Source organism: Triturus cristatus, chromosome 3_1, assembly GCF_964204655.1.
Source record: "Triturus cristatus chromosome 3_1, aTriCri1.1, whole genome shotgun sequence".
NCBI lineage: Eukaryota > Metazoa > Chordata > Amphibia > Caudata > Salamandridae > Triturus > Triturus cristatus.
Window position 1 is genome coordinate 730,448,632 of NC_140583.1, and position 72,089 is coordinate 730,520,720.

Consider the following 72,089-nt stretch of genomic DNA (forward strand, 5'->3'; position numbering starts at 1 on the left):
GATGCCCCTGGTGCAAGCACAAAGTGAGAGGAGAGGCCCAGTGCAAGGAGAGAAATGATGGTGCGCCTGAGGATTGCATGAATTCCCCATGGGTAAACTAATGAGCTTTAATGTAAGCCCTGGATGAGGTAAGATATGAGAGGCCAAGGGGAGCGCGGTTAGCAAGTACAGGTACCGGGTGAAATAAGGTGTACAGACAAAGCAAAGTGCAAAGGAGGGTTGTGCAGGGGCTGCAAGAGAAGAGAAAGCATGGGCTTTACTGTAGGCCCCCGGAGGCGAGGAGGGAACTTGGGGCCGATTTGAGGCTTAAGGGTGAAGCACACAATAAAAGGCAGGGGGTCACAAGGTTAAAGTCTGAGCAGGAGCCAAGAGGCCCAGCCTCTTACATTCCAGTGATGTGTGTGTTCTGGGGCTGCATCTTATGCTGGAAGAAAAGGAAAGGGCCAGAAGAGGGCCTGGAAGTCTCGGGGAGAAAGCAAAATGACTCGACAGTGCTGTGGATTTTTTATATGGAGTTGCAACTTTGAGCTCAGCTCAATCATGTTGTTGTTCTGCTCTGGTGAAATTAAAGTGCAGGCCCCAGCTTTCGAATTGACCCTTTCACTGCCAATAAACTCCCCAGAGCTCCTTATTAACTGGCTGTGACCAAGAGGGTTAAACAGCTGTGTATCAGATTACCGTAAGCCTGTCAACTTGTCCTTTGGACAAGTTAGAAATTAAATCCTCTTGCCCTTGTAAGAAATCTAGATGTCTCGGGCGTCGGGAGATAGGAATTCCCCACCCCTGAACAACACTGAAGAAGGACTAGTTCCGAAACGCGTTTGTTGTTTTTTCCGTAATAAACGAAGCTGCCAAACTACTCACCCGCGAGTGCTCAAGATTCCTTTTTCCATCTGGGAGGAACCTGGGAGCGTAAACATACATATATATATATATATATATACACATACACACACCTTTTTGTACATGTTTTTCTGTTTATTTAATTTAATGTTGAATACTTTGAATTGGGGTCTGCTCAAGAGTTTGAAATTAAACCAATGTAGGTTGGTTGGGCTAATGATACCCAGTAAGAGACTAAAGTTTTCTCCATTATAAAAAGTACTTTCTGAATTAGTTCCTACACATCATTATTGCTTATACACACACACTTTATAATAGGCCAAGGCAGGAGGAAAACTAAACACTTTAGGATTTGATGCGTAAACAAAATTCAAGTAGAAAGTGAGGTTTGATCTGCATAATCCAATAATTCTAAATTATATATTTGTGCTATGAAGAATCAAATTTTTCTTTAATCGCAGATCTTTTAATTCTTCTTTAGAAGGCTAACACTTAAGACTCAAAAATTATTCAGACAAATTTCTGCAAGTACACAGCAACACATGGTTATTGATTAACCTCATGGTGTAAAAATAAAATGCTTTCAGGACGTCAGCATTTGATCCAAATACTTTCAAGTGGTTTACATCGAGTCCACGAGCGTCACCCTTAAAGGACAACAAAATAGGCACAATACAACACCTTACAACAAAACATCTTTATTAAGCAATGTACAAAAACAAACCTTGGCAGACACAGAAAAGAAAGACCAACCCGACCCCTGTTTAAAACTGTCTCTAACTGCTTGACGTGGTTGCAACTTTTTTCATCCAGTGTTTAATTACACTGCAAGCTTTGTGATGTCTGTGGGAATGGAATTCATCTTTTTTTTCTGTTTGAACTGGTGGGTGGACAGCGCAGTGAGGAGATGCATCTCAAGACAGTGTTTCGCACCCGCAGTTACAGCACACACCAGACAGTGATTTGGTCCATAGGTCGCTGGATCTTCAGAGGCTACAATCACTTCTCCAGTGGGGCGTAGTTCAACAGCTTCTCGATAAGATCCACATGAGCTAGCAGCATTCTGCGGCAGCAGTATCGCTTCAACCCCAAGGCATCGAGGGCATCACTAAGAGAGAGGAAGAAGTGTGCATTAGAGACATCATGTAATCATTACTGTACACGTGCGCCCAGATACTAGATATTGTGCTGCCATAAAGCAGAGTGGCAGACAATTCCAACACGGAAGTGCCAAAAAGCAGTGTCTTTCAAGCCCTGCACAGACCAGAGGAAGTTGAACATTTTGTATCCCAATATATTTTTATGCAGCACAAGGTACATTTAGAGGCATACTGACCACAAAGTGACAGATTGGAGATATGCAAAACTAAACCTGCACCGATCCTAACAAGGAAAAGAGGATGTTTACAAGGCATCCAGTCATTATCATTTGTCAGGATGTGTGCTGATTTTGGACTACGCCAATAACCATGCCCTACAGCCAAGCAAGCAGCTCCTGTTCTGGTATGGATCCAAAACCAAATCCTTTCAGCATGCCACCTCTTTACTATAATTTATAGGTCTACATCTCCAGAGTCCTTTTGCCATCTTGCATCTTTAAATTACTCAACACCATTCTTTTCTACTTTCCACTTTCTTTCTTACAGATGTGCTTTTGTGAAAAACCAAAAGTTGCACAACACATGGAAGAACGAGCGTTCTAGGACTGAAAACATGAGCCTTATGTAAAAAGCCAGAAATGGTATCAGTTCCTGGTCAACAAAATAGTTTGTACAGCTCTTTTTCCTCTGTAGAATACAAACAAGAGCTCAGGACATAGGCCAAGGAGGACATAAACCAAGGCCAAAACTGACAGGAAAGCCTCATCCCAGATCAAAAGCGGGATATTTCTAAACAAGAAGTGGAACAGTCAAATCACAAACAATGAAGTCTTTACAGCTGATCCTCCCCAAAACACGAACTCGATGTTTATGTAGTGGTAAGTGGTTAAACTTGTGCCTCCTGCGAAGATACACAACTTCCTTCTTGGTACCATAATTTGTATATTCTCCGATTCCTGGCCATGTCTCAGACAACAGAAATATTCAAAGCTGGTACCAAAACTGAAAATAAGAAAGCACCAATTTGGAATAAGTGTTACAAATCCTGTGCGTAAGTCCAATGTTCTGGCTTTATGACAGCGAGTTGGTTGGTGTTCCTACTGATGTTTAACTAGTTCAAATCCAAGCAGAGGCAACTCGACCTTCATACTTCGACAGTTCATAACGAAACTCTGTAGTTTAACTGCAACCGTTAATTGATTAGATGGACAGCAAGTGTGAAGTCACAATATATAATAGTTTCTAGGTATGTAGAAAAACAGTCATTTATGCAGTTCGGCACCTAAAATAGTCGAAATTATGTTGCTGCTTGACTTCTGTGCCACTGGAATAGACTGGGTTCATTAACGGAGGTGGGTAAGAACTTCAGAACAAGAATTTGTTCTTGCACGTCCAAATACCTATAGCATTTGCAGCGGCACCAAGAGACACATATGGGAAAACAAGTCAAAGATTTCGGAGTCTCACCCCTTTCATTGATTTTGTTAAAGCAGGGTTTAACCGAATAAATAAAGTGGAATTAAAAGTTCACGAACTAAACTGTTTTTGAAAATGTGCCTTTTCCTTGAAGGACAAATGTTCACCCTTCTTCTTGGGTTGAGTGCTTCCCACAGTCTGGGATTCTGAACTTTTATGTACCTGTCCCCACACCTCCCACATTTGAACAACTTCTGGCCGATGGCTTGTGTGCTGAAGGATTGGAGATTACTTGGGGGAGGGGCAAATTTAAAAGCCACCTTCTGCATCTAGTGCACACACACACACACACACACTCAAAGAAGAGGAACTGTCACATATAGGCCTGGCGAATTGCCTGGTCAATGCTGGTTTACTTGAGCGCTAAGAGGTCCCTACTGACATGAAAAACTTGTTTATAATCCCCCGAGTTAAATATAAATTGACAATATGTCAAATACAATGAACACAAAAGCAGGATGGAATTATTATAATACTGTAAACACAGGCACAATGTTTATTCACCGCTGCTTATTTCAGGCTTGCATAAAGAAGCGAAATATGGTGCTTAGCTTTTCTGTATGGTCAGTTTATACTTGGGGCGACCAGATGGCTCACCACATAGTCCTCACGTGTAATCAACTAGTGCAAATGGCCTGAAGAAGCGGATCTTGTGTTAATCAGGATTAAAAATATACTTTATCAACTGAAATGGTTGGATTATCCAAGCTGGACATCCTTAAAGGCTTGACAACAAAATACTGCAAGAATCCGCAGTAACCTTTAACCTGTAAGTGAGCCTGCACATCTGGCAGCACTCTAGAGGTTGGTACACAAGCTGTTCAGTGGACTGCGTATAAAAACAACGGGTATGTGAAATGAATAAAGACTTTAAAGGATGCTCTTATGCGAAATTTAGAGTCACGTGTAAAACCATTTCCTTTTGAGACTGTGGGGGCAATTTGGGACCCATCAGGAATGGGCAATAACGCAGGGATGGTGCCTGCTGGGGACAGCAGACCCCCATGTCTGTGTATACATTTTAAATAAAGCAACTTTTTATTTTTTAAATATCTGCCCGTTTTCCTTGAAGGAAACAAAAAATGAAACGTTTGTTTCATTTTTTAAGAGCAGGCAGTGGTCTGTTGGACCACTGCCTGCTCTTAAACGTTTTTGCTGCCAATCACAAATGGGAAGGGGTCCCCAGCCTTTTTGTTTGAGACTGGCTTACCACCTACTTGAAGTTGGCGGTAAACTGCAATTGTTTAGTGATCGCATTCCGGTCGCAAAACAATAGTACCACCCCCTGCAACTCGCTATTAGGGAGGGATGCCCTTGGCATGCCCCTTCCTAATAGAGAGTCACAAACCCTATTTTGTGAGTCGGTAACCGGTTACCGACTCGCAAAATAGGGTTGATACATGCTACAACCCCTTTTAGCAACCGCTAACAACGGTCATACATGTGGCCCTTAAAGAATCCACTTTGATAGCACATTCTAAATACTGTTCATTCTCCTTTTTAGGCCAGATTGGCTCCCGCTGACAATTTTCTGTAAGGGCAATATGAAGGGAAAATTAAGAATTACAGTCAAGTGACAGGAATTCATGAAATGCCACAGTTCACCAAGGTGAAAATATGCAATGCTCATTTTAGTCAGTACAATTCTAACCCCTATTGACATGAGGAGCGGTTCTCGCACATAACATTTTTCCTCACAAAAGATATCCAGACCAAATGTGCATACTCTGCCCCACACACATAGGGGAATTTAAACAAGCATTGTCAAAGAAAATAGGTTGCGACTATGTAAGAGCTATTGACTTTGTCAATGTCTTTTAGCTATGTTGTACAGCAGCGCTGCTGAAAATTAGAAAATAACAGTAACATAATGCGGCTAGCACGGACCAATAGGAGCAGTGATCCATTTGGTCAGTATGGGGTTAATCTCTGCCTTCACAAAAAAAAAAAACTTTCAGAAACAAACGACCACCCTGTCAGCAAACGTAAACCAACAATAAATTAAAATATATATATTTATGCATCAATCTTTTTTTTAATTGAGGCAGAAATGTGAGACAAGGTAGGGTGCTGGGCAAAGACCAATGATGAATGACTGCCATCAATGAACAGGTGTGAAGGCTGCAATCTATTTAAAGTGGTCTGAAGATGTCAAAAGTGAGAAGGATCATGGCATGGCTGTGATGTCTGAAACTAGTAAATACATAAAAGGCATTCAAAAGGAGGGGGGGGCGGGGGGGGAGAGAAGAAATACTTGTTTTATTATCCTATCCTACCTCTGAGCTGAAGTTTGCCGTGTTGGCCCCGCATAAAGACAGAACCAAAAAGGCCATGCAGACCAGGGAGCACAACTCCTTAAGCATTTTTGCAAAATCTTGAAATCGGCTGGCTGGGATCAAGCAACAGGGGAGGGTTGGGAGAAAAGTGTGCAAGTAAAAGCACCTCTAAAAGTGGTGAGTGGTGGAAGGACACTGAGCAAGGGTATCAGTACTTGGACCATGTTGCAGTAGGACAAAGATATGAAGAGAAAGTGAACCTGGCGCTCCCTGACCAAAAAGGAGCAAAGAAGCCAGCCAATGGTAAGCAATAGACTGGCTCTAATACCTTGAAAGTTAAAATGCTTCACAGGCGACATTGCATATAAAAGGAAGGTAAAAGTGATTTAAGGTTTCAGGGGTGGGTAGCAGTAAAGGGAGATAAGGGGGATTATAGAGTTCATGGTGGGTTGAGGTAAAGGAAGGTAAGGGTGATTTTATGGTTCGGGATGTTTAATGGTGCTGGGAGGCAAGGGTGATTTTAGGGTTTGGGAGAGGAAAGAGGTAAAGGGAGGTTCAGGGGAGGGTAGAGGGAAAGGGAGGTTTAGGGGAGGGTAGAGGGAAACCTTTTGGAAATACTGCATGTTTGAGGACTAAAACATCCAATACATTATAAAAGATGTATCCAACAAATAAGTAAATGTGACAGAGCGGGAAATGTAATTTCAGAAAAACATATACTGTATGGCAACAGTTAAACCTAGGGAGTATGTTCACAGCTTCATTATCAATTAAAGTGAGAGGCGGCCAAAATGCATGTTTCGGACATTTGTAAGATTAAACAAAGTTTTGTTATTGCTCGTTCCTTGCATCCAGCTCTTGGAAATACCAGGAAGCGCAAGATTAACGTTGATGGGTTCAACTCGTCTTCAAAGCAAAAGCAACAAGCATTGGCATAGCCAATAGGTCGCGCCTTTGGGACCTTATAAGTGTTTAGCCATGCAACAGTTGCATAACTAAATACTTATAAAGGTCCCAAAAGCGAGACCTATTGGCTATGCCAAGCGGCCGTGAAAGTGATCGCGATCAAACATCAAAGCGGCCGTGAAAGTAATCGCGGTCAAGCGCGGGGCGCGCGCCTGCACACATGCACTATAGCTCTAGGCTGGCCAGGTAGCACTTTTTGGAGCCCTCTCAAAAAGTCTCACCAGACCAGCGCATGCGCTGGGTCAGGCGAGACCTAAAAACAAAACAAAGTCCCACAAGCAGCGCGAAAGAACACTGAACTAAATCAGTACCTGGCCCATGCTCCATTCCGATCATGCATCAGTTCTTATGGTAATTGTTAATGGATGAAAAATAGGTATAAAGAAAAGATATGCATTGTTAAAATATGCACACGTTTTGGAACAGTAGTTATTTGTACAACACTCAATTTATGATTAACGAAAATATCTGTTGATTTTGAAGGGAGAGGGTGATGTGGAAAGGGGACACCTTTCGATACCTGGGGGTACAGATATATCGCCAGCCATCGGACCTTTTTGATGGAAATCTGGGCAGGGCTCTCACAGCCATCAAGTCACAGATGCGGTTCTGGGGCACATTGCCACTTACGGTCACGGGCAGGGTGGCATTATCCAAAATGGTGGTTCTGCCCAGACTCCTTTATTATTTTGCTAACCTGCCGTTGTATGTCCCTGCGGCATTTTTCGCCATGTTCTCCAGAACACTTCGGGACTTCATTAGGGGGAATAGTCGGGATAGGCTGTCATTAGCAAAATTGTACCTTCCGACTGACCAGGGGGGGGGGGGGGGGGGCTTGCGGCGCCTTGCTTCGAGCACTACTATCTAGCTGCTCACTTACAATGGATTGCTCGCTGGTTTGCGGATAGAGGCCGAGAGGACACCGCCTCAACGCTACCCCCCTACTCACTGGAGCGACTCCTTGGGCTTTTTCACCCGACTGCCAGGCGAGCGACGCCGGAGCCGCTCCTTCTGAGTGTGGCATATAAATGTTACCGCAGAAGCCTATTTCTTACCAGAGCTCTAACCCCATATGCGCCGGCGCTACCGCTGGAGGGATCCCCAAGCGGGGTGGGGACACTCACCACTCGCATGCTCACTGACTGGCGGGATGCGGACGTATGCACCCTGGGAGATCCGTACCGTGACGGTGCCCTTCGGTCTTATGATCATCTGATGGAGGAGGAGGGATTGCCTCCAGGACAGTTCCTCCTGCACCGCTCGCTTGTTGCATCCCTGACAGCGAAATGGGGGGGGCGTGTCCACGGAGCCTCCTCAGCACCTCACCATACAATACCTTCACGTTATGGGGCGTGGTAGGCGTCTGATCCGCTGGTTCGCGGCGTCGCTGCGCACTCATGCAGCGATCACGCTGGAATCTCTCAGACATAAGTGGGAAGCTGACATGGGGAGGCCACTGGAGGATAAGGAATGGGAGCGAGTGTTGGGGAGCCCAGTGCGCATACCCAGAAATATGAGGTTCAGGCAGATCCAGCTATTCATTATGCATAGGGCGTACCTCACACCGGAGGCAGTCAATATGTATTTCCACCGCACAGATGCAGGGTGTCCCAGATGCGCGGAGCTGGGGGTGGGTATAGTTCATATGTTATGGAGCTGTAGCCGACTTCATACGTACTGGCATACAGTCAGCAGGTTACTGCATATGTGCACTGGCAGTGCCCTACCGTTTGAATGGACCGTATATCTGTTACACCTGTTCCGCAGAACTCCGGCCACGAAGGTAGTGTCCCGGTTTGTAGACCTGGGTATGATAGTAGCTAAGAGACTGCTCACCAAGAGATGGAAGGCGCAGGACCCGCCTCACGCGCTGGCATGGAGAAATTCACTGCTTGCGTGGGCTAGAGCAGAGGGAACGGCCATTGGGAGGGAGGAGACGTTGGGGTTGCGGAAGGAACCCATGGCTGCCCAGTGGGAGGCTTTGATTTGGGTACTGCAGAGAGCTGGGGAAGAGTGATCAGGGGGTTGGATTGAAGGGGAGGATGGAGACATAGGGAGGATACGAGAACTTCTCAACGTGTGCAATCGTGATGTTCTCACGTGGGAGCCGATTTGTATAGTTATCTGTGAAGACAAAGGTGGTCGCTATTGCAAGTAAATAACAGTCAATTTGAAATATTGTGATACGTGGTGAGGGAGGTGGGGGAAGGGGCGGGGGAAAAGGGAAAATGGGGTGCTCACACCGGTCTATGTCGAGTTGGTTAGCTGTTTATAATTGTCATGATTCCACACCGTTTGTATTGAAGCCCATGTTGAAATAACTGAAAGACTGTACCTAGGGGACTGTCGCACCTAACCGCACACCCACCAACGAAACATCGCACTAATGTAAGGAGCTGTAAGTTGTGTATGTAATCAATTCAGAGCGGCGAATGAGCCGTGAATGTTGAAGGGCTCAGCTGACGTGCAATGAAAGCACGATTATATGGTTGGTATGAGGCTACATGCATGAATATTGGGAAAGTACGTTTTATTCTGTATGTCTCAAAAATTCAATAAAACAGATTTGAACAAAAAAAAAATCTGTTGATTTTGCAAATGTTTTACAAAATATTTTTCTAGGTCACTGACTTGTATTTGAAATATTGAGAATCTCAATAGATAACACTTTTTTTTTTTTTTTTACTATTCTGTTTCCAGACTTGTCCAGATACAACCAGTACTCTACATGTGTACCTGCAAGGGGAGGAAAGGGCTTTAAAACTCACAATGGCAACATCCAAATGCTATTATTTGAATTTCAGCGCCTTTGGTATGGGAGTGGCTTCAGTATCTGGGCTTGCAATTGGCACCCAAGCGGACTGTAGTGATGGAACGCGACTGCGTTATTCTGTACGCAAGGAAAAGGAGTGTTGATGTGACAGGTGATGTAAGGGGCTGCGACTGCATGCAGTAGAACGTTGAATATAGATCTGTGAGAATGTGATGATAAATGGAGTGTTGGGATGTGTGTATTGGGTGAAGCCTGGCAGTTAGGGAAAGTTGGGTGAAGCCCCAACATCTGAGGTTGCAACTTAAAGGCCTAACATGAAATACACAACTTTCCTCCTACTTGAATGCCTCCTGAATCTTGTGTGCAGACCCTGCCCTCCAATGACAACATTCTGATGACAAGAGATTCAGCAAGATTCAAGGCAGCTGCAAATGCACTGAAAATAAGGGTTCGGCGGTGGGTGGGTGGTGCTGCAGTACACCCAAAATAACCATGCTAGAGTTTGGAAGATGAATGAGCAATAAAGGTCTTTACATTTTCTATTTTTTTTACATGGTCACATTTGCTGTGCTTCGAAGACCGGTCAAATGTCAGGCTATGCTTCTGACAAATTGCGGCTTGATCTTTTAGCACAGATTAGTGTGTGCTTTTCCTTCTATGATTACAAAGCGTGAGGGTGTGTAAAGGGAATTCTGTGAATCTTGCGGAGGTACAGGGAGAGTGAAAGGAAAGGCTGGAAGATGTCATTTTTTCCAACATGCAACAAAACTGAAATACCACTAAATGAATTGTACGGACAACACCATATGTTAGACATTTGTGGCAGTATGCTTCAAAACGCATTACCAGCTACATGTGCACCTTTACCACTCTCCTGCTGAAGACATTTTCTAAAAGTGTTTGTGTGATGCTTGGTTTTTGCACAATCCGTTCGACTTCAGTGATTTGATATTCAGGACAGCACCCCCACTCTCAAAATTGTTCCAGCAATTGGCAGTTAGGAGCTATTCCTGCAGAGGAAGAAGGTTGCGTAACACTGCAGAGACTTTGTGACCATGCAGAAGTAGTCTTGGGTGACCCACCATTAAAATCAACCGGAAAGTGGTGTCAGCGTCTGCTGCTAGGCACGAGAAGCCCAGTGAGGAGTGTGAACAGAAGACGGAGATGGTTATGATATGGACTTTCACTGGTCTATTTCAAGCCCTTTGGTGATTAACAGTGTTTGGGATGACTCGTTTGCTCTCTGCTGCAAAGGGCTATCTCTTTTTTGAGAAATCTTAACATTCAGGACCTGGGCGCAGATGCTGCAGTTAAAGTGATGGCTGCGTTTAAAATACTGCTGCATGACCCACCTCACAGGCTAGTGCGAGCAGCAGTTACACTAGAAGGTCTTGTGCTCCTTTATATATGACAAAGCAGGAGGTGTAAGAAGGATGTAGGTGAAGGAGCCAGGCAACCCCCATGGCATTAACGTGACAACAGGGCCCGCCCACCTGTTTTCAACTATAAAACAACAGACAACGCCATTAAATGTAACAGACGTTAGAAATGATCTGAGCGCAGTCAACCAAATTGTTGAATAGAATGTGTTGAATGATACATTTGGAACAAATGCAAACGTGTGTAAGGATGGAGGACTCAAAGAGGGCCTAATCTATCGGGATCGCTCATGGTACTGAAGAAATCCGGTTGACCCTTAGAGGCACTTGTGAATCTGGTTGAAACATGTCGACCCATTTAGATGTGGGCGATGCATCTTTCTCTACTCACCGTAAGTCTGTAACTCTCCCCCCCACCCCCAAGTAAATAAAAGTTGTATTAGGAGACCGGATGACTATTTTAACATTTTTTTTAAAACGGATCCCACAAAATATAAATCAAAGAGCTCCCCTTCCCATCAGTGAAAGGAGCAGGGTTGAGCCCATCTGGGGGTACTGGATGACCAGATGTGAACTTGAGGAGGAAGCATGCCACACAGTAGTGTGTGGCTGAAAGTTCCAAGTAAAAATAAATACATTAAAAAAAAAAAAACACAAACAAACAAGGGATGCGTCCCCATTTGGACTGAAAAACAAAAATAAGAGGGGTGATGTTCTTCGGAGGTACCTTTCTTATTTGTCTGAATCAAAGTTCAGTGATGCTAGCCTATTTCTACAGAAGGTTCAAGAGGGAAGCTGTGTAATGTGGGAAAGGTGGGCATGAAAGTTTCTGGATGTCCTCAGGAACCCATAAGCTGCCTACAGAGGAAGGAGGTGAACAACCTGCTGCAACAGCAAAGAACACATGAAGGATGGCGTGCAGCTGAAGTAGGGACCAATAATCTATGGAAGAGGCATGACAAATTGTGGTTGTCAGAGTGCCCACCAGCATTCAACAATGGGATGTGAAGTCAGTCTCACCGAAACACTGGATTAGAGGCACTCTGGTTTTAGTAAGTAGACCCTACATTAGTCTGGAAAAATGAGTGAGCTAGCAGAGTGTACCTTGTGAATTATTTATTTTTTGCTTGAGAAATGTTTGGAATGTCTAGGTGGTTAGCAGCCGGGAAATAAATTGGAGATAAACAGGGAAGGATGTGGTCAGTTGTAAAGATGCTCCAATGATTCAAGTTTGGTAAAAAGAAAGTAGTAGGGTGTAGTGCAATACATAGATATATATGATAAAATGTGACCCAATAACATATTTAGCACATTTTTACTAATAAATATTTATGACAGTGCAAAGGTCACATTCGAGTTTATTACAACGGAACAGTACAACAGAGACAAAACAAATCTGCTTACTGACTCACAGATTGCATATAACAATACTATGTCAGGACTGAAGGAGGGATTTACGCTGCACATTCTTCACTTTATTAAATAGCAGCAATTTAAAGAAAACAAAGACTTCATTTTCCATATCCTTTAGGAGAAGAAGTCAACATTTCAAAAATATACTTTGCCCAATCAAATAGTCCCCTGATGATGTTGCCATCTTCTCATTCTTCACTGCTCCAGTACCCAAATTAAATGTCCTCGTGGCCTTATTCTCTTCTTCTATTGAGTGTTTACGTAGTAGATTTGGTGCCTATTCCAGTGTTATTGTAGCGTTAATTACTGCGAGGGAAAGCTAATCGCTCCTCCGTGGCCGCTGTTTGCGCTCGCATTCGAGCTATAGCATCTGGGGCCATTGTGATGCAGCTCTCTGGCCACTAGAGAGGGCCGCATTTACATGTGCAGCATGTCTCGCTGCCCCACGCCGGCGTGCATTGTGACCAATGGGGGTGGGGGCAGACTTCGGTATTTTGCTCACAATTGGGAGGCCCTTACCTCCGACGCATGGGTCCTGCAGACAGTTCGGGGTTTCCTCAGAGTTCGACGGCTATCCCACTCAGGGAAGGTCCCCTATTCCTGGTCTCTTCTCTCCCTCTAACGCAGAGGATGTGGAGGTATAGGAGCTGCTCCGCAAAGGGGGCCATAGTGCAAACCTCTCCTCATCCACATTTTTTCGTAAACAATCTCTTGGAAGCGGACCAATGGGATGGCAGCCAATGACCAGTGATCAACCTGAAGGAGTTCAACAAGTACCTGGTCTACCACAACTTCAAGATGGAAGGCATCCACCTGCTTCAGGATCTCCTACTTTCCAAAGATTGGATGGTGCTTCTGGATCTCAAGGATGCTTAAACATCCCCATCTTTCCGCCTAAACTTGCTTCCTCCAGTTTCAACGGCAAGGCTATACGTTCAAATTCACCTCTCTCCCCATCTGTCTGTCCTGCGCCCCATGGTGCTTCACTAAAATCTTGCGCCCGATGGTAGAGTTCCTAAGGGCCCGGGGCGTCCTCCTTATGGATCAATGCCTCTGAACCTCTCACTGCATCTACAGATGGCAGTCTCTCTCCTAGAGTCTCTCGGTTTCCTCATACATCAGCCGAAGTCAGCTCTTACACCTTCTAAATTAATGGTGTTCCTGGGGTTTGTGGTAGACTCGGTCCAAGCCACTCGGTCTTCTATCCCAGAAGATTACGAAGATTAAGCAGGAGCTGCGGCGCCCAGACACTCCACCTTCCTACAACAGTTCGCAAGGGTGGTGGGGCTTCTGTCGTCCTCGATGCAAGCTTATCTCTCAGGGTCACTACATTATCAGGCCCTACAGCGGTTTAAAGCCTTTCATCTCAGGAAGGCTCTCACGTATTCACAGATTGTTCCGCTGTCAGACAACACGCAAGAGGCGATCCAATGGTGGCTGGCTCATATAGAAGCCTGGAATGGCCAGGAGATCTTCGTCTCCCTTCTGGATTTGGTCAAAGAGTCAGATGCCAGCGGCACAGGTTGGGGCCCCGGGGAGAGATGTAGGGACTTCTCCACAGGAGAGAGATGGTCTTCTCAAGAACGATCCATGCACATCAATGGTTTTGAATTCCTTGCAGGATCTTTCGCGGTCCGGTGTTGGACAAAGGACCGCGCAAAATGCCGTATCCTCAAGATGGACAATTTATAGGCAGTCCGCCACATAAACCATCTAGAAGGTGCTCGATCCAAAATCCATCGGATCTGGTCTGCAATTTTTGGGACTACTTCCTAGCGAACCAGATTTGTGTGTCAGAGGAACATCTCCCAGGGGTAGTTCATAAAGTAGCTGACAGGGACTCCAGACACCTCCACGACGCGAGCCTCCGGTGTCTACACTCAGTGTTCAAAGCCCTCAATGACAGATGCAGCTCATTCTCAGTGGACCTCTTTGCGTACCGCCTGGATCACTAGCTCCCAGAGCACTTAATCTGGCATCCAGAGGCGGCGGCCAAGGACACTTTTCTACAGGACTGGCAACCCAAACGAGGATATGCCTTCCCTCCATTTGAGATAATCATGCGCCTCTCGGCCCATGTATGACATGGGGCATACATAGTTCTAGTGACCCCGACATGGAAATCGCAAGTCTGGTATCCAGTTCTTCTGGAACTTTCTTTGGATTTTTCAATCCTTCTAGGGATTTTCAGATGTTCTCAAAGACCCAGAGGGAAATCCCCATTATCTAGTGCTAGAGGTGTCTCAGTCTCCTATGTCAAGGAGAATTACAGGGAATGGTGGAAAGTACTGGGTCTTTAGAGGCCGGCTGTGTCCCTCATCTCCAAGGTATGGGCGGATAGCACTATCAAGAATTACAGATCGGCACTGGCTCGATGGTTGGGCTGGTGTCAGAGGTTTGGATCCCGTGGGGAAAGAGGGTGTCCATATCCTGAACTTCCTTGCTTCTTTGGCATCGGACGGACTTGCATAAAGGTCCATCAACACCTTCAGGTCCGTGATTTCGGCTGGGCACTCTCAGATCTGTGGTGAGCCAGTGGGGGCGGGGTGCGGGAACACCCTATGGGGAGAAAGCTCTTGCGAAGCATTTGTCTTGTTCTTCCTGAACCCAGGTACTCTGTTCTGTAGAATGTCAGGGTTCTCAACCTGTTCTGATCTTGGCAATCTAATAAATACCTCTCCTGAAAGGAGTTATCGACCAAGCTAGCTACTCTTCTTTGCTTGGTTGCATGCCTACATGTCTCAGACGTCAGAGCGCTGGATATAATGGGTTGAATATTCACCCGGGAGGGGGTTACTTTCCACATTTCAAGACTGGTTACTTACCCTTTTACAGATTCCTCAAAACTGTGGTGAGGTGTATAAAAAGCTATGAGGCTATGACGGCAGACAACCGCCCCCATGGAGAGGCAGTGGTTGATAGCCCTAAGGAAAACATTCAAGGCACTTTTTTTTCACCAACTATTGCCAGGTGGGTCCGGTAGGCCATGCAAGAAACTGGCAAGGATATCAAGGTGTTTGGTCCAGACATAAAATGAAACATTTCCTAGCTATTGTAACAAAGTTTCAATTCTCATAAGGGCACATGAGCGAGGATTAACCAGCCAGTCATCTGTCCTTCCCTAGAAATACAGGTTCACATTAAGGTGGGTATTCTTGTTCTTCTTAGATACTTACAATATATGGCTTCTTGTGCATTGTCTTCAGGTGGCTCTCTGCCAGATTCATTATGTAGTCAAATTTAGTTTCCAGCCTCATACATCTCTATTCATATTTCCTCTAGGATAAGATGGGTCGAAACAGGATTAAAGATGTTCATATCAGCCTACAGTCACAGTAAGAAAGAGGAGGAGGCGGCAACATCGACAGGGAATTATATCAAGGGGTCCTGGCCTCAACTGATTGGACAATGCATATTGTTGTAATGTTGACTTCTTACTCTATGGGTTATGGGAAATGAAGTATTTTTGTGTATTCTTTAAATGGCTGCTGTTTAATAAAATGATCCTCACCTCAGTGCCCTTAAATCGAACGTAAGCTTTCTGTTACGATAGCTAGGACATTTTTCTTTACTTTACACAGAGAAGCAACTATCCCGATAGCCATGAGATCTCTTTAATGTGATTTGAACTTGCTGCACAAAACTATCCCCTTGCATCCCGGTTAATCCACAATTGCTTAAACAAATACATATGAAAAAAAGCCACGTAATAAACAAAATACTACACTCTGCACACATTCTATTAAAGCCAAAGGAGTGAAAATGAATGTGGCTCAAAAATATGTTATTTAGAGCAAATATATTAATAAACACTTACATTTATTAGTATAGGGCAAGGGTCACACTGTTATTACCAGAGTACAGCAATGTTGATATAAACTGTTCACTGCGTCACAAATTGCATGCTGCAATGCCTACCACAGAGAAACCACAGTCACAATGCCTCTTCAATGTGATTTTATCTTACTTCATGATTGGAACCCATTGCATCCTGGTTTTAGCTAAATAATATTTTAGGGGAAAAAAACAAAAACAATCGCAAGCAATACAACCATACTATAAGGAGTGTGTTATTTATTACCATTCTTGAGGGAGAGGATATGTTATGCATCATAACCGCTCAAAGTTTCACATTCATCAATGTAGGAAAGTGCCACTTTTTGCATGGTTGCTCCCCACTTTTTGCCGGATGTTTATGCTCTTCGACTGAGTGTGCCCTTGGTTCCAGCCGACCAGATACCCAGGGCCTATATTCTTGCATGCAAGTCTCTTGTAAAGGGTACCATAGGTACCTAGGGCCCTGTGACCAGGGAAGGCCTCTGAGGGCTGCAGCACATATTGTGCCACCCTTAGAGGCCCTGTACACACGAACTAACACACACACACAAACACCCATTGCAGGCTGTGTGTTTTGGTGCAGAGAAAAGTGAAGAGTCTACATGGCACACATCTTGTGTGTTTTACACATCCCTGTGTGCCATGCCTACAGCCGTTGCCTCTGGTATAGGTAAGCCACCCCTATAGTAGGGTGCACTATACCATTGGGGAGGGTACAGGGGCATGAAACATGTACCATTACAGTGCCTAAGTCTATTCTTGGGCATTGTAAGTGCAGTAAAGCCATAAAGAGTATATGGTCTGGAAGTTTGTAGTTACGAACTCCACAGCTCCATAATGGCTTTACTGAAAATTGGGAAGTTTGATATCAAACTTCTCAGCACATTAAACCTACACTGATGCCAGTGTGGAATTTAATGAAAAATGCACTCAGAGGGCATCGTAGAGATGCCCCCTGAAAAACGACCCGACTAGTGTTTTGGCTGACTGGCTGCTCGCCAGTTAGTTTCTGGACTCCTGGTTGAGAGCCTCCCGCTCTCGGGGTCCTGAAACTATGCACATCCTGGGCAGAAGTGCCAAGCCACCTCCCTCAGGATGGACAGGGTCCACGACGGGGAAGCTGCCTTTGCGAGCTGCTCCAGCCATTTGCTGCTCCCAGCAGATGACCCCCACTTTGGGCAGGTAAAATCGGTGGGAAAATCAAGACAGGAGATGTGTGCCCACCTTTGCCAACCCCACCCCTCAGGTGGGGGGAGGAGAGGCGTAGGACAACTCAGTCCCCACCATCTTGAAGATGGGGGGACCCAGCTAACCAGATGAGGCTTATGCCCCCCTCCAACTGGGTGATGGCATAATAGGGAAGGGACCCATTTGTCCCAACCATTACCTACCTTAAACACCCATAAATTTTGCCTCCTCAGACAAGAAGGACCGAAGAGCCATGCTGAAGGCAGAAGGAGGACAGCAACCGATTAGGCCCCAGCCCTACCAACCTGTCCCAGCCTCCACCTGCTCTAGCAAAATCCTGGTGTGTCCTGCAGCCAGCAGCCCCACAGAACCCGGAGGACCAGACGCCCATAGCCCGAGTGGCCCAGCCACCAGTCTGCCCAGAGATCCTGACCTGGGATCTGGTGATCCCTTACCTGCCTCAAGTCTCCCAACGACACCTGCAGCCCTTTTCTGGAGGATCCCCCGATTGCGACCGGAGTCTGTAAGAAGAATCAGATGCCAAAAGACCCCCTGCACCCGATGCCCCACAACCTTAGTGGCCCAATAGACTGTGTCCTGGCATCCCAACTTACCTCTCCAACCAGTTGTTCCCTCCAGAAGATCTTCGTGCCAGAGCCTGCAGTGTTTGTTCAAACCGGGAGAATCCATATTGAAAGTCACAGGAAACCGGATGCCAAAATAGCACCCTGCACCCCTAGTGCCACTGTGGGTGCACCTTAGGTGCTAACTTGAACCTCCCCTTTGCACTGAGCTTAATTCCAGGAGCTTTGCTTCCACAACCTTGTGGTCTGCTTGAGAGCAGCCACCAACCGGAGGCCCCTATCTCCCATTGGATAACACTGGGCCTCAGCACTCTGCACCGGCCGCCCTAGTATTGTATTGTATTGTATATTGCTTTTATATAGCGCGGCTGTCACCCAACGGGTATCCTGGCGCTTGGAGACAAGATGATAAAACATAATACGTGTTCAGTCAGCTAGACAGCAGAAGGTGCTATCTGTTCTCGGCGAAAAGCCAGGTCTTGAGGCCCTTTCTGAAGCCCAACAAGGATCCGGCCAGTCTCAATTCTCGAGGGATCTTATTCCAAAGGCATGCGGCTGCCGTGCTGAAGGCCCTGCCGCCCATTCTTGCTAGTTTAGTTTTGGAGACGGAGACTAGTCCTTGATTGGATGAACGAAGAAGTCTTTTAGGTTCATACCAAGAGAAACGCTCTCGCAAGGGTAACGGCCCTGTATTGTGTAAAGCTTTATGGACCAGAACCAGGGATTTGAAGCTGATTCTGTCTTTTACGGGCAGCCAATGTAAATCCTTTAATGCCTGCTGCGCCGAGGAATCACGTTGTCGGTTCAGTGCCAGTTTGGCTGCCGAAGATTGGATTCGTTGTAGCCCCTGTACAATATATTGGGGAGCACCCACCCAAATACAAGGAGTTACAATAATCCAATCTACTTAGAATTACACTCTGGACCACCAAAGGCCTTGCCTCACTAGGTAGGAGTGGAAGAATTTGACGGAGGGCTCTTAGCAGGGAAACGCAGGTGCTAATTGTTTTGTTGGCCTGGGTTTGCATCTGGAGGTTCTCATCCATCATAACCCCCAGATTGCGAACTTTTTTAGCTGCTACTATGGGGGGGATCCCCCGGACGGAGCCTGAACTCACCCTGGAGAGGGTTGGATATTCTGGCAGCATGACAGAACAGCAACTCCGTTTTCTCAGCATTCAGCTGTAGGGAGTTCGCTTTCAGCCAATCTGCCACCTGCCCCATGCATTCTTGAAAAGAACTCATGGGGACCGCGTCATCACCTTCAAAGGAGAAGAGCAGTTGAATATCGTCCGCATAATTCACCACTTCGATCCCGAAGGATTTAATGAGGGGGGATCAGTGGGCCCAGATATACATTAAAAAGAATCGGACTGACTGCCGAGCCCTGAGGTACACCGAAAGGAACCCTGGACCAAGGAGAGATGAAGGGTGTCATCATAACTGCCTGTTGCCGGTCCGCTAAGTAGGAACGTATCCATTCTAGGGCACGTCCCTGGACCCCTAAACTTTCCAGTCTTGACAACAGTATAGTGTGACTAACCGCGTCGAACGCGGCCGACATGTCTAGTAGTACCAATACTGAAGACTTTCCATTGTCGGCTCGCATACGAAGTTTGTCCAATATTGTTGTCAATGCAGTCTCTGTTCCATGCCCCGGCCGAAATCCAAACTGGGGTCTGTCCAGCAGCTGGTTCTCTTCCAGATAGTTCGACAGGGACTTGCTGACCACTTTTTCCAGAATTTTAACTGGAAACGGCAATAGAGATATGGGGCGGAAGCTGACAGGCTGCGTGGGGTCCGCTGAGGGTGCTTTGAGAGTGCATCTTTGACACTGGGGAAACACTTGTTTAAACCTCAGAAAACAAACTCCCAACATTAAGTACTTACCAGTAAACCGATAACTTAATTTCCTCAAATAGGATTGCATGGGCTGCTTTTCTGTGAAAAATGTTTTAAGTTTGGAGTTGGAAAACTGTATGAAGCCTTAAACTGCATACTTACAAAAACTGATTCACTCACATTTTATCTAGGAAATGTCCTAGTGTTATATCTAGGCATATCACACAGAGCAGAAAAACTAATTAAAGTAATTTCAATAGTAATTGAAATGTAATTGCAACTGTTTATGAACAAGTGACTTACCTGTAACCAACCCAATTGCATTCAAACTGTATTTAATTGCATTATTATAAAATACAACTAAATAATATTTTTATACTCTTGGTCAAAGTTCAGTCTGTGTGTGAAATCATTTCTTGCTCGACTGGGTACAATAAATGCTTACCACTACCCTCTGAAAAAGCCTTACTGCTCGCCAACACTACCACAAAGAGAGTAAGGTTTTATCTACTTTTGCCTCTGCCTACCTTTGGGGATTCACTGGACTCTGTGCACACTATGCCTTACTTTGGTATAGTATATACACAGCCAGCTTCCTACAATCAATCACTGCCAAACACCTCTCCTCTTCATTGGTAATAGATTACTGATTACACAATGCACATTAGCAAACATACTAACATAGGTATAATATGTACCCATGTTTTTGGGTTCATATCTGGAATATCTTTCGAAGCACCTCTAGAAATCAGACCTTTTCAAAGAAAAGGAAAACTAGCAGGTGTCTTTTACTACTTTCCTGCAGTGTTCTGCTCATGTAGGTGAATGTTAGGAGTCAGAAAATAGCAGTTAGAGAATCTCATCTGCAGGTGATATGTAGATCCCTGCTTCACACGCTAAAATCAGTACGCACACACATAGTATTTGTTATTTTATACTATGTGTATGGTTCCTAACTACACACCATTTGTTTGCAAATCATTAGAATTAGTGTAAAGATTATGAAGTTTCAATGCAATATTTATTTTCACTGCTTAGCATTATATGCGTTTCATATATGCAGATACACATGGTGTAATATGCGAATGCCACTGCTGTTTGTGGGGAGGGCCAGGCCATACATTGGTTCAACCTTACTCCTCCCACACTCCTAACATGCTTATTTTTTAGTAGTTCTTGTTAACAAACTAAATCAAGTGACCTGGCTTTCAGGATATTCTAACTTGCTGCTTGTGTAGGCACTTTATTAGGTCACGAGGATAGCTACAGTATAGAATACACCCGAGAACAAACTGAAAAAAACTGAATACAACTTGCACCAGAGGGCTCTCTTTCCTATCAACATCACTTGCACCACTGGCATCTCTTAACTGCTCCATCTATGGTCTGCAGTATTGTTATGTTACTGGAAGGACTGTAGCATCTATTTCCTTGATTTCAGCTCTAACAAGCATTGGCATAGCCAATAGGTCTCGCCTTTGGGACCTTATAAGTGTTTAGCCATGCTACAGTTGCATAACTAAATACTTATAAAGGTCCCAAAAGCGAGACCTATTGGCTATGCCAAGCGGCAACGTCCGCGAAAGTGAAAGTGAACGCGATCAAGCATCTAAGCTGCTGCGAAAGTGAAAGCAATTGCGGTCAAGCGTGGCGCACGCGCACATGCACTGTAGCTCTAGGCTGGCCTGGTAGCCCTTTTTGGAGCCTTCTCAATAAGTCTCGCCAGACCAGCGCATGGGCTGGGTCAGGCGAGACCTAAAAAGGACATGGTTTCTTAAAGTGTCACTTTTTATAATATGCATTATAAACCATTGCCAGAGTTTCAACCAAAAAAAGTCGTTATCAAGGAGGGTCTTTGAAAGGAATAATTAAAATTTAAATCCATCTACTCCCAAATCAATTCCCAACACAGATCCCTTACAACTGTCAACCAATCACCAACGGAAATCAGCATTCCTCTAGACCCTTACCTGCCCCACTGCAGGCTCATTTTACAGTACAAGATCTCAGAAAATAGGAAGGACCCAGCTGCCTTGTCAAGCCACATTGAGCACTATGTTCACCCACACAGAAAGGGGCGTTGCTAAACCAAAATTACCCCTCCCCACTTTATTCCACGTGCTGCCTGCTTATTGGCAACATGAAACCTCCCTTTGCTATTTGGGAAGAAGCATTAGAGGAGTAAAAAAAGTTTTAAAAAAAAAATAAGTGAAGCATGTACGAAACATTTCATCAGAAAAGTAACAAATCCATAATATGTTGTGTTTCAAGTGTTGCTTGATAAACACCATGTCATCATGTATTGTGTTACTAGATGTTTCCATGCAACTGATAAATCACATTTCCGATGTGGGGTGGTTTACAAAGAGTTGTTTTCAGGAATCTGAAGTCGAAGTCAGTTTCAGTCGAAACAATCAGACCAACGAATGTGAAAACAAGGACTTGTCAAAAAACATTGCCCCAGACTACAAACTTGGTGCGTTTGTGCCCAGGACATACAAGGTAACATTCATGATGGGCTTTATTAAAGAAGCCCACTAGGTAACCTAGGTCAGTGGTTCTCAAACTGTTGGCTTCTGTGTGCCACCACTTAATCATTACTGGAATACGGGGACCCCCCCACTGTTTATTTACTGGAAGCTGCGGGCCATGGGCTAAGCATTTGATAATTTAACCTCTTGAGTGCCCATGACGAGATGGTCTCGTCATGGGCCGCGGTTGCGCTGTGCCCATGACGAGACTCTCGTCATGAACCCTGCCCGCTAATGAAAGGGCCGGCACAGGGCGGGGAAAGGGCGGGGCACTCAAGGGGTTAAACCACAAAACAATGCACACGAAAATACAAAAACAAGCATTTATTAAACAAATATACAAATTATGAAATATTTTATCGATACACTTAAAAATTCTACGCTTTAGTGGGAAGTTTTTAGCTTTACTAAATTCAATTGAGGCCATACTGTATTCTGTTTGATGTATTTGCACCGCTCCCAGGATTTTTAGCCTCCATTTTCAAACTCTGCAACATTTACAGAACTTTTAAAATTCAGTTCATTTTGCTTCTTCATTTATGTACACCATAATCAAAACCACTTTATTCGGTTACTAAAAACCATAAAAAGTACCATGCATTAAATCGCAATACAATACATAAAACACATACAGTACACAATAAAAACACATACAGTACACAGTAAAATATAACCGAATCATCAATAGGGCGATTAGAGAAAATTAGGGTGGGAATAAGACAAAGTTCATGAAATTGCATAAACATCTTGGCTGTGGTTAAAACCATTAAAACAGTACATCATTGCAATAAAAATAATTTAGTAATAAAAAGGCAAGTATTAAAAGAGTAATAAAATGGACTTTACAAATACTCATGCTAACATAGGGTGCCGAATTTTCCTAAGTATCACGGCTGCGACAAGAAAGCTTGCAATTTTAAAAATCTCCCATGGGTCATTAAGCATTTGTAAGTACAGTAAAGCGGGTTTAACTTGAATAAAACCTTTCCCTTTTAAAATTGGGACTAAGAACCTCCTGCGGATAGCGCTATAGTGGTCATAAAACATAATAAAATGCATTGTATCCTGTATCGAAGAATTATCACAGGTACAAGGACCGGAATCACACGTCCTGCTCCAACCTTGCAAATTACCCAGAAAAAAATGAATTCGATTAAAACGAAATCTTGTTAAGAGCAGGCGGTGAAACAGCTTTGTGACAATCCTCAGATAAGGTTCAATCACGGGGGTGGTTTTTAGCAAAAAATGGACTTTAACTGTCGGTTTCATTAATTTGAACTCCTTCCGCTCTACCTTCTCCGATCCAGTAAGTGTATTTTTACCCATGCCAAATCATCTTTTCTTACTTTATCCGGGGAATCGAATAAGTCTGGACGTCCACGCTTAGTTAAAGTATTCTTAAAATATTTTAGCCAATGGCATTTTGTTAGCTAGGTCCAGGGTGACAATCACTGATTATCTTATGGTTCAGCATTAATTGGGGGTTAAGCCAGGTTTTAAGCCAGCAAAGAAGCGGAGCCTGCCTCAACCAGTCTGCTACGTAACCAACACCTAATTCCTGGTGAATTGAAAAAGTAGGAGTGGATTGAAGTACAGACAGGAGGGAACGTAGAAATGTATTTTCAACTGTCTGTATCCCCTCCATTGACTTATAACCCTAAATGGCCAAGCCATACAATGCAATCGCTATATATTTAGACCTATAGCTATTGAGCATTGCATCCATTGGTTTAGCCCCCAGTCGCTGCACAAATCCATTTACAGCGGCCATTTATGTACATTTATTAATCTGTTAATATTTAATTTTCTACACAGTCGCATACCTCTTGAGTAGGTTTTGCAGACCCCCATGGTCACTGGACCACAGGTTAAGAATCATTGACATAGGTTACAATTCTGCACTCTGAGAGCAGAGCCTATCGCACTGAGCCAAGTAAGTGCCATGGCATGGTCTCCAGCACTCATCAAAACAAGACAACTGCCCTCTCATAAGTGCTTAGGAAAATGACCGGGACACCTGTGTTTGCGTGCTGGTGGGGGCTGGACCACATGCCCCAGAAACACCTGTGGCCGTTGCCTCCACCGACTGCCTTCAGCCCACGCCCGAAGGCACGTATTTACCTGCTTGGGCTCCCGCTTTGTGGGACATCCAAGTTTGCATGCTGGTGGGACCAGGACCACAAGCCCCAGAAACGTCACCGCCGCCACTGAAGTCCTTCAGCCCGCATCGGAAGGCGCATATTTACTTGCCTGGGGCTCCCACTTCGCCGGACGTGCCCGGGCGAAGACCAGGCAAAGAGTTGGCCCATCTGCACCAGTCAGAGCCCGGAGGAGGCTGGGCTGGCCAACCAGTCGTGGCTTTTCTCTCCATCTTCCCCATTCTATGCAGCCCTAATTTAACAAGGCTGTAAAAATGGGTACGCGGAAATTAGATTTGGGGAAGAGTAAGGGAAGTCCCGCCAAGCCCCGGGACCACGACTACACTGGATAACTACTTGGCAATAGTGGTGGGGGAAATATCGAAAGAAACAGACATAGCTGAACGACGTCGGAGTTTGGGGAAGAGGGGACCCTCAAGAGCCGCCTGCACAACTTATAACCAAACAGAGCAATAACTGTGTATCTACTGTGGAACTAACAATCTCCCCCTCTGCATCTGATGCATCAGAAGTTGAACGGACAACCATAGGGGGAGGAGAAGGGGTGGGGAGAAAGAACGCCCAGATGATAGTGTGTGTGCGCCAGTAGTTCAAAGGAAATGTACACAGGGCACCAAGAAAAAGGAGCTGCCCACAGCCACTGCCAATGAAGTGGAAAGGAGCAAGGACAATAGGAACCTGGGAACTGAAAAATTATCATTTGAAACAAATAATAGACAAATGTATTGCTCCTTTGTAGGGGAAAATGCATAAAATTGAACTAATGGTGGAAGCCTTAGAGCACAAGGTGTCCTATCTATTCTGATTCGCATAAAAAATGTGTTCATAATTACAGTGATCCCCGTCAAGCATACTGGAATCCAGGCAATACGAGTGGTGGCAACTTGAGATTTCAATTTTTTCTTGGCTAATTTTTACAATGCAATGATAAACTTGGGCTGCCAAATCTCTGCACTATTTAAGGTACTGCACATTTCAGAAACTAGGGCCCTTCAATGGCTGCGAAGTTTTAATTTGGTTTTAGGGGGTGATTCTAATTCTAAGATAGGTTTACTTTAATTAAATGAAAATCCTTACGCGAGAAATCTAAATATAGCCAATTTACTGGCACTGATGATAGAGGCCAGCGGTTGATAAGAGCTATAAGTCTCATTGGTCTTATAGACTTAGGTTCACTTGTAGGGCATGGTTTCAGTGCCAAACCAACTCTTATAGGGTGGGGTAAGAGAAAAATATAGTCAATAGTTGTTCCATCAAGGTCAATGGGAGAACGGGTTAAATCAGGTGACGCTATTTCTACAAGCAATAGTGATCATAACCCTACAGAGCTCTAATTTTTAACACCTAGAGGTGCAGTAAGTAATATTAACCCTGGTTTCATTGGGATGGAGCCTATCGATGAGGGGCATAGAATTAGGTGGCGTAATACTCTGAACTTTGAGTCATTTAAGTCCCTTGTGGTTACTAACATGAACCTGCTTATGAATCTTTTGCTTAGGGCTGATCCTCCTCCAGATGAGGCTCTGGAAGCTTTTGGGAGCCTTACTAAATCTATTAAATAAATTATGAAGAGCCTCTCCTCCCCAGTGAAGCAAATTAAATCTGGGTGGTTTGATCGAGAATATAGACCAGCGAATCAGAGGTTAAGGGAGACTCTGAATACTAGGCCAATAAGCAGACAAGACATTATACAGGCAAGATCAAGGTATAAGAGGCTATAAAACATAGTATTTTCTTTCTAAGGGAGGAATCATGGGACAACTAATGACCGCCTGTGCCAAGAGGGACTCTGGGAGCTTCTGGCAAATAGTTAGGGGTAGCGACTCTCTTCTACTTTGTTAACGATGATATAAGTAACAATATTTAAATCGGAACAGTGGCTGCAATATTTACTCAGGTGACATAAGAAGACATAAAGAAGGTGATTAGCACATAATCGAGTTCCCTAGTCCTTTAACAACTGAGTTCGAGGAAACAAGAGACGATTAGCCTTAGTCCAGCCAATAGGGCGCCCGTCCCTCATGGAATCCCAATGGATTTATATAAACTAAATATTCCATTTTGGGCACCTATGCTAAATAACATTCTCAATGCAGTTGCAGCAAGAGAAATATCACAGAATTGCAGGTGTGCTACAATTGTGCCAGTTTTTTAAAAAACTGGAACATCAGAACCCTTGCTTCTACCGGCCAATCTCTTTGCTAAATTCAATTTTAAAGGTGGCTGGACGAGTTATTTCGGGGAGTTTAGAGGAATGGGCTCAAACTAGTAATATTTTAAGCCCAGTATGGTTTTAGGGAGGGGAAGGGAACTATGGAGCAATGCTTAAATGTAGAGCTGATGATAGGCAAATATGTGGTGGCATAGAAAAGTACAACCCACCTAGCATTCATGGATTCAAGCAGAGCTTTTGACCAAGTTAATAGATCAAAGTTATGGCTGATATTATCGGATATGGGTTTGCCACAAAACATGATCAATTTTTTTTATGAGCTATGCACTCTGAGCTAGCCGCTTCCTTTAGGTTTGGTAAGAAGGGGAGTGCACTGACTCTTTTAGCCTTCCAAGAGGTATCAGGCAGGGTTCCGTACTGGCACCCCTTTTATTCTGATTGTACATCAATGGCTTAAATAGGTTTCTGATGGAAAATGGAAAGGATATGCCTAAGGTAAATTCTGCTTTTGTCCACTCTCGTTTGTATGTAGATGATACGGTTCTATTATGTCGGACAGCTAATGTCTTAAGAAAATTGGTGCATTGGTTTGTAAGTTTTATGAACGACATCGATTTAGACACTCGTATTTCCAAAACCCATAAAATGATCTGTGGGAACACTACCACCAAAGTTAAGTCTATATGTATTCAAGGTAGTGCAATCTCGCGGGTTAGCTCTTTTCCATACTTGTGAGTCACTTTCGACGATCACAGCAACTAGGGCCCACGTATGCCTATTAGAGGTCGACATAATCAAGATTGTGCTGTTCTTTTTAAGTTTTCCACCTAAATAGGCAATAAACCTATAGTTCTCCCTCTCCAGATTTATAGGATGAAATGTCTGCCAGTACTTCTGTATGGTGCGGCCTTCTGGGGTTATCTTAATTCTCTAAACATACAGAGGGAAGAGAATCGATTTTGCTGAACACTGCCCAGGATTGGCCTGGCAAGCTCCAACACCTTTATTCTAGATGAATTGGGCCTGGGTTCGTGAAGACACTGTAAAAACAGCCCCATTACTTTCATGGGTCTCAGTTTGGGTGTGGGGACCATACCATACAGCTTTTATTCGGGAACTAATTAACGATTGTCTGGACTGTGATCTGGGGCACAAGATACAATGGCTGGCATATAGAAATAACTTGGCCACGGATTTGGAGCGCCCGGAGCTATATTATGCTCCCCAGTCCATTGTTAAAGCGGATGGGAAGAGGATAAATGAGAAATATTTCTGACAAACCATGGACACGAGGGAATCGAGGGCCCTGGAAAAAAATCTTAAGAGCCTGTAAGATAATACAAACAAACCCTTGTACAGAGCCTTATCTTACATGAAAAATGCCTGAGAGAGATCCCTGCTCATAAGGTTTTCTTTTGGGCTAAATACGGTGCAGTCTCTCTTTCCCTCCTGGTCAATATGATAGTAATTCCATTTTAACATGGCCGTGTGATGGAATGTCCTTACAAACCTTGAATCATTTGGTACTATTCTATCCGACATATTTTCTATGAAAAAAATATTTGCTTCCTGTTTTAAAGTCTAGAGGTTTTAACCAATATAGACCTGCTTTTTTGCACCTACAATTATTTTTAGATCCAACTGTTATTTTAGCTGCCGTAGCCTTTTTGAAGTGTGCCCTAAATGTGAATGCTGCTATATATGTTTAACTGTCTTATCTAGTACTAAAGTATGATACCTCACTGTATACTGCAGTTTTAATATTAACGCTCGATGGAATTGTTTTGCTTCTTTTTAACTTGTAGATACCCTTATAGCTGTTTTTATGATAGGAATTGCAATTATAAAAGTTTTTAGATTGTACTTTTGCGATTAGTAATTAATAATCAAACGAGGAAATCTTGAAAGACTGACAGGGAGTATAACTATCGGCACTAGCTCAAACTACTGCCATCACTTACTTCTGTTTGTGGACCCTGCAAATAAGAGGATTTGTTCTTGAGTCAGCTGCCTGTGGTTGGAGTCCAGCCACTACAAGACTGGGAGGTGTCCAACTCCTAAACCATATGATGTTCCTGGACTAGTATCCCTCTGACAGAAAATCTCACATTTTTTTATCTCAACAGGCCCAGCTTCTATCTCCAGATGGACAACTGTTCATGCACAGGATGCCATCCATACTTTAAGCTTCTGCTCCCCTTATGCCTTGCATTATTCTCCATGCTCCAACCTTCCGGTTTACTCAACCAGACATCTAGATGTGGAATCTCTTTATGCAATACCTCTCTACCAGCCAGGGTGGAAAGTGCATTTTGGGGCCGTTTTATTGTTGGTTTCTCTCCCCCCCCCAAATCAAAAAGCTCCTTCCTCACTATCTTCCCCATCCAGTGCTTTGAAGTTGCCTCTGAGATGGATTTAGTGTTTTAGCAACAGCAAACATATCAGACTAGTGGGACTTTCTTGGCTTAAGTTACTGATTCGTTCAAGGCCCGAAATGTATTTCCATTCATAAGAACTACTTTTTGTATAAAGAGTTCTACTTTATAATACACACACAGTGTGTTTATAATACTGGGATTAAAACTGGCCAGCACAAAAATGCCCCTTGCATAGCACAGCCAGGTTCACCAGCATATCACATAAAGTCAAGAACATACTTAGGACAGTACGCGTCTCATCTGTTCTAATACATTTCGCCACAAGCACACCAGTGACTTCAGTTGTCACCTCGCACTCCTCTCATTCTGTTAATCTTCTTAATCAATAACACAAAGTGATAAATGGACAATAATACAGAACCGTAAAAATCAGTGAGTGAAATGGTACTTGCGTGTAAACAGTGAAAAGCTCCAAGTAGTATTGAAAAGGTGGTACCATATAACATTAAAAATGCATACCCTTCTGTGTATTCCGCCTGCAGGAGTCCGAGATATGCCTCCCATTTATTGCCGACAATTTTTCCACAGGTGAAACACCTCACTGGGATAATCATGATTCTCAGCAGTTGGCCAGCAAGAAGAGAACAGAAGAGCCGGTGTCTGCAGAGAAAGCAAAAAAAATACATTACAGAATATAGCCCTGGGAATTACAAGGGGAAAGAATTGTTGATGAACTGCAGGTTTTTGTCTGGGTGTTAGTTTGTAGGGATTGCAGTTTTCTACTTCCAAGACAGCAGATTTAAGATCACAATGTTTTTGCAAGATAAAATGCTTGTACTTTCTTTCCATGCTTGGTAATGAAGCACACTATTTAATGTTCAGAAACATCTAACTTAACTGCCTCTCTGTACTTCTGTATACCCAAACGATCACCGCCTGGACACTCATTAGTAAACGACCAAGATTTTGAGAGCTGCCAAAGTCGTTCTTGTACAAGAGCTTTACACCCAAATCCCAGAGTGTTTAGCCCATGCTTGGTAGGTGTGCAGCCGGATTCTTCTCAGTTATCTAATAGAAGATGACCTGACCCAGTACCCGGAGATCAAAATTTTGCTGGCGGTTTCTCAGCAATTTGATGAAAGAGGCCTCAGAAATTGGCCTCATGAAGGAGCTGGCAAGGTGATGGTTCGGCCAAGTGGTAGTGGTTAATGGAAGGATGAAGAGGGGTACGATAGGAATGGAGTGCTAGGTCCAGCCATACTACAAGTTTAGTCTTTGATGCTCTAGAATCGATCTCCCCAGGGGTTGCACGAGTATTTTCTGGTATCGGACAATTATTAATATCCAAACCTTCAATGTTACTGCCTATATGCAGGATGGTAGCATATCGTAAGGAATATTTTTTCAGAAAATACGCATAAACGAATGCCTAACCAAACCCAACATTTTGTGTGTATTACTGGCTATAGATCTCCTACGTTCTCAGCCTGTCAAGTAACCTGCAAGTAGCACGACAACGAACTGCTTTTTGAGTTAATCCACAACTTTGTGTAGCCTGTACCGTATGAATCATTTTGTATACACAGTAACATTACTATTGTGGGCCAGGTGCTCACCTTTTGTCGCCAGTTGGTGTGGACTGGAACTTAGTTCTTTTCTGCAAAAAAAGTATGCATATTGGGGCTCCTAATCCACATTTTCCTACCTTTAGAGCAAATGCTACCTCTTCTACTATTCACCTCAGGTAGCGTTAGCCACAGATCTGGTTTCAAGCCGAAACACAGTTTTCTGCAGCTCACCCCATATCAATTACATGCTCCGTCTTGGGCAAACACCACCTAGTGTCTTCCTGCACTCTATTTGCAACTATTAGATGAGAGATCCTGAACGAACTGGCTTTTATGAAGAGTACATCTGGACCCGCGCAATGGGAGACAATGGGGTAGTTTTGCCCAAAGAAGTCTGAGGTAAGTGCAGTTGCACACAAACTGGATGAAATACTTAGCACCTGTCAAGCTATGGAACAAGGCACCCTATCCATGAATCCTTTATCTCCCTTGAGGAAATCCACTTAAATTGGACACATGCAACATACATAGTCACCAGTGAGGAAAACGATTTCCACACAAGTAAACATTGACTTGTTTAACCGGATTCAGGCGCTATGCATTGGGGACTGGAAACCCTGGCATTCATAAGCTGGAGGCCCCTTACATTGTACCTCAGAGACCATTAGGCCTAGGTCATCACCCCTGCCAGATGCACTGTCCCTAGTCAGCAACTGAGCCATGGAGGTGCATGTCTCTTGTTCTGCATACAGGGCTGGAACGTTATACCAGCATGCATTCCTTATTTGGGTGTGTTTTTGGGATGGTACTGGCCCTATGAGTTTCCACTACTGGAATCTCAGACTGATGAAGGATCCAGTTAAGCCAGACAGCTGCTATGCCAATTTGCTACGACCTGACATCACTGAAGCTTGCCTTGGTGCTCCTTTGGCTGGTCCAGAAACTAGGCTTGGCACCTGCAGTGGATACCCTGTAGATAGAGGAAAGTATGCCTAAACGTGGGTCCAGGGCTCACCATGCCACTGGATTCAAGCTAGCCTGGCTGATATGGGGTGATGCCCCGAAACCGGCCCCAGGATGCTGGTTTCCGTTCCAGGGAGGACCTGGATTGGCAGTTTGGCCTGGACTGTTCCCATGAGGAACAGGGTCAAGACTGATTTGCATATGGCTGGCTCTGAACTGGGGTGGCATGGTGAGCAAAAGAACAATAGATTTAACCAAGAACTCTTGACTGGAGGTGAAGGTTTGATTTGCTCTGCTTTCCGTCCATCATCTGTGTGTCTTTTCCTTTCTCGGCCTAAGTGCACCGGGTATACGCAGACGGGAGATCACGTGCTCACCATGCCACTGGATTCAAGCTAGCTTGGCTGATGGGTGATGCTCCGAAACTGGTCCCAGGATGCTGGTTTCCGTTCCAGGGAGGACCTGGCTTTTCAGTTCTGTCTGGACTGTTCACATGAGGCACTCTGACGCACATGATCATAAAGGCCAGATTTTTCCTGACCGAGTTTGTTGTTCGGTTTCTGCAGGTAGCTAATGTTGATGCCACCCCTGCCACCGGTTGTCTCCAGCTAGGGCAAGTGCTAGGCTGGTGCACTGCAAGGAATGCATACCATCTTCAGAGGAGGAATCATCATAGGGAGATAGAAGATTTATAGTGGGTTTGCTACATTTCCAATATTTTAACAAGATTATCAATTGGGAGAGGAAACCCACTTCATTTAACACAAGTGTATTACAGGTGTGTATTGTAAATGGATAATAGTTGTACTGCTGGGGCACACTGAATCGTGGGACAGTCCTCACATATTCCATGTTTTGTGATGCTTCATGTGATCACCATTTGTATAGCGTCTTCTTCCGGGCACAGTTGGCACGGGAAATTTACTCAGCCAGATGTGTGCAGCTTTGATTTTCAAATACTGTAAATCACTGAAACAAGTTGTTGTGCGTGATTCGGGCTGCTGACGCCCAGCTTCTTCTTACTGGGAGCATTGGGGACAAAAAGGGGGGCATTGTGCCTCCCGGTACTCTGCATGCCCTGGGAAGTGGAGCTTACCCATTCCTCACTAGGTTGCCTGACCTCCCCCCCTCCCTAGGAATCCCTTCTAGAGAACCCAACTCTTCTGAACTGGTAGCAGCAGCAGCGTATAGACCGAATGTAGATGAATAGATAGAGCCTTGAACTTCTGGTGTTAATTCTGGTAGCACGTTATTCAATACTCACAGTTCACACTGAAATAATACATTTTATATAGCACCTACGTAGCACCCGAGCAGCCTCGGTGTGCTGGGACGCTTATAGAAGAATTTCCGCTGTCGGAGAGGATGAGAGGCATGTTGTCACACCTTGACAGATATGTTCTGGTTGGGGGGTGGGGGTGGGGCTGTACACTGCTGTCCTAGTTGGGCAATGGGGGTGAACAGACATCTTTTCATGGTCTTAATCTTACCTAAATGATGAGCCCTTGTTGTCATGCTGCTGAATTAAATACAAACATATGGAATCACCTCCCCAAACAGTAGAAGTGTACCGTCTTTATTTCTATGTTTTGTGGGCAGAGATCAGACAGTGAAGTAAGAGTGGAGAGAGTTTGGACAGTGTTTCCCCCATTAGAAATTTAATAAGAGCCTGGTTAGGAAGGGGCTGCTGTCTTGTTGTCTTTCCGGAGTACTGCATGATGGAGGCACGGGGGAGAAGGAGGGAGAGTGCAAGAGATAGACTGCATTCCTCCTCTCTGCGATCATATCCTACTCCAAGTCACATTGATGTTTGCCTTAATCGTCATTATTGCACCTCTACAAGGTTTCCACAACCTCATCTGTAAAAGTCATACCCAGGGCCACTGGAATTATACGGCAGGGGAGGGCCAAATAATACGACTGGGTTGAGTAAATTATGTGACAAGAAAAGGAAAATTATGTGGCGCAATGCAGCACACATTGCGATAGCATTACTTCATTGGTTTGTTATTTTTACACTAGTTAACACGGTCTGGGCATCAGTTGCACCTCAATAGTACCGGCTTACCACCCAAATATGGCAATAATCAACAGACATGGTGACCATTCACCCTTTACAAATGCCCTTCCATTGTGCAGTAACATATTGTTGCATTTAGTAACTTTTGAACCGTTTGAGCTAGAAACTTATTTTGAAATCTGCGAATTATTCAGTAGATGATGCATTATATGGCAAATGCGACATTTCTATACTTATTAGGAAACACTACATCCGCACATTCACATAATTACAGAGTTCCTGGTCATACCTCTGCAACCTAGCAATACCCAATTGCCTGTAGGTCATCTGTTAATATCACCAACCAATGCATGAGTTCATATATCCCCCTCTTCCACTAAAGATCACACTTAACTCAATTTATTATACCACATAAAAACTGGTGTAAATGCTTAGCATGGAGTCCTTAAGAGGGCAAGACTAATCTCGATAACCAAAAATAATCCGCCCCCCCCAAACAAATGCATGTTGTTCAACATAAAGCGCCAAAATACCACTTATGGGGTAGTGTTAAAAGCAATTACAGTAAAGTACACTATATAACAGATTAACAATATACTCCGAGGTAGGGGAATCACTTCTAATTTATACAGACTGCATAATAATTTCCTGGCGATTAGCCAGTACTGTACCAATCCACGGCAATAAACCTCCCCTCACAAACTGAACAGAAATGAAATATAACTAAATGGATCGGTCACATGCTGCTGGCCAACAGCAGGTCCCAACTAGTTACATGCTATAACTGCATTCTGAATCTCACATTGGCAATAATGTTTACGGTAAATGCGCCACCTCCGCCCACAAACACCTCCCTGGACAGCCAATAATCCAACCTGGACCACGTACCATGGACTGAGGACACAAATGTACCCTCCCGTTGTATGCGGATTGTGCAGGTGCCATGCGTCCACCATATCGCTTTCTTCCATACCTTCACAAATAACCTTTGCGGATTGTCTGCAGTGCCATTCAGATACTGCCATCCTAGCCATGGTAGGTTCTAGGTATGTATTAAGATCTCCTCCACCCCACCGAACTATGCCTGTGGCCAGTTCATGTACATGCCTCCATACAGAGGCAAAACTCTGGATCATCCACATTTGGCCCATATGTATTAACCAAGGTATGGGATGTACCAATGAAGTACCTTCCCTGGGTGTCCACCCTGGAGTTTGTCACTGTGAAGAGGATGTCCCATTTAACTAGTATCACCACCCCACGTGCATATGAAGAATAGGACGAGGCCAACCTATAAACCGCCCAGAGCATTCCTAGATTCTGATCAGTGAGCCACTTTAAATGAGTCCTACAGGAGAGCAATTTCTATGTGATGTCTGTCTAGGAACTGGAGGACTAAACGTGTCTTGCAGGGATTGTTTAGCCTTTTGACATTCCGTGTGAGGAAGTTTAATTTATCCCTTAATCTAGCTAACTGAGAGTTTTACCTGTATATGTGACAGGTGTATGCCCCCAGAGAACAAATATATGCCATGTTAGCACACGGTGGGTAGTCCGTCGGTGCCAATGTCTCAAACTACCCTTTCTAACCCCACCATCTCCACTTTGGTATCAGAACTGTGCCAAATACTCACCCGCACAGAATGGCAAACAACAAAACAAACATTTTAATAAAAAGGTAGATACGAAAAACAGGTCTACTCATCGCAAACATTCAGGATGTTCCCTTGTGGGGTCACCAGACACTCATATCCCCCTGTACGTAACAGAGATGACTGACCCTTAATGTTTGCCACCCCTGATCATCACAGGGGGTTCGTTGTCCACATGTTGTGGCATACACCTTTTGCCAGAATCTCAGTCATCCAGCTTGTGGCATGGGCCCCTAGAATATCTGAATCAAAACTATGAGAGAAAACAAAGAGCTCAGTCCTTGGTCATACCGCCTCCTTCTCATTTTTTTTAACTGAGATTTTTATAGCACGAACTTGACCCAAAAGGCATTGTTATCAGAGCGTTTTAACACAAGCACCAGTTGCGTTACATGAGTACACATTCATTTTTGTTAGGCACAGGGAGATTAAGCGATTTGCCCAGAATCACGGTATGTTGCGTCCTTGCCGAGACTCGAACCGGTTTCCTTAATTTTATGTGGGCCGCCCTAGCCGTTAGGCCAACTCCTCTCCTCCATGTCGTCTTCAGGATGGTCTTTCTTCCACTGTGAAAGGGACTGAAGGAACCTTTTGGTAGCTTTGGGCGTCACGTAGACGGTCCGTTTCCCTTTATAAGAGATACAGAGGCTTGGCTGGATAGAGCATTGCATATTTAAACTCAACTTTCTGCAACTGTTTTTTCACCAGTAGAAATTCCCTGCGGACCGCTTGGTCTGCCATCATGAAGTCAGGAAAGAATACAATCTGATTTCCTTGGCAAACTAGGTCTAGTTTTTCGCATGCCAATTTCAAGACTATCTTTATAATTCAGAAATTTGGCAATTATTTGGTGCAGGGTCGTGCCAGGCGGGGGGCATGCGAACACCGAGCAAGGGCTCGCTCTACCACCAGAAGATGTGATAAGCTATCAGCTCCGAAGATAATGGTCAACACTGTCTCCACGTAAGCTTCTATCTTGCCAGTATTTGGTGGACTCTGGCACACCAGTTATTCAGAGATTGCGGCATGACCATGCTTCAACGTCCTCGTTTTTCGCTTGAATGACCACCAACACTTTTTCAATGTTGAGGCATTTCCACCGCATTGAATTGACATCTTCAGTCGTCAATATTCTCTGCTCTGTCTTGATTCTCATGGCATGCTGGTCTAGTTTGGTATCCATATTGTCCATACAGAGACTTAATGCATCTATTTTCCCAATGATTGATTGTAAACTCGCATGCATCGCTAGTACTGTAGTCTCCAGCATGGTCCATTCCTGCGCCCCTGCAGGTTGCTTCACCCTGCCCCGCCCCCACCATTATACCCTGGAAAGGTTTTGTGGAGCTTCTTGTTTCAAAATCCAACTGAGTTCGATTGTGGTCAGTCTTTGCCATCTTTACCAGCAATTCAGTCGAAAAGTGCTCCCGGCCCTCGAGCCCTGCACGCTTACACGACTGAGGTCGATTGGAGCCTGTATTTATTTGAGCCCTACTCTGCACTCACCTCTGATGTCCCAACTTGAGGTGGTGCACTGTCACCTCGCGGCAAGTGCAGTGCTGCTTGACGTTTAGCCGTCAGGTGGAAATTATCTTGTGCGTGCGATTACTTCATATATCACTTCCTTCAGCACAGTTTTACTTTGCCAAGTCACACATGCTGCCAGCAGAGCCCAAGCGCCTCTAGATCGCCGTCAGCCTCATGCATTTACACATTCCTCAGTGTATTTGCCCCGCTACTTCTGAATCCAACAAGTAAACTTTTAATGCACCCATCATTTGTCCCTTCGCAAAATAAGGGGGCCGCACTGACAAACCCCTTTTCACTCATGTGCCTCGCACCTGCTTATGCGGTAAAAAAAAAAATGGTTCGGGTGTGGCCAAAAGGTCCAATAATAAAGTGATCCTAAGGAGAGCACTTATGGTTAGAGAGTTGAAGATTAATTATTTTAAAGGAGCAAAAAAATTAATAATGTACATAGGGACATAAGTCAGTTCATGTGAAACATTTATTTCCACAACAATAGAATTCAGGTGCTCACGCAATAAGTGAAAGAGGTGTGACGTGCAGAGTGATGGTGAAGTTTTGCATTGACAACAATAGTGTAAAACTCCTCAAGCAACTTCATAGAATAGGAAGAGTATTGTTGTAAAAGGTCAACGGCGTTTCGATCTCAACTGTTCGAGATCATCATCAGGACTTATAACGGAAGAGCAAGCTGAATCTAAAATGAGGAAAAACGGGCAAATAAATAAGCTATAGCTTGATCCCTACATGTAGTATAATTAATACAATCAGAGGCTCCTTTTTATTAAAAACATAATGACATATATAAATATATATTACTCCTGAATTATTCTGTATAACATGTCTAGGGGTCAAGGTAGGTGTGGAAATACATGAATTAAGGCAAATACAGAAGCGAAAGACATGATTTAAAGGCAATTCGGAAGCGAAAGTCAACGATGTAAATTACAAGTGGTGAAAGTATTTAAACGGTGGAAAAGAGAAGATAAATAGTAGCGATTCAGAAGCAAAAGACCAGTAATGGTGAAAATGCTGCATGTGAATACGCAAGCATAGGTGGGAGTACAAGGAATAATTTGCACTAGTAGGAAGGTAGAGTTGAGAGCGCAGATGAAGCTGGGTAGCAACCCGCTAAATGAGAGAAGGGGGGGGGGGGGGGGGGGAAGAGGGAGAACACTCAAGAGTAGACTTACTGATGCAATTATTCGTAGCGCAAGGAAAAGCAATTGAGGGCTTCAGAAAACACCTTTAAAGTCGACGTAGAAAATTCAAGCTCAGTGGAAAGGAAGGAGAAGGAATGTCTGGAGCCAAGTAGGCCTGGGGTTAGTGGCAATGCAACGATAAACCCATGGCAGCAGGCAGCACATGCGAGTAGCTGGCCTGGCATATGCTGTCCACTATTCTAGTGGGCACAAACAATCCGGAGGTCTAACATTAACGTTTTACAAAAACTGTTCATATTTGTCCTCCTTCTAAATATAGTTCAGGGATATCTTGAAAAAAAGTGTATCCTCTTATTTCATTCTCTCTCTCTCTCCTTTGAAACTTGTACTTCAAGTTAACACTTTGCTTAACACTGGCCTTTAATCCAAAGCGTACCCAGTTCAAGGTACCTGAAGCATAAACTGATCTTCCCAGAATCACATACTGGTTAAGAAAGATATTTGGGTTTCCCAGGAAGGTTTTATGGTTTTCAAATCCATAGTGTTAGCCTTCCGAACTCTAACCTTACTGCAGGCTGGCTTCAGGCAGCTGTCTCACTCACTCTTATTGAATCTGTAAAGCTATACGCCCCCTGCCCATACCGGATTTTGACCAGAACACGAGCATCAATGTATGATCGTATGTAGGCACTGCTAGATACTGTTAGGCGATCCAGCCTGTGACTGAAAAAAGTTCATTACAGCTGTCTGTGGGCAAGAAGCCAGTAAACTGGGTCAAAATTGGAGTTGTTAGTCCGGGTCAAAGCCCTTCCAATGCCTTTCCAAGATTGAGGTAGAAATGGACACTGAACATAAAGACCTAGAAACTGTTGACGAGGCCCTGGCAGTATGAAGACCTCCTTTGTGTGTCCCATCCTGGTAGGTGTAGGGCCAGCTTCTTTGTTACCTTTTCACCCACCATAAAACCAGAGCTTCACCCACCATAAAACCAGAGCATCGCCAAAGCTTTGCCTATACACAAGGTTTGCAAATTCTCCTGCATCCGGGAAAGGGGGCAGTCTCCGGCATCCGGGAAAGGGGGCAGTCTCCGGCCTCCGGGAAAGGGGGCACGGGGACTACGAATGTCCATGTGAAAGGAGACAGTATGAGACTGACTGCAACTGAAAACATCTGTGCCCCTCCCAAGCTGTATTCCCATATCTGATGATTTACTGTTATCTCCATGGAAAAGACCAGGATAACTTCCACAAAATGCCTCTGTTACAGCCTCTTAGGCCTAAGCAGGTACCAGAACTCTAGGGGAAGCGGCTCCCTCCTGAGTAACGATGTCAATTCCTGCGATTATATCACAGGGACAGGCATCACATGATGTTATTTATGGCAACATCATTGTCACGCTAATTATTAATTTTGAAAATTGTCAAAAAACGTTACCAAATGAAGTATGCACATAGATGGTAGATAGGGGCACAAACTGAAGAGCCGAGAAGTGAGAATGGAAGAGATGGCAGCGGAGAGTCAGTGACAGGTCAAAGTGAAAGTAACTGCGTGGAGCTCAGCCTTGCTTTACAGTGAACCGTTTTCTAAAATGTCCCTGATAAATAGAGCAATCTCCAACCTGAAGGGACACACACATTTCTCTCCTAACCAAAGTCTATATTATGCTGTCAAATTACGGCCCAGTATGCGCTTTTCCACTGATGTCTATTTTTTACTGCAATATGTTTTAGGGAAATGATGGCTCAACTACTAATATACGCAAACCTCTCTCTACAACAGGGCGCGTAATCTCCCGATGAGCACAGAAACGGACAATGCCTCTGTTATGCATTTAAGGGCGGCCTCCTGCTACGAAAAGAACCTCACACTGCAAATGTTAATTACTTAAATACACCGGACTCCGGAAATACGACTATGGGATCAATAACAGCACGATGGCTAGTACGGTTTGTCCCCTCCACAACAAACCACCAGCATGGGTTTGCAAACAGCATGCAATGCTTAAGAGTGAAACTAACACAGGAAGACTCTTCTTTCTGGGTCAACTAAAATGGCCTTGTACCCACCAATGATGTCACTGATGGCTAGATGTATCTGTGTGAGCCGAGTCCTTGCTCGCTAACTTCCAACAAGCATTGGCATAGCCAACAGGTCTCGCTTTTGGGACCTTATAAGTGTTTAGTTATCCAGCACAATATCCTTGGTGCAACAACATCAACTGCATGGCAAAACACATATAAGGACCCAAAGGCGAGACCTATTGGCTATGCCAATGCTTGTTCTTATTTTTGCACCGGCAGGGACATTAAAATACCAGTCATGTCGGTAATAAACGGCCAGGTGGTAACCCTAATCATGACAGAATTAGGCTGCAGAGGACTCCGCAAATTTATAGACCAAAACTGAGGAAAGATGCTCTGTGGGGGTTTAGACATCTGAATCCTGATCGACAGCATCGTGTCTGTTCCAATACTGTGGTAAACGCATTCTCAGTGGTTCCCAATGGTGATGTGCAGCCTCCCCACAAGGCTTGCCACATGGATCTGGTGGCAGGAAGCCCCGTTGGCACGAGCCCTCTTTCCCATCCTCTGAATGTTTCATCGAGTTCCGGTTGCCACCTGCCAATGTTCTGCCGCAGGAAATCTGCTGGATGGGAGAATAATACAGCTCTATTTGAAAAGCTTAATTTCCAAAAGCCTGCCTGCTACATCACCCGGAGACTCACAGAACAAATGGAACACAATGGTTGCCCAAGCAATCATGTCAACGCTGTTTTTCATGAAGAGCTGGTCAGTGACGCGACAGGCGCTTTGCACGTACAAAGTATGAATGGGTGTATGCCGTCCAGATCACGCATGCTCGCGCACGCGCATATCCATGCACTCAATTCTATCCACACTCTGTGGATATGTAATACCTCCCGGAGAAATGTCAATAGGCTAATAATCATTACTCACTCTGACTGACTAAGTGATGTAGATGATGTCAGAAGTTGGATGACAACATCCGAACCTTCAAAACAAAACTACTCTCCAGAATACGAACCAAATATTCACGGCAGCCTTGGAAGCCAGCGCTCAGCGACGTCGCTCACGGGGCAGAACTATGTCGGTGGCACATGCTGAAGTTGTAGCCAAGTGTGGATTCTTAGCCAACTCTGCCTTTGGCACGCACAAAACGTGAAGTGCAATGGGGGTCATGGGGCCAACCAGGGCACCAGTCCTAAACAAGCCACCCGTGACGCTGGGCCATGAAGAGCCGAAAAACCCCACCGCTATATTACAAGCGTGCTGAGCTACAAATCCGAGCTGCCAAGGGAGGGGGTGGCAAATGGTGATCACTTTCGCGGCCGCTTTGATGTTCTCAGTGGCCGCGCGGCTCACTGAGAACATCAAAGCAGCCGCGAAAGTGATCAGGTAGGCTGACAAATGGTGCGCGCGCCCGACGCACATGCACTGTATTTAGAGGCCTGAAAAGCACTAGTTTGCACTGCCAAATCCCCCGTTTACTAAAGCTCTCGTCAGAGCAGCGCTAAAGCGCTGGCTCAGGCGAGACCTAAAAAGGACAAAGCGACCACACCGCGACCTTACCCAGAGGCTCGCGCTGTACAGATCCCAGGGGGCGGAGCTCCGCCGAACACGTGCCGAAAGCACTCGCAGTGACGTCATTGTTCTCTTATTTTGTGAGCAGCGGTAGAACGTTGTTTAGGTGTCCTCAGAGACTCACAGACTGACTAAACTGATAGCTCTGGTCTGTCCACAATGACGTGTGTGTATGGAGCATGGAGATTCCTTCAAGTTAAGCTTTTGGGGGGAGAGAGTTGCACCATGGCATGCACCAAACCTGCAGTTTGAGGCATACAATGAATAGGCACGCAAGAACGAAGTGTAATCCCGAATGGTTGATACACAGTACCAATTCGAAGGTCAGCGTGAATGATGTGAGAGACAGATTGATTTGTAAAAAGCAAGAACAAAACATTTTTATGATGAAAAAAAGAGGGTCAAAGTAAGTGGAAATCCGTGAAGGGATGTGGTTAGAGGTGAAGTTACCGCAGGGTCAAATCCATGCATGAAATGGAGTGAAGGAAACCCAGGATTACAAATGAAAACATGAAAACATGAGCGCATGCAAGACATGCGCTTGGATTTAAACGACAAATAGAAAACACAACACTTCTCTGCAGTATGCAGTTTAAGCCATTATAAAATGTCTTGGCTTCTTGTGCATTTTTTTCAAAGCTTGCCCTACTGAAATGGACAACAAGCAAAGACATGTAAAAATGTACGACAGACCATACGATAACTTTCAAAGACACTAATCGCAGCACTGTAGTACACAGGACTAAGAACAACTCCCCTACCCAGGACTTTGGCCCTCACACCTTTAACTCTTTTTAGGTCTCGGCCTGACGTAGGCAGCGCATGCGCTGCCTCGTCATACGAGGTTTCCTGGAATCGATACGATTCCAGAAGCCTCGTCTCAGCTAAACTTTTGTTTTGCGTCACGAATTGTGCCAAAGGCAGTGCAATGATTGCACTGCAGGCATGTCACTCCCTTATTGTTGCCACCCTGTCTCCTTTTATCTAAGCCCTGCGGGATTGGATCTTTTACCTGCGGTGTTCCACTAGTGCCTATATTTACTGGGGAAGCACTATTTGTTTCCCCTTCCGTCTGTCTTTCTGAGACACAGCTGCTTGTTTACAGCGGCTGCCTGGCCAATCTGTTTTTCTGCCAGGGTGTGTTTGAGTGCGTGTGTGAGATAGAGAGCATCAATGTGTGTGTTGGCATCAATGTATGTGTCTCTGGTCTGTGGGTGTTCGTGTGAGAAGTGGCGCGATGTCTGTGCGTGGGACAGTCACACATTGCGATCCCTGTGTGTCTCTAGCTGCGTGTTGCCGCCCGATGCCACAGGCCTCCTCTCTGCCATGTCGGTGCCACGGAAGATCTGAATTGAAAGGGCTTAGACATTATTTAAATGCCAGGATTAACGTTTCACACATGCCTTCATTTGGGCATAGTTTAAGAAAGAAATCAGTGGATTTACATGTACCGTATAGGACACAGCTGATCCAGAGTAGGAGGTGTTAAATCAGCGCAGTTAAATAATACCTCGGTACATACGAGAGATTGGCGTGTTGAAAAAGTCATCTTTTATGACAAAAGTGCAGAGTCCCGACTTGGGATCTGACATGGTCCAGTGACTTGATTGCTCTGGTCTGACCTGGGTTTTCCTATATTCCTCCCCGCACCTTACTTGTACACATGGCGTGATCCTCTGCCGTTAACTCTACCTTTCTGGACCTCATTTCTGTCATCGATCTGAATTGGAAGGGCTTACACATTATTTAAATGCCAGGATTAATGCCCTGATGACAAACTCAGGTTTAATTCTGCGATCAGGAGTTTGCGCAGGGATTGTAGTGCATAGCTGTGCAATGATGATCCCACTACAGATGTTTTACCCTGGCAGATTTCAGCATGTCTAATCTGATGGAATTTAACAGGGTAAAAGGCCTTGAAAAAAATAATAAACAAATGGAATTTCACACTTTAAACACCGATTCGGAGTGTGAAGACTCGTATCCAAATCGAAAACTTGGAATAGGAGGTATTAATCATACACAATGCATACCTCAGCCCAGGCAGTGATTTTTACTGGGGAGGTAAATACGGTACGGCCCACTTCTATTAAGGTTGTCAGTGTCTTCAAAGTACTCACTCTCTACGACTCACTCATTATCTACTACTCTCTCCACACACGACTCCCCCCTCTCTCTCCACACACGACTCCCCCTCTCTCTCCACACACGACTCCCCCTCTCTCTCCACACACGACCCCCCCTCTCTCTCTCCACACGACTCCCCCACTCACTCTACTATTCACTCACTCTACTATTCACTCACTCTACTATTCACTCACTCTACTATTCACTCTACTAATTATCTCTACTACTCACCTAATTCTCCGCTACGCACTCTCCGCTACGCACTGTCTACTACTCAATTACTCACTCTCTAGTACTCTCTACTACTCATGCTCCACTCTACTACGCACTCCATTACACACTCTACTACTCAATTACTCACTCTAGTACTCTCTACTACTCATTCTCTACTACTCACTCTCTACCTCTTACCTCTCTCTACATCTTACGCTACCTCTCTCTCTCTACTACCCTCTACTTTCTACGCGCACACATATCCACATATATATACACACACATATATAAACATATATACACACACATCTGCATAGCTATATAGATGCATGCATACATATACATGTTATGTACATGAAAGTTTGAAAGACACTAATAAAAGCAAAGCTAAAAAGCCACCTAATTACAAACAGAATTGTTTTAACTTAGAGGGCCGAGACCTATTGCATTTTCAATGCTTGTTCTGAAAGCCACCAACTGATCAATGTATGGATTAGGGTAATTTGTTTACTTCCATTCCCACCACTGTGTAAATTACACAAATCTAATAGATACTTTAGTTTTACACCTATGTATGTTCATTCCAAATCTATATTTCACTATTAGAATCCTATGAAAGTGAATAGCAATGCGCATTCAAGTGGCACCTGCTCACGTGGTATTGCCTGGGAGAGACACGGTTTGGGCTGTATACAAATAGTGATGTAACAAATACTGTGTGGCAACCTAAACGTAAGAAACATACGTAGATAAGGACTGGAGGTATAGCGGATTGAGAAATCTGGACAGACTTCGAAACACGAACTCTAAATCACGCAAAGGCAGTGCATAAACTCAAAAAGTCTGACATTATAAACTTACTAGCACCGTCTGTATGCTTCTCCTGGAAATAGTCGGTAGTCTAAAGCATAGATACTCCAAAGGCGCATGCAATTTGTCCGTATTTTTACTAATTCCGGGTCGCAGAAAAGCCAATCCTCTGCCTGAACAACATTCTTGGAGTCCTCTGTGATTGGGAGGACTGCTAACGTGTAAGAGGGCCTGTGATTTGTTCCACCTCAGCCAATTATAGTGTGCCGCTCGGAAATCCGAAGCTCTGATTGGCTGCGGTGTCCTCTACATGCTTCCGTCCGTGCAGTCGTCCGAAAGCTGGTCCTTTGCCGCTCAGATTTAAGTGACCTGGCAGCCTGAGTTGGCTGTGTCCATTTCTATCCCTTGAGGAGTGTTAATTACGCACATGCTAGGCAGCTGCCGCATGTTCTTTAAGGGTACAGAGGAAAAGGAAGGGGAGCGGGAAGTAGGGCTTCCCATGGTCTCTCTCTCAGCAGAAATGCCAAGTACACCAACCCTCCCGATTCAGGCGGGAGACTACCGTTTCAAGGCTAGTCTCCCGCCTCCCGATGCAAGCATCTAGAAACCCGATATTCTTCGGGGTTTCAGCTGACAGGGCTTTGTTATTGTGTAAAGGGCTGATTCTTCCAGCAATAGTCAGAGTGGCGATGCAGGGGCTCTAGAAGGGGTGATCAACCAACAAAGCCTCATTAACAAGCGAATGGTCTTTTAAAGACTTGTGAAGTACTGGTGGCGGCTGTGTGGGTGCCCGGGAAGTTGTTTCAGCCCGGGGTTGCCACACATGACGGAGGGCGGGGGTATGCACTGCCAGCAACCTGCCAGGCCAGTGCACAACACTTGCATCACACTCTCTGCCCGCCATTGCGCTCCATGCTTCTGAAAGGTAAGACAAAAACGTGCATTTGCGTTTCAAATGTCCGATCCTGCAGCAGCACACTTCCAAAGCCAATACATGACAGTAACCCGATTCACGGCCCCATTCTCCCGATTTTTTCTAAACAATCTCCCACTTTGCTCTTCTGAAATGTTGGCATGTATGTCACAGTGAGCGTTGATTTGACTCCGTCTGGGAAATCATTTTGGTGGCTGCTGCTCACGGTCTTGGGACTCTAGTCCGGTTGGGCACGGGGCGTGGTTGGCGTCTGATTAGATGCGGAGTGGTACTTCTTATATGTTGCGTTTTTAGTATTTACTGAAAATTGATAGTTCTTTTGTTTTGTGACACTAGTCAGATATGCACTCTCCTACGCTGACTGCTGCTTGGCGTGCCTCGCGCCCTTTCTAGCGCACAGATGTCTTTAGTCTGTGCGCATTGATCTTAACCAGGGCACAAGACCTAAAAAAATAAGTGGGGGGGGGGGGAGACTAACCTAGTTAATCAGTATGCAAGTGACATCACTTCGCGTGACATCACAGCACGTGGCATCATAAGAAGTAATATCAGATCTTAAACCCTTGCATATATGTTTAACATGTCTATCATGAGTTCTTGGAGCACAATTCGAGTATACTGGGAAACCCTCCCGATTTAGGCAGAAGGCTCACACTTTTGTAAGCCTCACATAAAACAATATTGCGTTTTGTCAACGTAAACTTCCACTACCCATAGTGCTTCACCCAAAAAAATAAGTGATATTAAATTATTACAACGCCTCTTCAGGTGTAGTAAGCTCTAATAAATGCTATTTATTTTGTGTAAATACTGGGAAAGACACAACACATCTAACATTCATACAGTGCAGGCATATCTCCTAAATAGAGCCTGAGCAAAGTGAAAAGCTGCCTCTCTTAAGTATGTGCGAAGTGCTAACAAGCCAGGAGACTGCAACAAGAGGAGGCCTGGTGACCCCTCAAATTAGGCCATTGTTATGGGCCCAGCAGGCGTCTGAAATAAGAAAGCCCGTCTCGTCTGCACGTTGTGGATCGAAAGCAGACAACAATGTGTAGGCGCTGATGAATGTGTCCCGGTGTTTGCAAATTACACCGGGACGATTTCAGCATATTTTTCAGTGGGACCAACTTCTTGGCAGGGTGGACGGCGTCCATTCTGTGAAAATAGTGGGTGAACGCTGTCCACCTGGGTGTACCCCCGACTCGTACCCTGATCTTAACGGACTAAGAGTAGGGTAGTCTTGTAGGATGGCACGTGCCACCTCTTGGCACGAGACATCCTTTATGATGTAAATGGCTCAACCTGGTCCTATTCACCTATTGGTACTCCCTGCATCCCCACACCTCTACATTACCTCCTCGTCCGTCTTCCTGGCCACAGTAATTACTCATGAGCATTCTGCTCTCACAGAAACTCCAAGCAAAATTTAGCATACTTGTCTCCCTGTCCCCCCCCAGTGGCAACCACCAATTACATAAAAGGATACAAGACCCGATCTGTTTTTTTGTTTCTGCACTACTCTGAGTGCTGTTCCTGTGTTCAGCTAGGTGGGGCGACGGTCCTACTCTAACAGACTCTCATGCCCCAGGGGTTTTTGGATGTGCCTGGCTTGTCTTCCTTTCCCTTTTGCACTTCCTCCTCGGTCCTGCTGTATTGGACTCCCAGAGTGTGCTGTACGTCATGCCTCGCTTAATGGAGGTCTCCCACGGAGGCCTGCTCTAGCGGACTCGGCGGGTCTTTGTGGTTTTTGTGCTCTGCACCGTTTTTGCACATTTTTGTTTGGTCCCCTAGGGGTTTGGAGGGACGCCAGGCTCACCTGCAGAGTCCCTCCGCCCCATTGTCTTACCGTTTTTCTGCTGAGACGTGGCATCAGTCAGTGTGAGCTTGGGTTGTGAGTCGGCCTGTGGGAGTGTGGCTTAATGCCGGCTCCTTGCGTATCGGCGCGTTGTTCAGGCTTGTTTATTTTGGGACATTTGCATTCCCTGGGACGTTGCATGAACACTGGCGGCGTCCTGGAGCGTTTTATGTGGTTTCAATGGTGTGCTGGCTTGCCGTAGTAGGTGTTGCATACATTTTTGTCATGGAGAGTATGGGGGAAGGTGGTGACTTGATTTCTTCCCACGCTGGGTAGTCTTCTAGCTCTGCTGAGACGGTCTCTCCGATGGCTGTCATCCAACAGTTGAAACACTCTGTAGTGGTTACCGCTTATCGTGACAGGGAGTCTGTTCCTCTCTCTAAAAAGGCTAAATGTGACCCCGGTCCCTCCCAGGACTCTGATGGGGAGGAGGATGTGGAACTTAAGGGTCATTTTGTGCAGGGATCGGATCTTAAGGACATCCTTCAGCACATTCACTCCAACCTATTGTTTCCGGAGTCTAATGTTAAAGTGGAGGACACAGATTTCTTTTTGCAGTATTAGAAAAAGGAGCCGGACTCTTTACCGTTCCACTCCTCTGCCTTGAAGGTGTTGGAGTCTGAAGGAAGGATGTTGATCGGAATAACTTTCCCAGGTTTTTGGCCAAACTATATCCTTTGCAGGACTTTGCTGTTAAGTGTCCAGCCTCGGTGAAGGTGGATTCTTTGATGGCTGGCATGTCTTCTCAGGGTTCTATTATTTCTGAGGATGCTTCTCCGACTGACCTGGTTGATAAAAAGGTTGATGCGTCGGTGAAACACACTTTTGCAGCCGCCAATTTTTCTATTAGAGCTGCTACTTATTCCTTCTATGCCATCCAGTCATTGTTGAAAGACTTCCAGTCGGCTGAGTTGTTGGACCAGGGCGAGGACGTTTCTCCCACTCTCGCCCTAATGGAGCAACAGGTGCGGTTCCTTTCTGACATTTTCCTTGATTCCTTGGGGGTAGCAGCATCTACGGCTGGGTCCTCTGTTGCGGCTCGTCACCAGTTGTGGTTACGTTCTTGCGCAGAAGGGTTTGCTCATGAAAATCTCTTTTTCTGGTGTAATGCTTTTTGGTGCTCCATTGGAGGATATGGTCAGAAGTATGTGGAGGAGCATAAGCTGTTGGCTCCGGAGAGGGCGGCGTGTTCCCGCTTTTTTGGGGCTCTTCGGACCTTTGGTCCTGCTCGTCAGGGGCGGGCTCTTCAGCCCTTTCGTTGAAGGGGGCGTGGCGGGGATGATCCTTCCCCTGACAAGTCCTGGTTCCCTGCTGCCTCTTCCTCCTCTTCTACACCCTCCAAGTCATGACTGGGTTGCTCCAGGCGTGGGTCCTGTGGGAGGTCGCCTTTCTCTCTTTGTGGACAGCTGGATCCGGACTATGTCAGATCACTGGGTTCTTCAGGTGGTGTCGGAAGGTTTTCACATTGGGTTCGTCCAGACTCCCCCAGACTGTTTTCGGGTCACTCCTTGCCCCAGGGACTCTCTGAAGAAGGAGGCTCTGTTGGAAGGCGTCCATTGCCTTGTGGAAAAGGGCGCTGTTGTTCCGGTGCCTATGGATCACTGGGGGCTGGGAGTGTACTCTAGTCTCTTCCTGGTGGAGCAGCATACCGGGGACCGCAGACAGATATTGGATCTGAAGTGGTTGAATTGGTTTATTTCGCCAGTCAAGTTCAAAATGGTGTCCTTGCAGGTGATCCTGCCGCTGATCAATCTGGAGGATTTTCTGCCTTCCATCGACCTGCAGGATGCCTATCTCCATGTCCCTGTCCATCTGGACTCTCAGAAGGTTCTCCGCTTCTGTGTTCTGGCCAGTCATTTTCAGTTCAAGGTATTGCCCTTTGGCCTATGTTCCTCCCCTCGTGTCTTTACTAAGGTTCTGGCCCCTCTGATTGGGCATTTACATTGGAGGGGGATTAAGATGGTTCCTTACCTGGATGATTTGTTGATTTCTGCTTCTTCTTTCTCTAAAGTGGAGATCCATGTCCAGGAGGTTTGCCAGGTCCTGGAAGGTCACAGCTTTCTGGTAAATCGGAGGAATTCCTGCCTGGTTCCTTCTCAGGATCTAACGTACATTGGGGTTCACTTCAGGACTCAGTTGGGATTGGTGTTCCTGTCTCCTGCCTTGAAATTGACTCTGATGTCGGAGATTTGGTCCCTGTTGTCGGGGACTTGCCCTCCTGAGAGACTTTGGTTAAGGGTCAAGGGTCTGATGTCCGCCCCCTTGTTGGTGGTTCCTTGGGCTCGTCTCCATATGTGTGAGTATCTGGGTTGGTGGTTGGACGACGGTCATCTGTCCAGGGGTTGTCTGTTTCTGATTGTTCCCTCTCAGGTGGTCACTACAGATGCCAGTCTGTTGGACGGGGGGCGGCTCTGAACGACTCTTCGGTGCAGGGCAGGTGGTCGGTAGCTCTGATGTCTTGTTCCTCCAATTACAGGGAGCTGAAGGCCGTTCAATTGGGTCTCTTGGCGTTTGGCGCATTGCTGAAGGGTCACCATGTTCAGGTCCAGACAGACAACCAGGTTGTCATGTCCTACATCAATCAGAGGGGTTGCAGGGATCGTCGCCTCAGTCGCCTCATTTTTTCCTGGGCGGAGTCGATGTTGGCCTCCCTGTCTGCGGTTTACCTCCAAGGCCAGGAGAATGTAGTGGCAAACTTTCTGAGCAGGGTCTTTCCTTCCATGGGGTCTTTGTCTCTGACCCAGGTGACGTTGCAGAGGAAGTTTGGGTGTCCGGTGGTGGACTTGTTTGCGTCTCCGTAAAATGGCAAGATCCGTTGTTTTTGCGCAATTATGCCTTGTCCGATGGCTTGGAGGGCGGATGCGGTGTTCTTCCTATGGCCCAGAGCCTATTGTATGCCTTTTCTCCGTTTCTCCTGATTCTGGCGGTTTTACAGAAGATCAGCAGGGATGGGGCATTGGTGGTTCCGGGTTGGCGCCGCTGCCTGTGGTTTCCTCTGTTGTTGGAGTTGGCAGTGCGTCCGGGTTGGACGTTGCCATTCCATCCGTATCCATTGATGGGCCCTCTGGTTCCTCTTCCGGTGTTCCGGTCCATGGGTCTTCAGGCTTAGCTCTTGAACGGTATTCCCTGATCCAGAGTGGTTGTTGATTGGAGGTTGTGGGTCTTATCCAGCGGTCCAGACACCCCTCTTCTTTGAAATCTTACGCTAAGCATTGGGACAACTTTTCTAGTTGGTGTCTGCGCAATGATTGGTCTGTTGAGGGATTGTATCCTGTTCGGGTCCTGGATTTTTGGAAGGAAAGTTTGGATTTGGGCGTGGCCTTTTCTACCCTCCGTGCTCAGTGGGCGGCCATTAGCGCTTTTCATGGTCTCCCTTTTGTGTCAGTGGGACCCTTGGTGGCGTGTCTTTTCAAGTGTCTGGCCTTTCAACGCCCTCGTCCTGTTTTGTCTCCTCCCCCATGGGACCTTACATTGGTGTTGAGAGCTTTACAGGGGGTTCCCTTTGAGCAGTTCGTGTCGGTGGACTTGAAGTTTTTGACATTGAAAGTGGTGTTTTTGGTGGCTATTGCCTCTGCCAGACGTGTTGGGGAGTTGGGGCTTTCCTGCGATCTGCTCCTTTTGTGAGGGTTTTGGAGGATAGGGTGATCTTGTGGGCTCATTCTACTTTTGTGCCTAGGGTGGATTCTTTCTTTCATCGGTCGGCAGAGGTGGTCCTCTCTGTTTTATTTCCTGTTCCTTCCTCGGCGGAGGAGTCTCAGTTGCACCTTTTAGATGTGAAGCGTGCTTTGTTGATTTACTTGTCTCGCACCGCTTCTTTTTTTAAGGTGGACAATTTGTCAGTTTTGGTGAGGCCTGAAGCCGTCTCTTTCCACTCTCAGTCGGTGGATTAAGGAGACTATCCTGTTGGCATATGATGTCCAGTCTGTGGTTCCCTCTCATCCTATTCCGGGGTGTTCTACTTGTTCTGTTGCTGTTTCTTGGGCCATTTTAAAGGTTTTTCCATAGAGGATATTTGCAGGGTGACCAATTGGTCTTCCCCTCATACCTTCATGTCTCATTACGGGCTTGAGTTGGGGATGGTGCTTCTGTTGCATTTGCCTCTTCCGTTCTGGACCCTGGTTTCTTGAGCTGTGTGTCTCTCTCAATTGTTGTCAATAACGTTTTTTTTGTACTGCCTTCCATGTGTGGGCTGTGTTTTATTATCCATGAAGCTGATGTTGCTTTGGTATCTGCTCATGAGTAATTACTGTGGCGAGGAAGACGAACGGGGAGGTAATGCTTCCGTTACTTACCGGTAATCTTCATTACTTCGAGTCCTGGTCTTTCTCTCCACAGTATAGTTTCCCTTCCCTTCCCTCCCGACCCTAGTCCAGAGACTAGTATGCTAAATTTTGCTTGGAGTTTCTGTGGGAGCAGAATGCTCATGAGTAATTACTGTGGCGAGGAAGACCAGGACTCAGAGTAATGAAGATTACCGGTAAGTAACCAGGGCATTCCATTGTGACAGTTAAACTGTACAGTTGGCAGTTTCTCTGGTGTTGTCAGTTGTTCAAGACATGTTTGGGGCTTGCTGCATTAAATTTACCTTTTTGAACTTCTATGAGTGTCTTTCTTCATTCCTACAACGTGGCGACGAGCGGATGTAGCCCCTCACAATGTCTTTAAGCCTGTCTTCTGCTTTTCCAGCAATTGCGCTCATCTCCGAGGCTGCTGTGCACAACTCACGCAAGGAAGCTGTCTGCTCTCCACTCACATAATTTTGAGGAGTACAGATTATTTGTGGACGGCCAATACTGTGTCATTTCGTTGTACTAGGCGGTAAGGGAATCAACGCCTGCCAAGTGGAATGCTAGGTGAGCCCGAAGTGAACGCTGTGAGTGCTTGATTGCAATAATGACGTTCGTGTGCATACGTCATCGGTGACATGACACACGTTCACCTGGCTTCTAGCAACGTGCCCAACCAGCCATAGAAAATAACGTAAACTTACGTGCGGAGGTAAGTTTGATTCCGTAAACCATCTAATGCATAAACCTTCCCCCAACTGAGGTAAACTTAGTTCCGGCGGAACATTATATACTTGTAAGAATAATTTGGCACATGGCTGAACACCTATCTGCACTTACCTATGAATCCACAAGCGAAATGCAGAAAAGCTGATCTACATGCAAAGTTCTACTCATGTACTAGTAAGTCCTGCAACTTGGTGAAAAAATAATTAGTACCTGTAGCACACCACATTTTACTGTTACAGCATATTTGACTTTTGAATTGCTGTGAGGAAAAGTAAACAATAACAATGTGTGCTTTGAGTTCTATGAATCTAACTAATCCTCAACCCTTCCTTCCGTCTAAGGGTGAGCCTTGTATGCCATGGAAGGAATATTTTTGTAACTACATTGAAACATTTGATGATGAGGATCTGACACCTGATAAAAAGAAAAAAGTCTTACTGTATTGTCTTTGTGGTCTAAAAACGTATAATAAAATTGAAAAAAAATACACGGGAAGGTGAGGATGTTTTGAAGCATGCTTTAGAGGATCTCGAAGCACATTTTTCGCAGTAGGTTGTGTGGCTGTAAACCATTATAAGTTTTTCCTACCCAAACAAGGGGAAAACGTTGAGGAATATGTTTCTGCTTTAAGTTCTGTAGCTTTAACATGCAGATTTCGGAATTTGCAGGAGGAATTTACCTGGCATCATCACACTAGTAATCCTAACAAACAAGACAAGTTGTGGGTTAATGGTCAGTCCCCATTGAAGGAGGTTGTCACCTAAGTTAAGAAAGCAGAATTCACCAGGAGATGTGCAAAAGCTGTACTAGAAGAGTCCAATGAAATAAAGCTTATTAATAGTTCTAATGCTAGTAAATACAAAACGTGACAACAAAAGTAATCACAGCACTATTGTGGATCATAAGCAAAAGGCCAGTGATGATAAAAAGTTCTCGAAGAAATCTGTTGATGACTGATAGAAAGTGCTACTGTTGTGGGTCTAGTGCTCATCTTGCCAATTATAAGAAATGCCCAGAAATATACCAGAAATGTGCCTCGTGGTTTGGTGGGACATTTGACAAATGTTTGCAAGAAAATAAACACAAAGCATGTAGGATCAGTACAGCGCATACATGAGGATAATATTGCAAATTCAGAAAATTCTGATGACTCAGAATCTGATAATATTAATTATGTATTTACCATTGACTACAACATTTTAGATGTGAATCTTACTAAAATTAAGAAACCCATGTTGCGGCAAATATGGGCTGTGTATTAATGAATGCGGTTACAGATTCTGGTTCCCCCTTTACAATAGTTAATGAGAATATTTGGAAACAACATTTTGTGCACAAACTTGGGGCTTGTCTTGAAAAATCTAAAACAAATAGCAAAAAGCTATGCGGCTGACAACATTGAATTTATTGGAACGCGTGAATTTGAATTTAAAAAAAGAAAGGCAATGTGCAAACTCTTCGTAGCAAAGAAAGGACAGTCTGACCTTGGCTGGAGTGACCAAGCATAGTTGGGCATAATTCATAACCCCGATAGTGTTGATCAAGTTCTGTCACTCAATGATATTGACAGAGAGTACTCTTGCATCTTTAAAGAATACCCTGGAGTATTCTCTGGCACTGTGGGTTTGTTAAACAACTTATACACACAATTGAATTAAAAGACAATGCTGTGCCTTGTGTCCATAAAGTAAGACATTTGCCAATCTCCATTATAGATGAAGTTCACAATGAACTTAAATAACTTGTTACTGATGACACTATTGAGAGGGTGGAATCTGCTGAGTGGGTTTCTCCGTTAGTAATTGTGAAACGTCCAAATGGTAAGGTCAGACTCTGTATTGACCTTAGAGACCTTAATCAGAACATAATTGTTGATCAATTTCCACTGGCCATTTGGTTGCTATCGATACACTTGTGTACCATTTGGATTGGCGTCCGCTGCAGCTGTCTTTCAAAGAATAATGTTGAATATCTTTGATGGGGCTGTTGGCATGAAGTTTTTCCAGGATGATATCTTGGTCATGGGTAGCAACAAAACGGAACATGACTCACGCCTGAGGCACGTAGTTGAAATTTTAAAGGAAAATGGTTTGACTATTGAACGTGATAAATGTAAATTTGCTCAAAGTGAAGTTGTATATCTGGGAAACAGTATTAGTAAAGATGGTATTAAACCTAAACAAGGTGGTTGAGGCCATTGTCAAAGCTCCCTGTCCAACCAACAAAGATAATGTCAGGGCATTCCTTGGTTTAACGGAATACTATTCTAAGTTCATTCGCAATTTCTCCGGAAAAACGTATCACATTCGGCAACTTCTCAAAATCAAATTCAAATGGTCCATAATGTGCCAAAATTATTTTGAGAACATAAAGAATGAAATTTGCAGTGAACACTTCCTCAAGGGTTTCGATCCTAAAGCACAAATAATTGTTACCACCGATGCCAGCAAAAAAGGTTTAGGGACTGTTTTATCACAAAAAGATGTTGATAATAACAAATAGGTAGTCGCTTTTGCATCACTCTCTCTTACTCGTGCGGAAGAAAAATATTCCGTAATCGAGCGTGAAACACTTGCATGCTAATGGGCACTCAACCATTTTCGGTTGTAGATATAGAGCTACCATGTACTACTTCGCACAGATCACAAGCCTGTAGTTAAACTTTTGTCCACTGCAGGTCTACAGAAACCCTCACCAAGAATAAGTAAGATGTCTGTAATGTTACTGGATTAATAGCTATGAAATAGAATACTGGCCTGGAGTCAAGAACAGGGTTGCAGACTTTCTTAGCAGATTACCATTACCCATTGAGGAAGTATTACAGGACTCTGATGATAATAACAAAGTTGCTTTACTTTTCTGTGATGAGCTTAATGGCATTGCATTATCCGAATGGAAAGATCACATGCTAAAGGGCAATACGTTGCAGCACATCTGTAAATTTATCAATAGTCAATTGCCTGAGAAAAGGTTCTGGACGTGGATGGGAGAATCTTTTGGGAAGTGAAGAATGAGTTGAGTGTAGAGAATGATTTACTATTTGGACTTGGTAAAGTGGTTCCACCTGCCACCATAAGGAAAAGAGTACTTAAACTTTGCCATTAAGGTCTTCTTGGCAAATCCAAAACTAAGCTAAGAATTAGATGCAAATATTGGTGGCCAGGACTTGATAAACAGATTGAAGTGTTAATCAGAGACTGTGTGAGTTGCAGTGACTCAGATAAAAGTCTTAAAAGCTTTAAAGTTCCTTTAAGCCCAATTACGTGTCCCAGTATGTCCTAGGAAAGGATTGGCTTGGACATTGTGGGACCCGTTGAAGGTCATGATAGTAATATCAAATACATACTAGCCTTGATGGATCATTTCTCCAAATGGCCAGAAATCAAAATAGTTCCCAGTGCAGATTGTGCCTGCATAATCTTCTTTCTTGACAAAATATTTATGAGCGAGGGGTTACCTAAAAGTATTTTGACGGAAAATGGGTCACAATTCACTGCAGCTTCGTAGAAAGAAATTGTATCTCGCACAACACTATTTCCCTCTACTATCCCAAAGGGAACGATCTTGTTGAGCGTTTTAACAGAGTCCTAAAAGGTTGTATACAATTGTCTAGAAATAGCAATCTCAATTTGGAAGAAGAAATCTTTAAGTTAATATGGGCATATAGAATTACACCCAGTGCTGCCACAGGTATAAGTCTGTTTGTCCTGATGAGGAGTAGACAAGCTATCAGCAAGGATCTCGATTGGATGCCAGCATCCAAGCAAGTTGAATGGTCACCTGAAACTATAAAAAACAAAATAGCCTCTGCACAGGATTGTTTCGAGGAATGGTACGATAAAAACAATGGATTGAAAAATCACTCATTCAAATATGGTGATACAACTAAAGTCCGTTTAGAAAAGAAAATCACGAAAGGGGAGAGTAGGCTCACCCCCCCCGACGCATTTGTAAGGTATACCACAATGCTGCAAAACTCAGCGATGGCAAAGTCTGGCACATGAGTAGGTTGGCCAAGCGTACTTCAGAAGTATAGCCAGACGTTTATGGAATTTAAAACATGAACAGTCGCTATAATGACTTGTGGCTTGATTATGATGAGTTTGTAATTTTATCTAAATTTATGAACACCTACAATGAAATGTCTAACAATGATAGTAATATCCAATCTTCTGTCGAACCTGCTGGCAATCACATGTCTGATCATAGTGGTGAACCAACTTCACCCTCTGAATCTGAAGACGTGTGTTAATCATGGTATCGCTGGAAGATTTGTTAGACACATCACTAAACCAAAAAAGTTCAATGACAATGTCAGTTATTAGCAACATGATTTCTCTTCCACCAAGCTCTTTTCTTTTTGTTGGTTATATTTTAAGGTAAGATGTGTTGTAAAGACGTAGGATGGCACGTGCCACCTGTCGGCACGAGACATCGTTTATGATGTAAGTGGCTTAACCTGTTCCTATTGGTACTCCCCGCATCCCCATACCCCTACATTCCATTGTGACAGTTAAACTGTACTTTTGGCAGTTTCTCTGGTGTTGTCAGATGTACAAGACGTGTTTGGGACTTGCTGCATTAAACTCACCTTTTTGAACTTCTATGAGTGTCTCTCTTCATTCCAACAAGTCTATGTGGACTTTGGTGCTTCTGTTGGACCATATCGCAGGTACAGGAAATTCTGTAGTGCCTTGTCACTTAATCACATTTGGAAAATTTAAGAGGTAAAGTCTTAAGTTTTTAAAAATTAACTTCGAAAGTATTCAAACTATAAAGCACAGATTACAGTTAATCAATTATTAATTCTCAACCCAAATACAGAAAATCGTGAACTCAGGAGAGTTCAGAAACAAAACTGAGAGAGATGTGTCCTCTAGGAAGAGGGGAAAGGACTTTTTCTCAAATTGTAAAATAGTACACTTATCAGCCGGACGCTGTTCAACGTCTATATGGCACCACTCGCACGCATCGCCCGACAGCACGACCTCAACATAATATCCTACGCCGACGACACGCAGCTGATCCTCTCCCTCACCAAGGACCCCCCCACCGCCAAATCCAACCTCCACCAGGGAATGAAGGCCGTCGCCGATTGGATGAAGGAAAGCCGACTTAAACCGAACTCAGACAAGACGGAGATCCTCATCCTCGGGCCCAACCCATTAGCATGGGACGAGTCCTGGTGGCCCGCATTACTGGGGACACCCCCGGTTCCTACCAACCACGCATGCAACCTGGGAGTCATCCTCGACTCGAAACTCAGCATGACCAAACAAGTCAACGCAGTCTCCTCTACCTGCTTCAACACCCTCCGTATGCTCCGCAAGATCAACAGATGGATCCCGACAAACACGAGGAAAACAGTCACCCAGGCCCTAGTCAGCAGCCGACTCGACTACGGAAACGCCCAAACTGCAAAGAATCCAGAACGCCTCTACCCGCCTGATCCTCGACGTCCCACGCCGCAACCATATCACCCCCCACCTGAGGAACCTGCACTGGCTCCCCGTCGACAGAAGAATCTCCTTCAAGCTCCTGATCCACGCACACAAGGCACTCCGCAAAACCGGCCCAGCCTATCTCAACAGTCGACTCTCCTTCTACGTACCCAACAGGAAACTCCGCTCCGCTGACCACGCCCTGGCCACGGTCCCGCGCATCTGTAGAACCACCTCTGGAGGCAGGTCCTTCTCCCACCGCGCCGCCAAGACCTGGAACACCCTCCCCCTCAACCTACGACAAACCGAAGACCTGCTGACTTTCAGGAGACGACTCAAGACCTGGCTTTTCGACCAGTAACAGCAGCCCCTTCCCCCCCCCCCAGCGTCTTGAAACCCTTACGGGTAAGTAGCGCGCTTTACAAATCAACTGATTGATTGATATAAGATTTTAAACCAAAGATTCATACATTCCCTACATTAGTACTTTTTTTTCTTTTTTCCCTGCTGTTTCTTATTCTTTCAATCCCCCTGCGTCACTGCTTGCCTGTTGTTGCTTATTCTGTTCTTGTTCCTTCCACGTTACCCCGAGCCCCTGTTGTTGCTTGCCCTGTAACACCCACCACACCCCCTCCCACGTCACTGCTTGCCTGTTGTTGTTCATACTCATAACCAATAGAAATCACGAAAGAGAAACATTTGCAACAATACAATCAAGGATTTTTTTAATTTTGTACTACATTGGATTTTGTGCTCACAGCATCATGGCGACACAACTGTTGCATAGTATGTTATTCAGTATGGTACAGCTAATCTCAGCCTTCAGAAAAATAAATTTCGTTCAGAAAGTCTGCATCTTGCTCCGTGGGGCCTAGACGTTTTTTTTTGTAGCAGGAAATGAAACAGCAAATTTTGTCACGTGGTGTAGTTAAATGTCATGTTAAAGTTAGACAATGGGGTAAGTTAGCCTATTTCACTTAAAGCATGAATTCTGAGGTTACAAAAATTCAAACGTCTACAAATAGCGTTCTCAATCCCCAAATTCCCCCCGATGAATCTCAGAATCATCATAATTCTTGTCTAGGTTATCATAAGACAGTCATCATTGGCTCTTTAGCATCTATCCTTCCAATTCCTTTGTTTCGCATCTCCTCTAGTTTAATATAGGCTTTCTGTTATAAAATGGTACCGTAGGAAGGTGTACAATGAAACTCAACTCAGGATACAAAAGATAGGCTTTATTGGTTGTCTCCACTGCTCCACATCAATCACAGCCTGCTTGCCTCTGGATTCATTTCAACATTCTAAAACAAGCTCCCGACCTAACTGTAGGAACATTCTAAGGTACAAATGGGAGGAGGGGTGAGGGAAGGTACCAAGTGGCCAAGAACCAGATTACAACACGCCTTTCCCCGCAAAAATAATAAGGATTGGGGAACAAAAGAGTCTCCTAACTGGAGAAAATGAAGAGGAAGAGGGAGAGAGAAGATGCAGGGAACAGGGAAGAACTCGGAACAGAAAGAAAATACACGAGAGACAGTCAAATTCAAGTGTTCATGGCGTAGTCCTTGTGCCAAGCAGGTGCTTTGGTTAGCCTTCTAGATGTTATAGTTCTCCCGTAGTCACATGACTCATGCCTGAAGAACTCCCGCTGGAAGGGTCGTGGTGAACCAGCCTGACAATACTCCAACATTGTCCATTATGGCCACATTATGTTTTGTAGAAGCAATGCGCATGGGTTGAAAGAATTTAGACTCGCCACCCTCACGCCCCCCCTCTGGTTTCTTTACTCACACCCAGTCCCCAACATTCCACTGGTGACACTTGGTGCCCAGCTTGACATTGTATTGGCTGTTATACCTAGCTTGGTAAAGGGCAATTTTGTCTTTAACAATGGCTGATTAATGTTCAATTCTGTCACCCCCACCCAACCAAGCTGGAAAGAGTTTAGTACTGGGTTTCTTAACCTTCAGAGCTGATAAAGGAGAGACACCCATTACAGAACTGTGTGTGGTATGGTATGCCCACAACATTTCTTGCAAGGCATTCTCCAAGTAATTTACACAGGCCAACTGGATGCATTCCTTAACCATACGATTGATTCTCTCCACTAAACCATTGTCTCGGGGACAATGCAGAGCAGTCTTAAGGTGAGTTATGTTGAGATCGGATAGGAAATCCACCATTGCATTTGACGTAAAGTGCGCTCCATTATCAGTTACTTTTGTGGCAGGGATGCTCTCACAATAAAATGAGTCTTTCAAACACTTTATGATGTACTCAGTTGTGATTTGATGAACCATCCTGATAACCACCCAATGCGAATGGTAATCGGCCATGACTAGAGCAAAACGTTTCGCTACCCCAGCTCGATTGATGGGACCAATGATGTCCCAAACAACGTTCTCCCATGGTTTGTCAAGAACAACACAGGGGAAAAAGGAGCTTTATGGACAATCTTGGATTTGTCTCTATTGGCACAAACCAGATAATCTTTTACCTTGGCCACGACAATGGTATCCATGAGAGGAAACCAAAAGCGTTCTCTAATTCGAAACTTGGTGAGGGTCCTATCCAAATGACCTTCATGGGCAAGGTCACTAACAATGTTTCTCAACTTCATAGGAGTTATGATCTTTTCATTCCTGTGGACAAAGTTATGTTTTTATTAATTTCGTGCCTCACCTCCCAATACGCTTTTACATCATCGTCCACACACTTCTTGCTGGACGGCCACCCTTGATGAACATAAGACTTGATTTTGTTTAGTACCTTGTCCTCAGAACTAGCTGCACCCCAATCGTCACAGGTGAGAGCAGGAAGATCGATAGATAACTTTGGATGTTCACATGTGTCAAATTCTTCCTTTACATCTAAGGGAGCCCTGGACAAAAAAATCAGCAGCAGTATTTTGATTGCCTGGGTTGTACTCTAGCCTGTAGCAAAAACTTTCCAAACCCAACACCCATTTGGGTATTATGGAAGTACTGTTGTAAGACCCTTTAGTAAAAAACATGAAGACCAGAGGTCTTTCTTTCTCTTTCTTTCGCTTTGTTGCTGACAACTTAATTCGACAGTTCAACCCTCTACCTGATGACATTTTTCCTCAGTATTTTAAATAAAGAAGCAAACATGTTGCATCAATTAGTATTCAAAGTATTAGTCAGTCAAAAGCAGTTTTAATATTCCTCATCCTACACTTCCTAACCATTCGCCTATCATGGCAAATCCATTCCCTATGCAACCAAATACACACCCTATTACTTCCCACTGACCTGTTTCTAGTTCAGTTAGTTTCTGCGTGATGTTGGCGATACAGTGAATAATCCCCAAAGTAGATAGTAGGTTATCCGCTATGGGGATGTAAGCTCAGCATTATCTAGTGTTTGTTACTTTGGAGACTCTGACCTCTTTTGCGAGAAGCATATCTAAAGCAAGTCTGTTTTGAATTATAGCTCTCATTTCAAGCAGCTCCTTGATAATAACCATTAGTGCACCTGCTATATTTGTTGATAATCTGTCTACAAGTATTGATAGCTTTCTAATTTTCACACAATTTATTGCCTCTCCCTCTGAAGAAATGATTGCTCGGGATATGTCTAAAACTCTGCTTCTTCTTAAATACAGGTCAGTCTTTATGTTCACATTATTAGCATGTTATATTTTCGGAAAAACTAAAGCTGGGTGTAACAGTTTCCTACTCAATTGTGCAGCAACTGAAAGTAGCTAATTTGCCACGCTCAGAATTTATAACTCATACTAAGCAAATGCTCTATTTTTGCTAGATAACTATGGTCCCATTCACTCCAACCTACGTCTTCAGCAGGTCTTGTTCCCTTCTATACACAAAGTTCCCTTCTTGGCCAGGTCTAATCTGAACTTCGGATGAAGATTCTGTCCTTGACTTTCCGTTTTCTCTTCCCTTACTTGCAGTTACATTTTCTTAGTCACCTTTTCTTCTTCCGCTCTGATTTGTTCATTTATTTCATTTACAAAGATTCTAGAATTTTGACTAAGCTTACATGTTAGTTCATGCTGATCAGCATTAGTGAAGTTTGAAATAGTAAGTGGGGTGAAAAATTCCATTTTATGCTTACGTCCGTTAATTCAATTATAAGCTTTCAAAAATCGATAAGCATGTTTAGTTGCCAGTATATACAGGTTTTGAACTAGTTGACAAAGGTACATTCTTTAGAGGATACTTATAATCTGAATTAAACAACTTAATTGAGCATTGATGATAAAATAGATTGAGAAACATGCTACAGGAAAGGCATATGGAAGATGAAAATAGGAAGAACCTCCTGCGGTTGAAGCTGGAAGATATGAACAGACAAAACAATTCTCAACTTTGATTAGCCTTACATATTCAGCAAGCATTTGAAAATTGACTTTATAATCATAAACATTCCAAAATTCTACCTACAAGAGTTTTTTTTAATTAAAAAGTTGTCTATTTGCATTTCTCAGATTTTGTGATGCCTTTCCTGGAGATAGAAAACTAACGTCCACCCAATTACAGAGACTGCTATGACAACCACATCAAAACTACTAGGACAATTTTGCAGCTTTTAAGCTCCATGTTAATTTTGCGTCAGGTCAAGTGAAAGTATTTTCTTGTTACTTACAATTTGTCAGTCTTCTGTTCCTACCCTATTGTCTCTACCCTATCTCAAAATTTACAGTGGCAATCAACTTTGTCAACTGGGTGCCTAAGGTCTTTTGTTTCAAGTCTGTTCAAAGTCTTTACTGATCTCCCTTAGTCTTTGATCCTCTTGATCTTCAGGATCAATAGTCACCGGTCTAGTCAATTTAGACAGGACCCATTTGCTTCTGCTTTTAGCATTTGGCCATTTTAATTCATGATGCACTCTCCCTTTAGTGGTGCTAGTTATCTCTAGCGCATGAGACACTAGTTAATCATTGGATGCCGGGGCTTCTCTTGAGGACTCGCCAGCTCGGTTCTCCGCTTCTGAAGAGTTTTCTTCAGCTTGTTCCAGTTCAGCTCTCCAGGTGTTTCCAGACTCTCAACATAATCAAAGTCTCAATCTGTGGTCTCGACTCTTGCTTCTTGCTGAGGACTATGCTTTCTCACACTATCCTTGATCCGACTGTGATTCTGACGAGGATTCTCTTCTTCTTAGGACGCTTCAGAGATTTCAAATCGAGGTGGACTCCAGGAATTAGTGGATGTTGTCTCCCCTTCTTCCTCTTCTCACCCTCATTGTATTTGAAGCGTGTATTCGCATGGGAAAGCCTGCACATTTCATAACAGTGTTGGTAACCAAGATGACTTGGTATGGGCCTTTCCAACGTTCTTCCAGTTACGGCTTGCAAATGTGCTATTTTATGTGGACTCAGTCTCCAGGGTTGCGGTCGCGGGCAGTCCTCATAGCTGGTGTTGCCAATCTGGTGAGTGATACAATGCACTACATCAGCCAATTCCCAGGGGTGTGGAACAATTTAAATAATCTACTTGTTTATGGGACAAAATGTAACAGAAATCTACATGTCTTGACATCAACTTGTCCCACCTATTCCCAAATCAGTTATGTGGGCCGACACAGAAACATTAAGGGATTTTTGTTTTTTAAAAACTGACCAGTGATATCAATGATTCAATGATTTGCCAAAATGTTAAACTTGATTTTATTGCTGAGAAAAGTGATATTCTCTTTAAGTACTGAAACACAAAAATAAATGGCGACCAAGACCTGGAACGACCTCCCCCAGCATCACAGGGCCTCACCATTGCTCCAGCAATTTAGGAAGGACCTCAAGACATGGATGTTCAACCAACAGGAGACCAGGCAGCACTATCCAACAGTCCTTGAGACCCTCGCGGGTGATGCAGCTGCGCTGTATAAACCCTGATTGATTGATTGATTGAACTTAAATAACTGACTTCAGGTTTGGTAGTTTGGACATACTGGCCAAAAAGCAAGCTGCAGATCATTTGCGCATCCATCTATTTTGAAATATCTACTACAGAAGCATCATGCTGCCAAAATACAAAGGACAAACATATAAAGTCTGGGGCTAAGAATAGTAAATCTTTACTTACCAATTACCTTCTATATATTTTGGTCCTGAATATTACAATATTCTGGTTGTACGATATTCTAAAGTGAATATTAAGGTGGAATATCTCAGTGTTACAGTAAAAAAGGAAATAGATCAGAAATCCTGTGCAATCGGGGAGGTGCTGTCTGTCACAAGACTCCTGGCCTTCCTCCATCCCAATTGGTATTTTGACTTTCGCCTCACCTTACTGACATACTGACTGCACATACACACAACCCAACTGCAATGATACACACTCCCGGGACAGACACACCCACTGCGCACTCAGCCCCATTGAACACACACAGACACATAACTACACCCCTCCAGCAAGCCCTCACACTGCCCCAGTTCAGGAAGGACCACAACACCTGGCTTTTCGGATGACCCTAGCACTCACCGGAGCTGCCTCCCTCCCCCCCAGCACCTTGAGACCCTCACAGGTGAGTAGTTGCGCTTTACCAACCCTGTTTGATTGATAACTACACAACAGATGCACACACCCCTGCATAAACTGATACATCGCCTACTGTAGAGACACACAACCTTATGCAGGCACACGATCTCCCTATTGGAAGACACTAAGAGTAGACCGAGACAAACCCTTGTACAGACACACCCACTGCAGACATCCATATCTTGCACAGACACACACACATGTATTGCAGACACAAACCTACACCATGCACAGACGCAGAACTCCTGTAGACAGACAACACACCCCCTGTAGATTGCCACAGAAAGTCACCCCAAGCACAGAGGTACTTCCTTCAAATAAACTTACTTGCACACACTGCAGAGACTCGTGCCCTGTAGAGACACACTATACACACTTTGAGCAGCAATTACCTGCACCATGTCTACCCTTGAGCAAACCAACTTCCCATACACTTCCCAAACAGCAGAGATTGCTGCCTGGATCAGGGGATGACACACAGCAGTCGCACAAAGTGCTGTTTTGAGTGTGGGCTGTCCTGCCAAATTGTGGATCAAGATATAAGAAATAGAGGAAGGTTCAGTCATAGTCCATCTCTACTAGTCGTGGACTGACCAATAACTAAATCCAGCTAATGTGGAATGGCCCGGTCTGCACCAGAACGCACACCGGCGCCGATCTCGGACCTTAGCGTACTCACTGCAGGTAAGGGGAATCTCTGGCTTATAACCCATAATTATGATTATCGGACTTCTGTACTTAGCTAGGGGGAATTCTAATGGGGAATTTCACTCACATTGACAGATTGTGCAATTTCTTTGGCCCACTGAATATGGGTAATCCATATATCGGCACAGACAGACTACCGACTCTTAACACTAAGGTAAGGGGCAAGAGGCCCTTTTGTGACAACGGGGATTTATGTTTAAGTATTTGGGACATATAGTGACTGCTACTTATGACGGTTGTTATTCCTTTAGGTTTCATACTCAACCTTTTGGAGATTTTATTTGGACATATTGGAATTTGACTAAATTGACCAGCTAGGTCGGAATTACAACCGGCAGAGTGGTGAGAACAATCTCCTTTTTGATATAGTTCTAATGACTGCTGGTTTCCTTGTTTTTCTGGCCAGGGCTTTTGCTGTATTTCCCATATGTTTTGATTTTAGATTACTCTACATAGAATACGAAAACATGAACAGGTAGAATCCCCCTTTTATATAGGAACAATAGACCGCTTACATTTTTCACCAGAGTTTTAAAGTGTCTGTTCATGGATCAATCACTGTCTTACTTCCACCTTTAATTGAGTATATTCATGCAGGTTGTACGATTCACAATAGAACACACAACACTCTTCACGCCACACTTTTGTAAATATTTGCCATTATTTCTCGTGTGTGATCACTGCACTGATCCAACTGTTCTATAAGTCACTTTCATTTTATATGCAGTTATTTGTAGGGTTTCCACTTTTAAGGTGATTTGTGCTCACCTTTTTTTTCAACACTGAGGTGATATTGCTCACCATACTGCATGTATTCATGTTGATACAATACCTGTTGTATCATTTCCAGACCTGAAGAAGTCGAGGGGTAATCCCCAAGCGACGAAACAGGTGTTGGCTGGCCGCTTTTGTTTGAATAATAAAGACTCCCCCAATACCAAAAACAAAAACAAAAAATATTTCCTTTTCATTATTGCCACCCGGCATTACCGTGTCTTTATTATTCAAACAAAAGCGTCCAGCCAACAAGACGAAACACGTGTTGGCTGGACGCTTTTGTTTGAATAATAAAGACACGGTAATGCCGGGTGGCAATAATGAAAAGGAAATATTTTTTTGGTATTGGGGGAGTAATTTGAGTAGAATAAGCTTATCAATATACAGACGTTTAGACAGAAGCAATTATGATTTGAGGATTTTGATATTTATATAGTATGTCGCGAAATATTAAAATATGCTCATTTAATGTATCCGGGCTTAATCACTTTAGTAAAAGGAGGAGAATTGCAGCGGAAATTCGTTTTATACAACCAGATATTCTTTGTTTACAAGAAACTCATTTGGCATGGGATGAAAGGAAGCTTATAGCAGATTTAGGGTATACTTTAATTTCCGCCTCCCAACAAACTAACAAAACTAGAGGGGTAATGATTCTGTCCAAACCAGGTTACTGTGATGTAGTCCGCTGGTTAACGGATAAATGGGGTAGATGTGCAATATCCGAATTAAAAGTGGGCAGTGGATCTTTTACAATATGCACAGTTTATGGATCTAATGTAGATGAGCTGGAGGTTTTGGAATGGTTAAATATAGAACTTGCTAACTGGAGGTCCCCTTTAGTTATATGTGGAGATTTGAATATTAATTTAAATACTATGGAGCTGGATGCAGGTTTAGGAAACTATAGGGGCCGCAAACCACGAGTTTTTAAAGCTCTATACAACTTGGTTAATGATCACGGCCTGGTAGATATTTGGAGTAAAAATCATCCGACGCTTCCAGGATATACTTATTACTCCGCTCCACACAAGAAATTTGTCCGGTTGGACTATTTTCTAGTGTCCACAACTATTCACTGTGGGACCAAGATCCAGATATTTCCTAGAGTATCATCTGACCATTCCCCAATTTTAATTGAGAGTCCAATCTCAAAAGAGATATATAGTTTGCGAAGTTTTTCATATGATAGGAAGCTTTGCTTTGATGAACAGTATAAAACACATATGAACAAGTGGATAGTAGAATTCTTTGATATCAATCTTGGGTCGGCCAGTATCGTAGAGGTATGGGACACATTTAAGGCTTGTTTTAGAGGGGAGACGATAAGCTATGGGCTCTACAATCAAAATAAATTACGCTCTCAAATGCGAGAGTTGTATAATAGTCTAAGAGCGGCAGAAGTAGAGTTGATCAAAGAAATTGGAAAAAAAGACAATTCGGTGAATATAAGCTCGGCTGAGGCTAAAGTAGCACGACGGCGGGCTAGTATAACCGAGGTATGGACTCAAGAGATCGCGCAGAAATATTTAGTATATAAACGGCATATCCATGAATATGGAGAATCTATTGGTCGGTCCTTGGCTCTAAGATTAAAAATGAAAACGACCTCTCGTTCAATCTCTAAACTACAAGATCGGTTTGGGGTGATTCATGAAGAACCGGGAGAAATATTAGATATATTTCAGCAGTTCTATACGGAATTATATACTCATCAGCCAAACTGTGTTGTAGCTCCGGAATGGGAAGAGGGCACGTTTAATAAACTAAATGATAGTGATTCGGAATTTCTGGATAGCCCCTTCTCTATGGAAGAATTAGAGGCGGCAGTTAGGAGTATACCAAGTGGTAAGGCGGCAGGTCCTGATTTTATCCCGGGAGAAGTTTATAAATGTTTTTTTGAACCCTTGAAAAAGGTTATGCTTGAGACTTTTAGAATGGCACAAAGAGGGATTGCCCCAAATACATGGAATGACGCCTCAATTGTGGTATTTAGTAAAAAAGGGAAATCACCAGAGTTACCAGGATCTTATCGCCCAATATCATTGCTTAATTGCGATAGCAAGCTTTATTCAAAAATGATTGCGAATCGGCTATCTAAGGTTATAACACCGCTTGTGGCAATAATCCAGCATGGATTTATTCCGAAAAGAGGGACGGTCACACATATTAATAGGGTTATTACTTTATTTGATATTGCGGAGGCGGAAAAAAGGGATCTAGCGTTGATATTACTAGACGCAGAGAAAGCTTTCGACCGGGTGGAGTGGTCATACTTGTGGGAAGTGATGAGAAGGATGGGGTTTGGGAAGACTTTCTTGACCACAATTCAGGTTTTATATAAAAAACCCAACGCTAGAATAACTGCTATGGGCTTAAAATCTGAAAAGATTATTATTACGAGAGGGACACGGCAAGGGTGTCCGTGTTCCCCCTTGCTTTTTGCTTTATTTATTAATCCTTTTATTATCAGCCTCCAAAACTCATCCCATATTAAACCATTTATAGTAAGAGATATTGCATATTCAGTTTTTGCATACGCGGACGATATCGCGATAGTAACAACTGATCCCGGAGAGACTATTGTCGAGATTGAACAACTAGCTAGTGGTTTTGGCAGTATGTCTGGATACAAATTAAATTCTGCAAAAACTCAAGTTCTATGTACACAGAATATTCAATTTAAAGATTCTAGGGTTATAAATGAGGTCACGTATTTAGGTATAAAAATTAAAACCCAAATACAAGAGATAGTAGATACAAATTGGCAAGAGACAACATCACAAGTTAAGCAATCATTAGAGAGATGGGGCCGATTGCAATTATCTATAATTGGAAGAGGAAACATTATTAAGATGAATGTTCTTGCTAAAATATTATATTTATTTCGGAGTATTCCATTGGAATTTCCACTTAAATATATATTGCAACTTCACTCTATCTGTGGGGAATTTTTTTGGGCCCCGGGAAAAGTTCGAAGAGCCATGAAATGGCTGACATTACCGGAAGAAAGGGGTGGACGAGGTTTACCAGATTTTTTGCTTTATTATTACGTTTGTTTTTTACAAAGAATGAGGTTCATGCTGACAGGAGAATCTATGGAGGATGAAGCGGATGAACCCTCGATATTCTTTTTGCTATTAGGAGAATCGGCAAAAGGATGCTTATTAAAAGAACTCGAGGGTAACTACTATAAGCATACCCGCTTCAAGGTATTAGTCTCAGCTTTTAAAGTTTGGAGAAGCGTCAGGAAATTAATTCATTTGGGCAGAATTAATTATTATACTCCCTTTAGTGCAGATAAAATACTCCTTCTTTCTTTTGGGACAATGTAGCAAAGAGCTGGTCAAGAAAGGGCGTATGCAGAATCGGAGATCTATATGATGCGAATGGAATATTTGTTACATACGCAAAACTTTCAGATAAACATTTGCTGCCCCATTATTCATTTTTTAAATATCTCCAAATTCGAAATTTTTGTCTAAAAAAACACATTGAGCTCTCTCCCAATATATTAGTGGAGGGGATTCGCCATAAAAAAAAGATTGGCTCGCTATATTTGATTCTGATGGAGTTTAGAGAGGATGATATGGAAAAAATGTAATCTCTACTGGCAAAATCAGTTAGGAGAGCCTGAATTGGATATTCAGGACACCTTGTGTATGGCTAAGGAGATATGTATGGCTGCAAACCTAAAAGCTCAAATTTATAAGACGGTTTTTAGGTTATATTACACTCCCAAGCGGATTGCAACTTGGGGCAGTAAAAACGATGGGAAATGTTTCCGATGTGGGGATCCGGATGCTGATATGTTACATATTTTTTTTAATTGTACAAAATTATCGCATTTTTTGACCAGTATTAAGCTATTTATGTCAACGGTGTTGCATTGTCCGTTTAAGATTTCTTCTGCACTTATGTTGTTGGGAGTAGTATCTAATTATTCTATAATAAATGAGCATAAATATTTTTTATTTTTAGCCATGACTGTTGCGCGTTTATGTATTGCAACGGAATGGTTACTCCCTGAGGCTCCGAAATTTGAATTTTGGAGAGCTAAGCTTTATAATATTTATGAATTAGAATGGAGTTTATATGCTTTGAAGGGGGCTCGAAAGAAACAAATTGGATTGCTAACTTGGGGTGCTCTCACAGATTATATGGTGGCATGATGAGCTCTGTAGTATTTATTATAATTGTACTTTATTTGTTTATTTAGGTTTGAGGCTTATTTAATCATCCCTCAATGATGGTTTATTATTCGTAAGTGTTTTAATTGTATGAATCTGAGAGATATTTTTTTTTATAATGTGTATTAAGGTTAGGATTTCTTTTCTTTATTCTGTATTGTCACCGGAATTTCTGTGGAAATAAATAAATAAAAAAAATAAAAAATAAAGACAAAGAAAGGACTTTATGAGACATTACTAACTTTTGTGCTCCAAACTTCCTGATGAACTTTCGTTGAACAATAACAGCGTGTGCATAGGATTCTTTTCACACCAAACGTTTTGGGGCCAGTAATCTGCTGGCTGATGGTTAGCCCCTTGCTACTGGGAGGGGGGTTGCTGTACTCCATGTTCACATACCTCCTTTTTAGCATCTCTAAAAATAAAACAAATGTGCTTCTACTAATGGTGTGTTGAGCAATGCATTTTCTGTGATTCAGATCCTGTCCCATGTACCATATAAAACAAGCATTTTCAATGCAATAGGTCTCGCATTATTAAAGTTTGAGCTGTTGGCATTGCTAATAATAATGCAACACCAATAGCAGCTCAAAGATTCAGTAATGTGAGACCTATTGCATTGCAATTGTTTTTTTTTATATAGCACGCACTTGAGTGAAATGTGTGTATTTATGTTGCATTGAGTACAGTGTAATTATGTGTTGTGGTAATATGTGGCACAGAGTGGTATGTGGAGTGTATTTATGTTGTATTGAATACAGTGTAATTATGTGATGTGTAATCACCCAACCACACACACAACCACACCCACACACAACCACACCCACACACAACCACACACAACCACAAACACAACACACACACATACCCACAATCACACACACAACCACACACACAACCACCACAACCACACACATAACCACCACACACACAACCACACACACAACCATACACAGAACCACACATACAACCACACACACACTCAACCACACACACACAACCACACACACACACAACCACACACACAACCACACACACACAATCACACACACACACACATACAACCACACACACTCAACCACAAACACAACCACACACACAACCACACACATAACCACACACACACAACCACACACACAACCACACCCAAACACACAACCACATACACACAACCACATACACACAACCACACACACACAACCACACACACACAACCACACACACACACAACCACACACAACCACACACAACCACAACCACACACACAAACACAACACACACACAACCACACACACAACCACACCCAACCACCCAACCACACTCACACACAACCACACACACAACCACACACACAACCACACACACAAACACAACCACACACACAACCACCCACACAACCACACACACACACAACCACACACAACTTAAGGGAATCGGGTAACGGAAAGAGAAAGAACTCTATCCAAAATCACACGTTTTCAGTACAGTCAGAAAGTATGACTTAGCCCCAACGAGTCCTTGTTTTGTAGCTAAGCAGATACAGTCAATTATTTCAGTAAGCCTGACGCGACATTAGAAAAAGAGAAGTATGGTGCAATTATTAGGCACGCATTGTTTACCTTGTAACCGCGTAACTATTTGCAGTGCATTTTCATTTTTTTAACCTTGTAACCGCCTTCATTTATTTTATCTTTTAACGAAGTCAATATTTGCAGCGTATTTTCATTTACTTTGCCTTGTAACCACTATTTTACCTTGTAACCGCGTAAAGATTAGCCACGCATTCCTCCCAATTAAGCAACAAACTGTATTGCAGCCGCAAAGCCACAAGTAAAGTGATCGCAAAACTGAAAGCAAAGCCACAAGATGTATTTGTTTTAGTGTGTTTCTTCTCTCATAGTGTATTCATCTTACTCTTAGGTTGTGCGTTTCTATCTCTCTCTCAGTCTCTCTGTGTGTCTTTGTCTTTGTATATGCTCCTCTCTGCCCGTCATGCTCCGCTATATGTGTCTACCTATGTGTACACTGTATTTACGTGTATGTATCAAATTCTATATGTGCCTCTTAGTGTTTATAAGTTTCTGTC

The 72,089-nt window shown here is 43.9% G+C and overlaps 1 protein-coding gene across 1 annotated transcript; it reads right to left on the minus strand.

Annotated features, from left to right (window-relative positions):
* Positions 1 to 1,525: 1,525 nt before the first annotated feature.
* POLR2L (RNA polymerase II, I and III subunit L) lies at positions 1,526 to 44,754 on the minus strand. Its single transcript, XM_085644885.1, has 3 exons — positions 44,615 to 44,754; positions 29,438 to 29,578; positions 1,526 to 1,951 (listed from the first exon to the last, which is right to left on the minus strand). Exons 2-3 carry the CDS (start codon positions 29,530 to 29,532, stop codon positions 1,843 to 1,845), a joined length of 204 nt encoding a protein of 67 aa, XP_085501011.1. The 5' UTR covers positions 29,533 to 29,578; positions 44,615 to 44,754; the 3' UTR covers positions 1,526 to 1,842.
* Between the last annotated feature and the right edge of the window lie 27,335 nt (positions 44,755 to 72,089).

Coding starts and splice junctions, on each gene's coding strand:
- POLR2L (XM_085644885.1), bottom strand. CDS start 29,532: ATGATTATCCCAGTGAGGTGTTTCACCTGTGGAAAAATTGTCGGCAAT. Junction 1,952..29,437: donor CAGGCGGAATACACAGAAGG/GTATGCATTTTT, acceptor CCTCTCTCTTAG/TGATGCCCTCGATGCCTTGG.